Here is a 62,874-nt window from a genome sequence, read left to right as displayed (position 1 = left end):
ATCATAAATTGTAATAGAAAAGTATTGGACTATTTTCTCCCCTTAGAAATTTGTTTTCCATGCCATCTACATCAAAACAAAATTAGATGGATGAAAAGCAAATATTGCCTTACATGCAACACGGAGTGCCCTTAAATTGACCCGGATTTTAGTCAAAGGCAATGCAGGCCTTTAGGAGCACTAAAGCTTTAATTGAATTGTGTTAGTAGAGCTGCTTAGAAATAACCATTAAAAGAAGCTACTGTGGAGAGCCATGTAGGGCGGGCTTATCACCTATTATAAGGGGTATAACCCGGGCTTAGGTTCAACCAGGCTTACATCTCGGGCCTACAACCTAAATTGTAGTTTGTGAATTTTATATGTTAGCGTAAGAGGATGTGCTACATATAAATAAATATTAGCAATATATGGTATATGATATAGAAACACCCATAATTTAATATTTAATTATACTATATACGTGTTATAAATGCTATGTTCCTTTTTAAAATAATAAAAAATGATTTAAACACCCATTCATGTGATTGACCCCATGTAGTTGGGATAAGGCTATGATGATAATGATGATTTGCAAACGCAGGCAGAAGTGAAAGACCAACCCGCTTGAATCAAACCAACAAGGCTGAGAACATGAACCGCTTCATATAATTCTTCTTAGAGTCAATTCCGAGTACTAAATTAGGATGGCTGAATCATTTATAGGTGGCAAAGGGGACCAGGGCGTGTGCCAAATTTCCTCCAGACCATGAAGTTGGAATATTTCTTCTCATTCCACAGCTCCAGCCTTCCTTGGTTTGTCAAGAAATTGGTACACAGGAGAATACGGGGAATATTGTAGGAAAGTCCTGAGGGTTTTCCATAAAATTTCTTAAGAAATTTCTCACGAGTTTTCTTATCCAAATTAATTTATTTTCCAAGACAACAAACATAGTATAGTTGTATTGACTCCTTAGTCAACCCTGTATAGTTGGGATGAGACTTAGACTATGACGAATTTTTCATTCTCTGTCTTTTATATCATATATTAGTCGGGACCCGTGCGATGCTACGGGTTTTGTTAAAGAAAAAATGAAATAAAAATAGTTATATAAAATTCTCAATTGGGTCAAAGTTGTCTAAGTCTAGGAATGGCAATGGGTTAGATTTGTAGGATCCATACACCCCATCCCTGAACCCAGTTTCTAAGTAACTCCCAGCCCCGACCCTAAATGTCCAGAAATCATAAACATATTTTCTGATAATTTTGTGCAAATAGTGATAATTTCTGGACAGTTCTACTAATTTATGTTTTTCTGGCGATTACTGGTAATTTATGTTAATTTGTGCTAAATAATGGTAATTTATTTTGGTTATAGTTTTTGGTAAATTCAGGTAATTTATACTAATTTATTGGTAATTTTGTGCTATTTTTTGGATATTTCTAATATTTCATGATAATTTTTGGTAATTTATCATGATTTCTGGTTATCTATTGTATGGAAATTACTGATAATTTTATGCTAATTTATGGTACTCTATTAACTTCACTAATAGATTCTTTAATTTATTTTTGTGGAAATATTGGTAAATATTTTTTTATTATTTTCTTTGGTAGTTTTTAGTAAATTATACTAATTTATGATATTTTATGGTAACTATGTGATGATTTTTTGTAATTTATTAGTTTCACTAATTATTGATAATTTTGTGCTAATTTCTACTAAATATTGGTAACTTGTGGTAATTTACGATGATTTCTGGTAATTTACCGTATTTTATGTTATTACCACTATTAACATAAACATAGTGGTAATGTATGGTAATTTTGTGCTAATAGTGGTAAATTTCCAGAAATCAGACATATTTTCTGGAAACTTTTTGTTAATAGTGGTAATTTCTGGACATTTCTACTATTTTATGTTTTTTTTTGTGATTATTGGTAATTTATGTGAATTTGTACTAAATGATGGTAATTTATTTTTGTTTATATTCTTTGATAAATTCAGGTAATTTCTACTAATTTATTTTAATTTGTTGGTAATTACTGGTACTTTTGTGTTGATTTGTGGTCATTTCTGGACATTTCTAATATTTTATGAAAATTTGTGGTAATTTATCATAATTTCTGGTTATTTCTTCTACGGAAATTACTGATAATTTATTGCTAATTTCTACTAATTTATGGTACTCTATTAACGTCACTAATAGATTCTTTAATTTGTTTTTGTGGAAATACTGGTAAATAATTTTTTATTATTTTCTTCATTAGTTTTTTGTAAATTATACTAATTTATGATAATTTATGGAAATTATGTGATAATTTGTGGTAATTTATCATGATTTTTGGTCACTAATAAATTATGTGTTTTATGATGAGTTTTGGTAATTTATAGTATTTTGTGGAAATAATGGTATTTTATGATAATTTTTGTAGTTACAGGTAATTTTATGTTAACTTATAATAAATTCTGTAATTTGTTAAAAATTCTGTAATTGAATAATTATATAGATAAATATTAACAAAGTAATAAGAAGTAATATTCAGATAAACTAATAATAATAATAATAATTATTATTATTATTATTTTCTGATAATTTTTAGAAGTTATTACCAATAATTAGCCAATAATTTTGTAACAGTAACAAAAGTAATTTGTTCACATTTTATTAATTATAATTATTATAATAATTAATAATTGTTATAAAAATTATTGAAGTAAATTAAATATTTAATTGGTTATCTAACCACACCTGTCTATAATAATTATTATCAGTTAGAACTATTATAATAATTAATAATTATCAATAATAGTAATATTAACAATTTTACAATTAATATAATAGTAATTGAACTAAAATAAAAATTAAACCGACTGATCTAACCGAATGGACTGAATTGTGTAATAACAGCTGGTCTAACCACACTTAAAAGGTATTGAGGGTCGGACCCGGATCGGATATCCATAATCCGATCCATTAATCCCGTCTTCTTAACCTGAGACACACTACGGTGTCTTCCCATATTTTTAACCCAGACTGAAAAGAGCTCACTGAGAAAGCATTACTTGAAAAAAACATATGAGAACTTACTTGAAGCAGTTCAGTCCTTCTCCATAAAACTTTGGAGGCTTGAACTCCATCTGCCCCTCCTTGAAGAAATTCTCAAGGCTGTGTTTGGAAATGGTGCAAATAAGTGTAAATGCAAATATGTAGAATGTAAAACGGTTTATATAAATTGTAAAGTTGGATTAGTTTTGCAAGGACAAATTTATCTTCTTATCAAACAGACTTTTAGTTGTAATGGATGCAAACGTGGATTTCAATAAAGCATATGCTTTTTTTTTATCAAAAGCCCACTTGAATGCAAGTTTACTTATTTTCTATTGATATACTTTTACATCTTATTATCAATGTAAATATGCATTGGTCTGTTATTTGTCAATGCATAAATGTAATGTTATCAAATACAGGCAAAAATTAACCAGAATGCAAATTTACCTTGAACTGCGATTTACACTCCATTTGCATTGTTTCCAAATGCAGCCCAAGTTTTTTATGAGTGCAGGTTGTTCCTCAGTTATCAATCTCATCACCGACCGCCACTTGTCTGTCCATAGGAAATGACCGGTTTGAACCCTCCTTATTACTATGATATTTTTCTGTTGCTACCAATACCTCTTGTTTTGAGACTGCCACCTTAATACCATTTTCTTCAGGTGGAAGTCCCTCTTCTATAATTGATCTAGAGACACAGAACCTAACAGAAACAGGGGGCTTCACTCCTTATTTTGATGTCCAAAATAAAAGGAAAACAGTAAATTTTTACATTACGTGATGAATTGGCTATATACAATGGTTGTTCTAATGGTTTCAAGAGATTGGAAAAAATCAAAAGAGAAGTTCTTTCCCAGATAATGTGTTTCGGTAGAAAAATAAAAGGGAGTAGTTAGAAATCTAAAATAAGGGATAAAAAGGTTGTTTTTAACAATAAGGAGGTTGCCAAAAAGTTTTCACTTCATGGGAAGACAAAGAACTTTAAAAAAACGACTGAAACTTTAGAATATAACGTACAAAAGTGGCAAACTTCTGTGAAGAATCATTAGTTAATACTTCACCCCTGTTTCATCCAAAAAAGTGTGAAGAAACCGCCCATGCTTCGTCCAGAATGGAGAGCAATGGGAATCGCAATTCAGAATGGTACTGGATTGTTTTCTTCCTATTTTATCAAGAACTGGAGTGGTGTTGGTTGTTCTTTCTAAATTCAGAATCATGCTGGGTTTTCTCCCTAAATTAAAGGAGCAAAAATAGGGAAATGCCAGATGGCAACTCTATGGGATTTTAGAGGGAATTTTGCACCCCCTCTAGAATTACTCCCTTGGAGTAATGGAATACAAAGATACCACATGACTTGGCATAAAAGAAAAATAGAAAGGAAAGTTCTTAACAAATTTTGTGAGATTCTTTAAGAATTCTTCCTCAACTTCCTATATCTCTATTATCATCATTAATCAAGTTAGACATAGCCTAATAGAGTGAAGACCGAGTAGCCCTGCCTTTATGTTGAATTCATATTGTTGATTTTGTGTGCTTGCCTGAAGGCAATTAGTGGCCATTCACACATTCATTTTTGGCTTTGCCCATGGGCTTAATGGGCTGGGCTTTGCTTAGTTTTTTTACCTAGCTTTTGGACTGGTTTGAGGTAGTCTTGGATTTTCACATTTGATTGGCCCATGAGAATTGTACTTATCTCGATAAGTTTTTGGGCCACTTGCCTCCAGTGGGTAATTACTTTCTTACATAAGGGTAAGATGCTAAAATTTAACGAGACAAAGGCAGAACTAGTGTTGTTTCTCCAGCACTTGCATAGGTATGCCATTTTCTAAGAAAACAGGATTTTTTTTGTTTGGGACCATTTCTGCTACATATGTATTTTTTAATGCCATGTAAGCATATTGTTGTTAGCATGAGAAAATATCAAAAAGGACATTTCCTCATACCATGCCTTTTCCAATTTGTAAGATGTGGTCTTAAGAAATGTTTTTCGAAAAATGCCCAACCAAATTAAATCATTAAAAATACAAAAAACAAAATTAAAATCCTCATGAGCCTTTATTGTCTCTCATAAAATCCATACTTATTCTCTAAATAAGGACATTCTTAAATCGAGATAGGATCGGCTGCCCACATAGCACGCCCCACAAGTCATCCCCTCTGTGCATTGAGAATAATCTCCCCATGACAAGTGCATTGAGGGGATGGCTTGTAGGGCATGGTCAATGGGCAGCCAATCTGATCACTCTCTCTCTCTTTCTCTCTTAATAGTCAATGTTTGTAACATTTCCTTTTTCATTAAATTCTTAAATTTCAATTAATCTATTTTACTTCTCTCTAATAAACTAGGGGTGTAAATTAGATGGTTGGGTTAGGTTAGGGCCAACGTAAACATGAATAGTAGATATCCAAACTAATGAAAATACCCAAATTAATACATGGGTACTTACATTAAATTAATGTAGATTTATTTCATGGATTATTTTAGTTCAACAAATTAAATTATTTTTTCCCCTTAAATCTCTATTAATCACTTTTCCCTCTCTCTAATAAATTATGGGTTTAAATTAGATGGATTGGGTTAGGTTAAGGGCCAATCTAAATATGAACCCTACCTTAGACTCGAACTAATGTCAAAAACCAAATTTGCAAGTGAATGGATATTATTCTTATATAAAAGTTAAAAGAAAACATTGCTCCTTTCCATGGATTATTAAGTTTTTCCTCTGTTTTTTTTTTTATTAATTTTGTGGAGATTTGTTTCATGGATTATTTTGATTAATGATAAAATACAATAAAATTAATGTGAACCTTGGTTATTTTCATCAATTCAATTCTGAAATTGTTTTTTTCTTAACTTGGTTATTGATCTCATGCTAAGCTCATCTTTTTGGCTTTATAGGGCAACACACCAGGGGGCAATCCATCCCCCAAACCCTTAATGCCCCAACCCCCATGGCAATGGGATTTGATTCCAAGAGTCTCCTACAACTAGATAGAGAACTCATAAGCTAAGTCACCATCATTTAGTTCTCATGCTAAATAGTTGATTCATGTATTTCTCATAATATGTAAGCTATATACAAAAGAATACGCTTGAATCTCAATAACCAAAAAAGAAAAGAAATTTATTTTTACTAATATTATATATAAAAAAAATAGAAATATATAAAAATTTTGATGGACCGGTGCTGCTTTTTTTCCTCTTAGGCTATGTTTGTTTTTGGTGCAAATGCAAATCGACGTAAAACTCCACCGTTGGTTTGCATTTACACACAATTGTTTTCAATGTAAATATAAACAGGTGTAAAACTTCACAGCCAGTCCATATTTTCACGCATTTGTTTCCTGTGTAAAATTTACATCAATGTAAAACCTTCTAATTGGCTAACTTTTCCATCAATAATCGATGTATCACATCAAAAAAGCTCCAATGGTCATCTAGTTAGATAGGCGCCAAAAACAAGAAGCTACCATAATAAAAGGAGCAAATTTCTTAAAATATCCCTAAGGTTTAGGAATTTGACTAACTCTAACCTTACTGTTTATATATTGTCTTAAGGTACCACTAAGTTTTCTGACAATTTCCATTATCGTTAAATATTTATGAAAAAAGTAAAATGTCAAATTTACCCTCTATTATTTTTAAAATTTTAAAAAATAAAACCCAATTAATAATTGATCACGGACAAATAAGAATCATCCCCCCCATCAGTTATTCCCCCAAAGCTTCTGTTTCAAAAGCAAAACGGTGAAGCAAGAAAGTCACAGGTACAGGTGAAGATGTGAGTTGACGGATTCCAACACGTTATTCCTAGGTGACCTGCGATCTAGAGACTAATGCTGGTATGGATTGAGTTGCAGGAACTGAGCATATGACGGAAGAGTGTCTGATAGCTAATGGATCAACAGTTTAGCCGATGGCGTGTTCGTAGGGAGGGCCACTGAGGGGCGAAGGTGGAGGAGAGTGGAAGGCATACGGGCGTAAAGGGGAAATTGGCCCCTTGATGATTTGTATATTTTCACCATGAATAAGGTAAGCCATTTCTAGCTAGTCATGAGTTATCCCAATTAATATTTTTAATGAGGCATGACTACTAACTAATCAGATATCTCCTTGGAACGACAATGGAATATCGGTATCTTCTTGTCAACTTAAACATAAAGAAATAATAAAATTAGATATGGAATATATATACTGTATTAAGGCATCTTCTCTTTAGCTTGGTTGCCTGTATGAGTAGCAGAGAGAAGAAGATAGGTTTTCAGAAAGAAGACCTGGATTTTATCCTGGAACTACTTACTGATCATGTTCAGTTACCATCTCTTCCTCCTTTACAGAATTATTAAACGACTTGAGAGAGGCTGAGACCACTGTGATAGGCTATGAGAACCACAACCGAATGGCCTGGATTTAGAGAATGATGAAGGTAGGAGTTTTAAAAAAGAAGGGAGAGTGAAAAGATATCCAATTCTCTCATATGGTGGAAAAAACAGAGGATTGGGGTGAGTTTGATATGCAAGAAGAAAGTGAAAAGAAGAAAAGGGTATTTTAGAATTTTTTGAAAAATATATCAGTTATATTATGGGAGGTTAGGGATGCTTTAAGACAATATGTAAATAATATGAGTAAAGTTAGTCAATTTTCTACTTAGGGGTATTTTAAGAAATTTGCTCTAATAAAAATGAAAGCAGAAAAATGAACGGAGCTTGGTTCAATGAGACCACATCCTACCATGCATTGGGAACATCTCCCGTACTTATTAGTTATTATTCACGGGAGATGTTCCTAATGCACGGTGGATGTGCTTGTGAGGCGCCTATTTGTGAGGAGCAGATCCTGCTTTTGGTTCGATGGGAACATCAGTGTATGGATAACTTTTTTATGATTATTTTAGTGTTTTTTTTTTTTTTTTTGTTGAGGGGACTAGCGATACAAGGAGATTGCCTCAAATTGAGTTGGGATCTTTGGCCAGCAAAACACGTTCTAACCTTCTACTAACTTGATCTAATATTGCATATCTCACCATGAGACCGGAACCCATTATAAAAGTGGGACCCGTTTAGGAGTGCAAATGGATTGGATCATTGATCCTATTCGATCAGAGATCTGATCTTATTTGATCGAATTTGGATCACCCGCGGTCAAATCTTTAGATCAGATTGGATTGAATCCTAAAAATCGGATCGGATTTGGATTATCTCCTATCCCATCTGATTCAATGTGTTTTATATTTATAAATATAAATATATATAATACATATATATGTTATTTATAAATATATTATTTATATTATATTTTTATAACTTTATTATATTATTTATTTTCTATAGAAACATGTATATATATGATGAAACTAATTAAAAAGTACTTATATATTTTTTCTTTATTTAAATTGGTATGTTTTATTTTTTCTTTTAATAGTTTATTAATTTTTAAAGAAAATAAATTAGATAAAATCAGATCCGAAGATTCGATAGGATTTAAATTTAGATCGAGTTTTATCAGATCCGATTGAATCCGATATGAATAGTATTGGATCGGATTCAATCCGCTCCGTTTGCGGATAATGTTAGTAGAAGGTTGGAACGTGTTTTGTTGGCAGGTGATTCGTACTCCCCGAACTTATATTATGATAATGTGGCATGTTACGACTGGTCCAGTACATTGGAATATGAGTGCATCGCCACGCCCACGTGATCAGAACTGACTGACATGGTGTATCGTAAATTCGTCATGGCCTTCGGTTACTGCTGTGACCAATCTTAGATTAGATGAAGTGACATAAAGATGGGGGCCACAACAATAGATCGAAGGCCGTGATTTACTGATTTATGGTTTAATGCCCAAGCTGAGAACCACGTCTTAGGAAAAGTGAACTCATCGCATTCGGCCGGTGCTACGAGTAGAACTTCAACGAGTCGGACTCCCGCCATCCTGCCGCCCAAGACACAACGCTATCAACGCCACGCAACGAACTGCCAGCACAAAAGTTTTCTGTTTTATACAAAAAATCCCTGAACTTTCATTTCAGCCCCTACTCCCTCCTCTTCCTTCGTCGCGAAGATAATCGATCAGGTCTACTCTCTTCGCTTCTTCTCTGATGAGTGAATCGTCAACGATGCAGGAAGGGGAATCGCACGATTTGTCCGATGATGCCGATTATGCGGCGTCTCAACAGCAGGTAACTGATCTCTTCTGATCTCCACCACAATTGTGGTTCCCTTTTAGGATTTCCGGTAATGTTCGAATTTCTCATCGAATTCGAAATAGGTCTAAGAAAACTCTTAAATTCGAATTGTATTGCGGTTTATCCAATCCGTGCAGGTTAATTTCCGATAGAAGATCTTTTTTTAATCATTAATTTGCCCAGAGCAGATTTTTGCAAAAATGGAAGAAAATTTGTTAACAAGAAAAAAAAAAACCGAGATCGATTCCTATAGAAGTCCTAACTCCTAAATATATTTTCTGCTCTATTACATCGCCTGTTTTCAAGAACAATGCAACTATCTCCTACATCCAATTTGGTGGAAGATATCTCGTAAAGCATATAAAACATGTACCGACGTCAAGCATTTCTGGGAATCAAACAATTGATTGCAATTGTGAATCAGTGGCCATGTGAAGTCTAGGAAAGCTTTTAGTAATGCTCGAACATTTTAGAATGGGTACAAGTTATAATCTCAGGTAAGAGGATAAAGATGACATGGACCCTGGTCAGAATAAGCTAGAATAAGCTGCTGAAGCTGTCCCGGATATCTCACTCGTAACCAGAACCAGCACTAGCGGCAAAATCTTGAGTAGACCCATCGCAGTTATGGTAATAGATCCCAGGGAGTGGTGGCCTCCAAAGTATACTGGCATGAATATGAGATTTAATTCAAATGCACCATGAATGTTAGAACTCCCTAGGGCTTTAGGTACCATTACACTTGCCATAAAGTGACCAATAATGTCTTTACAAATGAAAGCAAGAATGCTATACTGTTGCTTTGAGCTTAAAAAATGTAATGATTGACAATATACACCTTTAGGGTGTTTGGTTCCGTTTACATTTATTGAGTAAACGTTTTGTACTTGTGTGGCTGCAAAACCGAGAAAAGCAATTAATGAGGGCATTTAGGACACATAGGTGCCATTAGGCACCACATCAGCAAAGTGTCAATAAACGCATATCTGTTTCAAGAGGTTCCAAAATGAAGCTTCCTGAAACGGGAGAGGCGCACAGAAAAGCAAACATCGATATGTACGGATGCAATTAATGAGGCCTTTGCTGATGGGGCGCCTATGTGGCACCGTTTACTCAGTAAATGTAAACGGAACCAAACACATACCTTGTGTTCTGCATCATTTTTATTTATTAACTTTTGATTTTTCTTCTCCATTTATTGAAGGGATCAACAAGTATTTCACAGAATGGTAGTGGGGGAAGAACTGTAATGAATGAAGCTGACAGAGCTCAAGTTGTTTATCAGAAGGATAATGTAACAATTCATCCAACCCAATATGCATCTGAAAGGATAAGTGGACGGCTACGACTAATCAAGCAAGGTTCTTCTCTTTTCATGGTAATACGTTTCATCCTCTTTTGTGGTTTTCCACTAATTCATCAATTCATAACTTTTATTTTCCCCCTTTTTTATATTAATTGTTGTATTTGGGTTGTGGCAGACATGGATTCCTTACAAAGCGACTCCAAGTGGGAATGATTTAACAAGACAAAATTCAAATGTTAGGTCAGCTGAGAGAGGTCAGATAAAAAATGTGATGTTGTAAGTAAAGTGGATATTGTTGTTGCTGAGTTGTTATTTCATGGTTGTATCTTTTTTTTTTGCCATACAGATAGGAATCTATATACAATTAGGCCTGTGCCATTCACTGATGTACGATCCATACGACGACATACTCCTACCCTTGGTTGGCAATACATAATTGTTGTATTATCATCAGGTAAGCTGATGGCTATTTTCTTGTTAATTATACTTTCTATATAATTTGTTGTTACAATCTGGTCTTGGTTTACTTTTTTTTTTTCTGATATTGGAGATAAATTGTGAGGATTCTGAGTATGTTTTAGAAAAATTGCTTTCTGATTTGTTTGTGAATTTTTCTTTGGGATTTTTTTTGGGCATGAAAGTGATTTTCTTGGTGGTTGCATAGATTTAACTAGATTTGTAATGTTACTGAGATGTACATAAATAGTAATTGATGATGGAAATATGGAATTTGAGGAAAATTTGAGAAGAATATGAATGGATTAAAAAAATTCTAAATAAAGATATAGGGGAGTTGAATGGGCATGCATGGGAGGGCAATGGAGAGTGGACAGACAGGCAATATTAAGTTAGAGAAAAAATGAGGCCTGGATAGGTAATCCTTGAACTTGCAATGATATTCCATTTGTAATAGTGAATACATGCAGGGTGATTCCACTTAATAGTGAATATTAAGTGGATCAATTTAAATCTGAATGAACTTCTCTCCTTTTAATTGGAGGAAGAATGATCAATTTGTAAACATTGCAGGGTGATTCCATGGAAGTAGTTGTACAGAAAACACATAATAATGCTTTTGGCTTTTGGCATTAGGAGATAAAAGAAATTGTGTATGGGTATATGTATCCATATACCTATAATAGAAGAAAGAGTGTCACACTCTCTTTTCGTCCATGATGTAATTTTTGTTTTCCAATTTGCCCTTATAAATTTCTAAAATTTGTTCTCTATTAATTATCTATGCATCAATATATCTATATAATATGCCACTAAATTTCTAATTATTTACAATAATACCATCTTATAAGACAAATGTAATCATGATACTTTCTCCCCCTTTCATATTTGTTATTGAATATCTAACTATTTACGGTCATGCCACCACCCACCATATAAAACAAAAACAATGAAATTCATCTCTTTCTTCTCTCTCATCCGATTCTTTTCCTCCCCCTCCTCCTTTCTCCCCCCCTCCCCCCCCCCCCCAAATATTTAGGATTGTTAATGGGTTGGATCTGGTTCAGGATAGCCTATTACCTTTCCCGTCCAAATAAACTTTTATTTGTTCATTATTTATTTTATTAAATTAAATAAGTTATTATATATAAAATTTAATTTATTTAATTTATTTAATTATTTATTTATTTAGAGATAATTTACTAACAAACTATTATTAGCCCAATATTTAGGGCTGTTAATGGGTCGGGTATGGTTCAGAATTTATGCATGGCAAGCTTGGCATTAATATTGACAACTTTTGGTCTAAATGGTTGTAATAAAAGAAACAATGTTTTGCTAATTTCTTAGAGAAAGAGGGTGATAGTAGATAATCATTGCTATATGCCAATTTCCTAGAGAAACAACATTTTTATTTTCTTGGTATAATTGTCACTATATTGCTTCTAAGCATGAGATCTGTTTTTTTGTTTCCACCACTATCTAAACTTTTTTTTTTTTGGGGTTAAAACTAAGCCTCAAACTCCAACACATACTAGGTTCAAACCAGTTAATGTACTAAAACCTTATCTCTCATTGTGTATATTTTTATTCTTATTTAATGTCAAGTGACACAATTTCTGCTTTTGTAGCTGCCAAGAGAAAATCTTACGGGAAAGTAAAATCTAAAAGACAAACAATGTTTGCCCAATTCATTATTATATTTTTAAGATAGCAAAATAAATCATTATTATATTTTTATTTTTACTTTATTATAACATTATTTTTTTAATGTAACGAAAGTGATTTATCCACTCTCTAGATTTTGTTTTTTTTTGTTGTATATTATTGACAATTATTGATTAGAACAATTATCATGTAATCAATTATTCTTTGAAGTTGTAGTAATCTTTGTACATTAGGATTATGAAAAAAAATTAAATTTTCATAATGTGACTTTTTTTTTCTTGGCTTTATTTTAACAAATTATCTTTCATATTAATAATTTTTACTATTATATATATATATATTTTCACATTAGATACACGTGTCTAGCATGTGCCCTTCTGCTAGTATACAGTATACACATATACACATGCACATGCACATACATGTGCCAGCTGGGATAAATAGTAGTTGTTCCTAACTTCCTACCTAACACTTCAATGTACAGTTCTACATGGTTCCGGGTACAATGTAAAAACCCACCCTTTTTCTATGAACTCAATTTGTGTTTTCATTGACAATTTTAAGTTTTTAACTACTATTCTGTTTCTGTCTGATCTAGAAAGGACAGGGTCAGAAATGAAACCATAGGAAGGAACTTAGGAGTAGCTCCGACAGGTGATAAAAGGAGAAAAAGTAGATTGGTATGGTTTGGTCATGTCTATAGAAGACCATCTACAGCATCCATTAGGAAAAGTGATCTGTTACAACTTGAAGGAGCTAGAGGAGCTAGGGTTCTGACTGAAAAGGACTTGAGTGGAGGTAGAAAGAAATGATTTAAACACCAAGAATTTAATGATAGATATGGCACTGAACACAGGGGAATGGTGAAACAGGATTCATGCAGCCAACCCCATATATTTGGGACAAGGCTTAGATGATGATGATTCTGTTTCTGTCTGAGATTATAACAGCAGTAACAATCTGGTTATATATATCCCAGATTTGTATATAAAAATTGTTGTTTCTCAGTCAGGAAACTATCATAATATGCCCTCAATTACATTCCTAATCTGTCTTGTTATAAGAGTTGTGCTTTTGATTTCTCATAACATCTTATATTTTTACACACTAAAATACTATTATTCTGAGAGCCACCCTTGCTAAGATTCCAGATAGCCAAGACCTGCATTGGGTAATTTCCTTACTGGAATAAAATACCAGAGAGAAGATCAAGTTTGATCACTTTTTGTGCTTGCCTGTTAGCCTCTGTATTCCCATGCCAATCCAACCTTGAACCATTTTCTAATACCTTATTAATTTAGACATTTTATTGTACTTGACATTGTACTGTTGCTTCTTGTTCCTATTGGGCTGCATTTTGTTCATGCATCTAGAAGTTGGTTATTTAGGTTTTGGTCATTTGTTGTAATCAATGGCACCGGGTTTTAATGTGAAAATGGATAACCAGAAGTCTTCTGCAGGACTTGCATTTCCTCCTCTATACTTCTACAATGGTGGTGTTCGTGAGTTCCTTGCTACATTAAAAGAACATGCTTTTCTTGTGAGGTTGGTTTCTCTTTGTTCTGGTTTTGTTTCCTGTTATTACTGATGTATTTCTTGATTATTTGGGTTTTGATGCAAGTCCTCTCACTAACCAAATATAAATGAGACTAAACTGGCCAGCCCAGGTTGAAACAATTATAGTTTCGGTATATAGTTGATCCAGAATGCCTAAAATTTTGGGGATAAACATCCAATACTATTGGCCTGAGAGGCCTTTCCATGTTGCCACTGTGTTGATGGGCATAAAGCTTGATAGTTATGAAGTATTAACTTTTCCCAGCAATTATGACTGAAATAAGTTCCAAAAAACAACTTAACAAAAACAACCAATTCTTGTACAAGAGGGTTTGGAGGTATCTGGTTTCACTTTCTTTTGGATTAGTACCTGTATTTGAAATATCATAGAAATTGAGTCTTTTATATGCTATTTTTAAATGTTCATTTAGTATATTCTTATTATTTTCTCAAATTTTTCTTGTTATTCCGTTTTCATTTCCCATTGTTTTCCCTTGTAGTTTATTTACTAATTACTTCTGCTGATATCTTCCAGTCAATTTTGAAATAAATTTGCATACAATACATGTATATATGGCCTTTTGAAATAAAGCATATTGAGTGTAGGAATTTTCAAAACTAGGAAGACATCAGTCCTTTTAAAGTATTGGTTAAAAATGCATAACATTAAATTTAAAGTATTCTTTTCTAATTCACAATATACTTATATTATGAATGATTGTATATTTAACATATGATTTTGCCAAAATTTTCACTAGGTATTGTTTTAAAAGAGAAAGGTTTTGGCCATAAAGGTCATTTTTGGCTGACTTTTTTATTATGTTGTGTATGGCCTTTTTTTTGATAGTAATGTACGACCAAATCTTTACTGTACTATAATGTTATAAGTGTTTCCATATAACTTTTTTGCTGTATATGATTTTACTAACCACAGATGTGATGGTGTTGACTTAAATGGGTTGAGCTGCAGGTTAGAGCATACATAATTGTCAAGGGTGACTAGGCACCCTTGGTTGGGCATATTACTTGAACGCCCTGACTGCATATTATTAGCAGCTAGGTGTCCGTCTAAGTGATAAGATGCCTACCTAGGTGTCCGTCTTAATACATTCTATTATATAATATATGTATATGCATATATCATTTTTTTTTTTGTTTTAAGGTTTGAATATTGTAATTTAAAAGATCTAACGGTTTTGAGGAGAGAAAAATAAAGAAAGATGAGAAGGATAAGGATAGAAATTTATATTTAGTAAAGCAGCGGCTCAACCCCTTGTTTTTTCCCTTGTTCTCTATCTTAAGTTTTATTATATAAAGTTATAGCTATCTTTAGTTGCTATTTTGATATGAAAATGTTTTGTTAAATACTAATTATATTGGTGTTATTTTTGTATATATTGAAATTAATATATTTAAATACTACCGTCTTTTAGATGGTATTTAAATATATTATACTAAAAGACAATTTTCTTTTAGATATGATGATTTTCAATGTTTCTAGAGGAAATTTAATGTTCTTAATAAAAAGAATTTTATTTCAATTAATGTGCATGCTTTTTGGCATATAAAACTAGGGAACTAACCTAAAATTTGTTCTTTATTTTATAAGATTCTTATCACCTAGGCAACTAGTTTCCTCACTATTGCCTAGAATTTACCTGGGCACCTTGACATCTACGAATTCATAATCTATATAAATATATTAAGCTGAAATGTGTACGTAAGAAGGCCTGAGGATGAGGGAAATGGAATTTAACAATATTTTTTGTCTTTTTTCATAGAAATTACAAGAATGCCACTCTCTACCAACTCTCCCTCTCTCTCTTGCTTTTTTTTTTTCTTTCAAACTACAAGAATGCCACTCTCTCTCTTTTTCTTACAAATTACAAGAATGCCATCTCTCTCTCTCTCTCCCCTTATAAATTACAAGAATGACACACTCTCTCCAACTGAGGGAGACCTCTGAGCTCGAGCCGAGCCGAGCTCGAACTTCTAATCTCAAGCTCAAGTCTCTAATTCGAATCAAGCTCGAGCTAGACGACACCTTGACCACTAAGAGAGACCTCGGCTCGGCACCTCAGTCACTAAGGGAGATCTTGGCTCAGCACCTCGACAACTGAGGGAGACCTCAGCTTGGCACCTTGTCAACTAAGGGAGACCTTAGCTCGACACCTCGCCTGCTAGGGAAACCTCAGCTCGACACTTCAGCAACTGAGGGAGACCTTGGTTTGTCATCTCAGCAATTGAGGGAGACCTTGGCTCGGCACCTCAGCTGCTCGACAGACCTGCAATCAAAGGTAGCCGAGCTCGAACTTCCGAGCTTGAGCTCGATCTCAAGTCTCTAATTCGAATCGAGCTCGAGCCTGATAATTTATGAGCGAGCCCCTGCAACGCAGGGCCCCTCCGCTAGTATATTGTTAAAATAATAAGAATGGTATGTGATATTTTTTTTTTGTAAAAGGTAATGTAATTTTATTCAACACAAAAACAAAAACAAACAGAAATTCAGACCCAAGAAGGCAGTCTGAAGAGCAGCCAGGATTACAATCTCCACCAGGAGCAAGACTGAAACAAAACGGGCAAGCTAAGATCTCTGAACTCCCCAGAAATGGAAATCCAAGAAATCAGCTTGCCCACAGCTCTCTGAATTACATCATCAAGACCTTTAGATCTATTACAGAAAACTCTACTATTCCTTTCAGCCCAAATGGACCACAAAACAGCAGCTGGGATTGTCTTCCACATCAGCTTTCCTCTCTTACTTAGACCCTTTAACTTCCAAGTACAAAGGTGTTCCTTAACTGATCTTGGCATGACCCACCTAGCACCCAATGCTTTGAGAAAATGCATCCAAATCTGAAAGGAGAATGGACAGTGAAGACATAAATGATCTGTAGTTTCTGTAGCAGTCCCACAAAGAACACAAGCTGAATCCAGAATTTGAATGCCTCTCCTCAACAGAATAGACCTGGAAAGGCATTTGTCTAGGGCCATCGTTCAAACCAGAAAATTAGATTTTGAGGGGCTCATAGAATTCCAAATCTGTGTAGCTGGGAAATCAGTATGCCCCACACTACATAATTTAGCAGCCATGAACTTCACAGAAAAAACACCATCTGGCTTCCATTTCCAGCACCACTTATCAACCCCAAGCACATCAATCTTCTGCTTATGAAGGAGAGTCATCAGCTCCAAAAATTCATCCAGTTCCCAATCAAACAAATTCCTCCTTAAGAGAGGGGACCGAGACACTGAATCCTCAAGCAAAGAGAAGTAATCAGCCACAGTAGCCTCTTGGTTGACAGCACACCTAAAAAGGTAAGGGAAGGAGCCAGCAAGGGGGCCATCCAAACACCACTTATCCTTCCAGAATTTTGTTCTATCACCTTTACCCACATTCACAGAAATTCCTTCCTAGAAAATAGGAAAAATTTTCATAATTCCTTTCCACAGAGAATTGCCCCAATTTGGAGGGGGAGCTCTGATTCTCCAGTTTCCCCAATCTACCCCATACTTTTTAGCAAGCATTCCTCTCAGTGAAGAATCTCCAAATCCACTTGCACAAGAGAGTAATATTAAAATTCTTCAATTTCCTTATTCCTAGACCACCTTCAGCTTTAGGAAGAGAAACTTGATCCCAATTAACTAGATGAACCCTGTTATCCTCCTCCCAGCCCCTCCAAAGGAAATTCCTCTAAAGCTGCTCCAATCTTTTAGCAACTCCAATTGGGATAGGGATCAGGGACAGGAAATAAGTTGGCAGATTTGAGAGAGTACTTTTTATCAAGGTTACCCTTCCTCCAAAAGAGAGGTATTTAGCCTTCCAAGATGATAATTTCTTCTCCAATCTTTCAATGATTGGATCCCAAATCGAAGAAGAAAGCCAATTAGCCCCCAAAGGCAGACCCAAATACTTCACAGGAAGAAAATTAGTCTTACAAGCCAATACCACAGCACACTCCTCTAAGTTACAAACCTGCCCCACTGGAATGATATAGCTTTTGTTCAAATTCACCTTTAGCCTAGAAACCACCTCAAACCAGACTAAGATTCCAAGAATGAGTTCCAACTGGGACGGAGAAGCATCTACAAAGCACAAAGTATCATCAGCAAACTAGAGAATATTGACCTTCCCCCCTCGGACAAATAGAAAAGCCTTCCCAACTGCCAGCATCAGCTGCCCTCTTACAAAACAAGGTGAGGATTTCCATCACACAGATAAAAAGCAAAGGAGAAAGAGGGTCACCCTGCCTCAGCCCCCTAGAACTTTCAAAAAAACCTGCTGATTGGCCATTAATCAAGACTAAGAACTTAGGAGAGGTTGTGCAGACTTTGATCCAATTTCTCCATTTCTGCCCAAAATTCATATGTTGCAGAACCAAATCAATGCACCTCCAGTTAACATGATCATAAGCCTTCTCAATATCTAGCTTACAAATTAAACCTGGAACTCCTTCTCTTCTTCTTGAGTGAATTAATTCATTTGCAATGAGGACCAAATTAAGCATCAGCCTACCAGGGACAAAGGCACTTTGATTATTTGAAATAACACTTCCTAACACCCCTTTCATTCTCTCAGCAAGGACTTTAGCCAGAATCTTATAAAAAGCCTGAAAAACATTCATAATGTCTTGCTTTACAGTGTCCCAGCATTTAATGTAGAACAGATTGGTAAGGCCATCTGGACCAGGCGATTTATCAGCCGCTAGCAATGGAAATAACAGCTTTAATTTCCTCCTCTGAGAAAGGCCTCTCAATGAATAACTTCTGATCTCCACTTAACTGCTTAAATGGGAAATTTCTGGGGAAAGGTCTAAAAGCCCAAGATTCTGTGTAGAGTTTTTTTTAAAAACTTGTTGCCACCACCTTTATATCAGCATCAGATTCCCCAATCTTTCCTTCCCACTCCAGCTCAGAAATAGAAGAGACTCTCAGTCTGGTATTTGGCATCTTATGAAAAAAGTGGGTATTTTTGTCCCTTTCTTTCAGCCACCTCACTTTAGCCCTCTGCCTCCACTTAATTTCATCCTCCACTGCCAATTTGTCATACCTTAGCTTTGCTTGGGATCTTTTAAGCCTGCTTTCCTCGGAAATAGGGCCAACCTCTTCAGCTGAATCAACTTCCTCAATGATAATAGGGCTCACTTTTCAGTTTTTGACTTCAAAGAATTTTCCTTCTTCCAGAGTTTTAATTTCTCTTTAACTACACCAAGTTTTCTTGCCAAGATATAAGAACAAGTACCTTCCACCTGCAAACCTCTCCACACAACCATCAAAACTTGAGTAAAATTCACATCTTCAAACCAGGAGCTCTCCATCTTGAACGGGGCTTTGACTTTGTCTCGAAAACCACAAATCAACTGGATTGGATAGTGGTCAGAAACTGGTCTAGGGAGAGCAACCTGTCTAAAATCACGAAACAGTTCCTCCCAACTTGGAGAGACCAAGAATCTATCTAGTCTCACTAAGGTAGGAGAATATTGGTTATTCGTCCAGGTGGACCGACTACCCTGAAGAGGAAGATCCATCAGATCAAAGCTGTTAATAAAGTCTGCAAACTGGAGCATCTCTCTAGATCTCCTACCTTTGGTGTTCTTTTCTTCAGCAGAAAGATAAACATTAAAATCACCTCCAATCACCCAAGGGATAGACAAATTGGCCCTCACCCCTGCCAATTCCTCCCAAAACTCATTTCGGCGACTTCTATCTGTAGGGCCATAGACATTTCTAACCTGACAGACCTTATCATTAGTAAATTTCAGCACCAATGATACTGAAAGGTTTCCGACATGAGAAGAAATAAGACTGCAGATAGAGGGATCCCAAAGAGTCAACAAACCCCCTGCACTACCCACAGCCATTTTTGCTTTCCATCCGACCTCACCCTCCCCCCAAATACTTCTAACAATAGCAGCATCCATATACTCCAATTACTTTTGTTTCTTTTTACTACAATAGTGGTAATATCTGTAATTTATTATTGTTAGTGAGACAATTGTTTAACTTGGGAAATTTGTGCTGTAACAAGTTAATTATTATTGAGTTTTTAGTGTTAATGTAATAATTGCATGCACAATGAGCTTGTGGATTCTGAGCACAAATGATCAGTGCATCTACTGGACTAGATTTTGTTAGTTTCTTATGGAGAGTTGTATTTCCAGGTCTGCAGATGATGCAAATGCTTTTCTTGTGAACGATTTTCAGGATCCTCTCCAGGTGCAAATTTGATTGTTTTTGGTTTGGTATTATATTATCTTTCTGTTCGTAAGCTAAAAAAAGGTGCTGCATAAAGTGGTTCAATTGTGTCCTTGAAAGTCATACACCAAAATGATGTATTGTCCCATTAAACAGCTTTTATGGTCGAGATTTTATGAGATTCTGCATTTGATAATTCCTAAGATATTCCATTCATTGTTTTATAACTTAGAGTAGATAGTCCAGGCCAGCAGGTCCAGGGCTTGTCTTCAAAGCATTTTTTGGCATTCATAGTGCTAGGTTTCAGAGTCGACATTATTATGTTGGCTTTTATTTACTAAATGGTGGAATGACTAAAAGGAAATGGCTGTCTTATGTAATATGTTTTCTTTGTTCCTGTTTTTGCAAATGTTATTGCAGAAGAGCTTGTCTTCTTTGGAGTTGCCAAGGGCTGTTTCTGTTGCAAATAGTCCATCAACACTTGTTCCAGCAAGTCCATCTCCTTTTGCTGAAAGCTCAGGGAGGACTGACAGGGATTCATGTGATGGAAGTCCAAGTGCGTCTCTATATAGTGAGAGGAGCAGGCAAAAGGTTCATGATCCTGCTCATGATCTCTCAATTCAAGTACTAGAGAAATTTTCACTTCTGACAAAGTATGCTCGCGAAACAACATCACAACTCCTTCGTGAAATTCATGGCGACAACTATGGTGCTTTTGAAAGAAAGAATGAGTTTCAGTCACTTCCAAGTAGTGTTCATGATGGAAGGTCTAATGACATAGTAAAAGTTCCAGATGAAGCTCCTGTGGCTTCTGATCCCCTGGAGGTAATATTTTGTTCCCTTTGTTAATTTTCTCAAATATCACTATTTTAATAAGAATTGTTCTGATATTCGTTTACATATAATTCATACCATGGTGAATGCCAGTGATGTTTAGACCATAGTGGGCTATGCAGCTCTTTTTGTGCACATCTCTCTCTCTCTCTCTCTCTCTCTCTCTGACGAGTAAAAACTTTTAATTGAGTAACGATCCCGACCTTTTGTGCACATCTCTTTACTTCTCACATTTTTTATTCACAAGAAAAGAATATAGTACTCAACAAAGTTTTATCCTGACCAAGGTTCAAAGTATTGATACGTATCAGCCCGTATCGGCCTGATATGTATCGTGCCAGTGGCTTCCTGGTACGCCCCTACAGGGGTTGTATCGGGTCAGCCACTGGTTCAGAGGGTATCCGGGCCTTAAAGCGGCCCCTCTGAACCGATTTCGAAAAAAAAACTAAGTAAAACATAAAAAAAAACCACCGACACAGGCCAATATGCCGGTAGGGCGTATCAGCCTGTGCCAATATTTAGAACCTTGATCCTGACGATCTGTAGTTGGTAAATATATTTACAGTAATCACAATTTGAGTTAGATGTAATATATTTTATGATACCCAGATTCCTATACATGTCTGTTGCACTGGTATAGACATGATGGTACTGAATACAACATCAGATACCACCTGGACATTTCTAGATATACTCTATAGCATTAACACTTTAAAATATACAAAATGGTAAATTTTAACAATAATGCAACATAAAAAATCTATGTATCTTAGAAATTTAATCAAAGAGAAACGACACTTAGCTTAAAAAACTTAAATATAAAGCATGATATAAGCATATTATATTTAATACTTATATCTGTATGTGTCTGGAGTTTTAGGAAAAGGAGTCTCATAACCTGTTTTCTGTATCCATGTCCGTGTTGGTTCTCTCTCTCTCTCTCTCTGTTCATGATGAGAGTATTTATTTATTTTTTGATAAATGGAAATGATTTTATTAATGAACAGATCAAGAAGTTAAATCATTACAGGCAACCCATGGAGAGGCACGAGCTGTTACCTCTCCTAACAAAGTATTACATCAAGCTAACAAAGTATTACATGCTGTTTATCCCTTGTCTGCCTAAGGCATCATCTATACTGTTTGCACATCTAGGGATCCACTGGAAAGTGATGACCGATTCTTCTTACAATAATCTGATTTCCTTTAATGTGTATCTAAATATCCATGTTCCTGCTTCTTTATTCCTTGGCCATCCCACTACAACATTGGAATCTCCCTCCACTATGATGTTTTTAGTACCTTATATTCTTTTCCAATCTTAACCCATGTAAGACTGCTTTAATTTCTGCCCTTGTCGAGTCTCCATGACCAATACGTCCCGAGTATACTGCTGGTTTTCTGTATCTTGATAGCATAGAATATATTAGTTTGATGTCATATGTGCATGATATAGAGTTTTAAGATTTAGGCACATCTTGAGAATGGGTGGCAGTAGGGGTGTCAACTGGATTGGATTTGGTTAAATCCGACCCAGTCTAATGCGAGTCCATTACAAATGGATCAGGTCCAATCCAATCCAATGAATATTTTGGACCATTTTGGATTGGTCCAATACAATGTCTGGACCGTCCAGTCTGTTCAAATTTGTTTTAATTTAGATTAATTCTAACCGAAACCTGGTCCATTGGAACCTATATTCTTATCTTCTATCAATGGACCAGATAGTGGCTCAATCCAACCCAATCCAATATAAATTCATTACAGATGGATTAGGTCCAATCCAATCCAATAAACACTTTGGACCATTAAGTCAGGACTGGTCCAATTCAATATGCCTTGTTGGTCTGTCCCATCCGTCCAAATTGGTTATGGTTTGGACAGGGTCCAATCCAAAACCAGTCCATTGACACCCTTAGGTGGCAGCATTTGTATTAATACATGTCAAAAAGTAGTTTTCATAAGTTGAAAATTTGTAATGACAATGATCCTCTAATTCAAAAAAACAAGTAGGTGAAGAGCTGCCAGTATACAAAGGTCCTTCCCTCCAATCCAAATTGCTAGGAGTCCATCTAGTTTCAGTGAAGTTGGCAACAAAAGTTTTTCTATATCATTAAGAAAATGAGCTACCTACACCAATGTTTTGTCTGATGGCATTTTCTGAATTACCTTGCATGAATCATGACAAGATGTAATATTGAGGTGCACAATTGCTAATGAATCCTGCTTATTAACTAATATTGCTCCATTTTGTTCTTGTAATTAAATAACATGCCTTTTTTTTAATATATGGTGTAATGGATTATATTGATATATGGCAAAAGGGAAGAACCTGATATATACTTCATATATATATATATATTGCAATAATTAGAAAGAGAAAGACTTTTCTTTTTTAATTCCACAAAGACTGCATTGGTTGTCCATGGTCTTCCCTCTAGATATGAAGTGATTGACAGTCAAGATTTTGTCTAAGTGCCAGTCCACTTAAAGAATGAAATTTTTGATGGGATGTGGGCCTCCCAAATCCATTTCAAAGGGAGAGATCCAAAACTGAAGGACCAAGCAAAGAATTGTAGAGGGATTTCACTGGGAGCAAAATGCTGTAGACTTTTATGGACCATGCAACCAAGCGGCACTTTTCTTTGTTGGGTTCACCTAAGCTACTCTTAACAAGGATTAGTTTCCTGCCCTTGGGACAAATATGCCTTTTTACATCCATCCAATTACCTCTCAAATCATAGGAGGTTTAAGGTTCTCTTAGAAGATAGAACATGGGAGAGTGGATGAACAAGAACACAGTGGCTTGTTTTGATTAGTTTCTGGAGCCTGAGGCTAAACAAAGTTCTCTATTGAATTACTTGGTGAATTTCTTCTTCCCCCTTTTTTTTTTCTTATGGACCAATTCTACCTGATCAAACATGTAAAACATGCTACATAGGGTGAAATTTGATGCATTTTTAACTATCAAAAGAAAAAGAAAGACATTTGTTGAAGGTTCTGACCACGATGATGATGATACTAGTGAAGCTAGTAAACCCTTAATTATATGCTGTCAAGATAAGGAATTGCATTTGTATATTTTTCTTAGAGACCTTATGGTTCTAGCGATCATGATTTGTCTAAGTTGTTGAGCTGGTCTTCAAGCAAAATGCTCTCATATCATAAAATTAGAGTGTGCATTTATTCTCAACATAGGCATTTTACAAGGATTGTGGCTTCAACTGAATTTCGTTGATTAGCCTATGCTTGTACCTTAGACCTTCTATCATGATCTCTATATTTGTAATGGGATACAGTAAGTACAGGGAATTAGCTGTTGGATGGCAGGTGTTGATGGGTTGCTTATTTTGCTAAGGATTCACTTTTTAGGATAACAACTTAGTGTCATGAGAAACTCTCATTCTCAAGGAACCATTATGAAGATGGAAGGCTATGGGTACCAAAGTTCCATTCACATCACCCATCGATTATGAGCCAAATTTAACTGTCTATTGGATTTCGGTCCATTAAAAGCTTATTCCTCTTCATTTTAACTCATTATAATTGCATGATTTGATTGTTAATAAAATTACAAACTTATACTCCAGGACTGTCTGATGCAGACCTCTGCCCTTGTTAAACAGAAAATTCCATGTAAGAAACAAAACCATGGTGAAGAAGCTGCCACCAAAGTGGGAACTTTTGAGCTTGTCAATTGTAAGGAGGTATTTGGAAGGGGCCTTTAGTTTTATTTAAGTAGTATGACTATGTATGTTTTGTTTTGAGTATGATGTTTTTAATAAATTTGGAACACTAGGTTATAAAGACATCAAAGAGAGCTTATTTTCTCTTCTGATCTAGAGTCATAATTTATGCATTTTAACTAGAATATAGGTAACTGGTTATGATCCTTCATCTTCATAAATGTAAGCACTATTTATATATTGTTTAAGTGTATAGGGAAGATGTGAGAATTATTTATGGAACATTGAGGTGATCTAGTTGCAATGGACATGCTTAATAAGTTTCAAGCTTGTTGTTATCATAATTTCTTAGGATATTATATAGGATACATTTTATGAAAATGGTCACTTGGTCATGGAAATTTCTAGTGATCACATGGCCCAACTAAATGCTAATAAAGGTTCAACTAAGAGCCCAAATGGGATGACATCAGTTGATTTGATGTGCTGTAGGATTCCAGATTGAATTCTATACTGCTTGACCAAGTTGTGGTGAGTCTCATTACATGCTTTACTTCTCAAGTTCTGTAATTAAGTGATTGAATCAATAAATATTCCTATAATTTTGACACCTACGAAATTTCAACATAAAATTTCTCTCTGTGTCCACATCTTTCCCCAAGTGATTTCTGCAAAAGGAACATTTTAGACCTTCTGGAAAGGGAAGAAACAGCAGCAAGGTTCAAAATTTCGCAATGTATCAGCCTGTATTGACTGATACATATCGTATCCTTAAGGGGTTGGCACGGGAAACACTACAAAATCCTTTGTATCTTGTCTTCTTCTCGTGCTGACCTCGTATCGTGACCGTATCAGGGTGTATCGTGACCATATCGTAGCCGTATCAGGGTGTATCGGCTGATACAGTATGACTTTCCTATATAGGCAAAAGACGAATTAAAAAACCTTTGAGAAAGAAGGCTTCTAACTCTCTCCAAAAGCCTGCTTTCTATCCCAAACTCACAATATCATCCCTACACATTCTTGGGATGCATGATCGTTAAAAAATACCCAAAAACAACCTCCAAAACTCAATTTTTTTTGAAGTTTTTTTAACTTTTTTCAAAAATTGCAATAATAGGTATTTTTTCAATTTATTTGATAATATGCTGCAATATTTTGTGTTTTTTTATTTTTTTATTTTTGTTTTGATGATTGGAAATGCTTTTATATACATTGATATACTCTCCTTGTATTGAAAATCCTATATTTTTCTGTGCTTTAAATAGATCTATGTAATTTTTTAAGTAAATTCAGAAAAATATAAAATAACAAAAAAAATAATTTTATATTTTTGGTTTAATCTACCCATGAAGGATAATTATGTCATAGATCTATGGATGATCTACGATATCCATAGATTTATTGAAACTATTTGTAAAATATTCTTTTTTTTTTATTTTTGTAATTTTTGGAATAAAAAATATTTATTTTTTTCATTTTTTAGTATGATCTAACATAAAGATTTATTGTGTTGTAGATCTATGGATGATCTACTATATCCATAGATCTACTGAAATTTATTGTGAAATATTTATTTATTTTTAATTTTTTTGTAGTTTTTAGAATAAAAAATATTTATTTTTTTTTCTAATTATTTGTGTGATTAACCATAACTATTTACTATGTTTCAGATCAATGGATGATTTACCATATTCATAGATCTATTTAAATTTCTTGTGAAACATTTATTTTTTAATTTTTTTAACTTTTAGAATAAAAATATTTATTTATTTTTTCTAATTTTTGGTGTGATCTAACCCCAGGATTAAAGTATCGGTATCGGGTATCATATTGGACAACTTGGATACATATACAGCATATACAGATACGGGCATATATCGAAATGCTTGGATACGCTAAGGAAATGCGTACAAATTCAATAATTATATTAATAACTTCAAGTTTAGTGTCAAAATAACTATAAATAATTCATAAATACATAGGAATTGTATAATTTAATGGTATATATGAAGAAATATATTACCATTGATATAAGATGAATAGATATTATACAATTTTATTGATAATGCATCAAATTTTGTTTTTATTAAAATCCAAGGCACAAAACATAAGCAACCATTATATTTGAATTATTATATCAATTATTTTTATTTACTATTTTCAATTTTTAACATCAACAAAAAAATCAACTAAAAATTAATTTGTAAATGTTCAGTAAATAATACTTCTATTTTTGTAAACAATAAATATGTTTATATAAAATGTAAATGAAAATATCAATTAATAATTTATAAAAAAATATAATCTTAAATTAAAATATATCGAATCTATTAAAATTTTGAAGATGCATATCATATGAAAATTCATAAATTTTAATTACTAAAATAATTATTCCATTATTACTATTTTTATTTTTATGATTTTTAAAATAAAAATTAATTTTTATTTTTGTAAACAATATTTTATCTTTGTAAATAATAAATAAATTGTTATTTAATGTAAATTAAATTAATAATTAATAATTAATAAAATAATTATTATAATTTATCAAGTCTACATAAATAATTCTAAGTATTAAAATAGTTATTCTGTTAATAATATTTTTATTTGTATAAATTTATTGAAATTAAAAATCATTTGTATATATGTGGATTTGATAAATTATTTATTTTATTGATTTATAAAATGATAATTTTGAATATTATTATTTTTAATTTGTACTTGGAGTTATTGAATATATTATTTGTTTAGATTAAATGTAAGAATTAATTTTTATAAAAGATAATTTATTTCACTTGTTATCACGAAATAGGAGGTGGCTTGATGGTTAAGATCCTTGCGCTCCTGGACGCTAGGCGACTCGGGTTTCAGGGATTGAATCATGTTAAATCCCTTTTTCTAGTGAAGCACTTTTTTGTTAAACTTGAGTTCGATACGCCTCTGTATCAGTGCGTATCGGCCGATACTGTGCGATACGCACCGATACGGTGGCGTATTGGATCGATACGCACGACTTGTACGACACAGTGCCAGTCATGGCGTATCTCATACCCTCCCCTACCGATACCGATACGATATGCCCTGTATCGGGTGTATCATGTCGATATTTTAATCCTTGATCTAACCATAATATTTACTATGTTGTAAATCTACGGATGATCTATCATATCCATAGAGTTATTTTTTGTTACATATTTATTTATTTATTTATTTTTGTTATAATTTTTGGAATAAAAAACAAAATAATTGTTTGCATAATAAATAAATAATTGTTTAAAAAGTTACAGAAAATGTTTCATTAAATAATTATTAGGGTTATATTTTGTAGTTATAACCTTATTAGAGAATACCCTTGTGTTCCCGTATGTTGATTATGATATTTTTTTTGGGAAATTGTCTAAAACTCACCATGACTTTTCAGCATTTCTCTTAAACTCACCACAACTTTTCAAAACTTCTAAAACTCACCATGTCAGTAAGTTTTTATTTTCCAAAACTCACCTTCCGTTAGTACACCGTTAATGTTTCTTAACAGAGGTGTCCATATCAGCATAAATAACAATTTTTATGACCAAATCACCCTTGAATGGTGAGTTAGAGGAAAAGGGTCTTTTTCATTTTTCAATTTTCTTTTTTTTTTTTACATTTTTCTATTTTCTACAATCTATAAAATTTTCTGTATTTTTTTAATTTATTTGCAATTTCTGTGATTTTCTATAATTTTTGCTGTTTTTTCTACAATTTTTATTTTCTAATTTTGTTTTTCAAATTCTATAGTTTCTATAATTTGAAAATGACTTTTTATTTTGTGTGAAACTTCTATAATTTTTTATATTTTTTTCCAATTTCTGTGTTTTTATGTATTTTATATTTGAAAATATTTTTTGAACTTTTTCCTTTTTTTGTCATATCTAAATATTAAAATATATGTATATATTTTATATTTTTCTATGAAGGTTAAAATGGTAATATATTAATAGCTGTTAGTCTCTTTAACATCAAGTCAGTGACAACGGTGACTTTTAGACATTTTGAAAAATTGTGGTGAGTTTAAGAGAAATGCTGAAAACTCATGGTGAGTTTTTGACAATTTCCTTTTTTTTTCATAAAAATCAGTAAAGCATGTGATTTTTATGCATATATATCTCATTTAGGCCTTCTATTTAATGTTATTTATGTATTTTGTGATTTAGTGGAGGGTCTATAGTGTTTTCATGCTTTTCTATGCGTATTTTAATTTTTCGTTTGTATCCATGTGTATCCAAGGTGTATCTCTGATCTGTCTAAATTTGTCTTTCCGATACACTTAGCTTTTCCAATACTTTGAACCTTGAACAGCAGGGTAGAAAATCAGATTTAATATGGTTTCAGTTCAAAAAACTGAAATGCATATGATACTTGTTTCTTTGTGTTTAAAGAAAAAAATTGCATATATTTCTGTACAAATATATATTGTGATTAGAATAAAAAGAAAAAAAATTCTACTTCTGCTTTTCAATTTTTGTATGTGTATTAAAATACTCTTTTGGGTCCTCACAAAGAGTAAAAGAAATAGCAGAATACTGTTAAAGACTCAAATACACAGTATTGGTTGAACCACTGTTTTCAATTTGTCATTGACCTGTCTGGTTAGAGCAGTGACCCAGTCACAATCCCGGTTCAGATGACTTGATCAATGGCCTGTTGATCCCTCTTACCCTTATGGGGGTTACTGTGTTTTTATACCATTTTTTTTGAATGTTTTATATTGATGAGATTATTGATTGATCCATTGAGCTGGAAGGTTGAACTGCTGACCCGTTAAACAAGAGGGGAAATGGTCCAACCTTCAGGTTGGGTTTTAAAACAAGGATCAAAATATCAATACACCCGATACTCTCAAGTGGGTATCAGTGTGTATTGATATGGCCAGTACCCATTGTTTCTTTTATTTTTTATTTTATAAGCATTATAAGGATGCTTATAAGCCCCCAATATTTTATCGTGTCAGTGTATCCATGCGTTTTGGGGTCCACCAATACAGATATGATACCGGGCATAGCATATTAATATTTTGATCCTTGTTTTAAAACACTGGGTTGAACTTCATTTCTTTCCAAGAAGAGAAAATAAAATACAAATAGTGGCAAAGTATTCTCCTAAAAGGCACAATGAGTGTATGCTCTTCCAGTAAAAACTTGTGTTTTTGAGAGTGACTTCTATTGCCAATTGAATTTGTGGATTGTTATAATTTGTTGAGGAGAGAAATTTGTGTGGGCAGTGATTACTTGGGAAGGGAGAATTAGGATTTTAGGAAATTAGGAAGACATAAAGGCAAAGATATAAAACTTTTGTTGGAGCTGGACATGTTGAGAGAATTAAAATATGTACTTTTCATAGAATAGTTTTTTTCTGAAGGGTGTGTTTCCCATGGTTGATCATTTAGTTGGTTCAACATAGCATTTCTAGTACTAGAGCAAAATGTATAGTGTTTTAGATGAATGGCACTTTGCTGATGATGGTTATGAGTGCAATTGTTAAGCATTCAGGTGGTTTATTATACCTTTTCTGAAGGAAGACTTTTGCACACTTATACAGGGGTTTTAAACTGAGTTTGTTTCAAGGTTCTTTTTTTTTCTTAAAAAAAAATAAATTTTCTTCTTCTTTTTACATGTGATGGATCCTTGGAACTCCTTGTGTTCTGTTTCAGATCAAATTATTTATATCGTCTTGTTGTCTTTTGGCAGTTTGATAAGTTGGCACTTGTGTGGGGGAAACCACGACAGCCTCCTTTAGGACCTGAAGAGGTATGGGTTGTCTATCCTTAGTTCCAGTATGTTTCCATTATTGACACTATCAATTTGTTAGTCATAAAATCATGGATTATAAATCCACCAGGTAATATATGGGATGGTTTTAGCAATTGATCAAAAAAGAGGAAAGTTATTGACACCATCTTAATTCCTGATGTGTGGTGTATGTTGCATATCTGAGGCATGCAAGAGATCAAATTTGTATGCTTAGCATTGCACTTCATATATAAATTGAGTTACTGGTGTCATATTTTTGCTCTGGCCTGGAAATTTCTGCAAACATGGAAGTTCTTAAACTTACCAGTGGGTCCTATGCAGTGGACCACTTTTTTGGATTCTGAAGGAAGAGTTATGGATTCAAAGGCTCTAAAAAAGAGAATATTTTATGGGGGAATTGAGCATGAACTACGGAATGAGGTCTGTATTTGTGTGTCTCTGTTCAGATTCTTTCTCATATGTTTGTTCCCTTTTTGAATTCATGCTAAACTTGACAATTGTTTTGTTGGTTACAGATATGGAAATTTTTGTTGGGGTACCATAAATATGATTCAACATATGCTGAGAGGGAGTATCTTGCTTCAATTAAAAAATCAGAATATGAGACAATAAAGCACCAGTGGCAGGTTCACTATTGTATCTGAAGTATTTTTAATTGTATATTCATTTTATTATGTGCATTAAGTTGGCATCTAGAGCAAATATCAGATTCTGCAAAATAATCAGAAAATCTATCATTATGGATCATAAAAGAAAATAAAAGATGACACCTTTCACTACACTTCACTCTTCTGTTTTGCTCCAAGTATGGCACTGCATAATGCTTGCACACCCTACTTTGTTGGATGTACTCCTACCTTCTTTTCAAGTTTCTTATATGAATGCATCTGTTTGACTTAGTCATGGTAGTTATAACCAAGGAGAGAAATTGATGTCTTGGATAATGGTTTATCCCAGCTTTTCTTTGAAGTGAAGAAAACTAAGCTCACTGCATTCATTTAGAATTGAAGACCAGAATGAACAGCAGTACCTTTGAGATCTTGCTTCCAGATTGAAAATGCTGTAGTATGGATTCCTAGATCAGCCAATAAGATTGTGTATGGTTTACCTAGAGGAAAGACTCAAGGAATCCATTATAGAAGGACAGCTCATCCTGTATAAGTAGAGCTATTATATCCTTCTCTAGTGGTTCATTTAGCTCAGTTCTCAGGTTTTGGTTGTATAATTTTATTAGGGGTTTTTATTGATTTCCCCACTTCATAAAATATGTACAGTTGAGAATGGTGACAGCTGACTGGTGGAGGAATATATCAAAATACGGGGGGAGGGGGAGTACTGTATCATAGGTTGGGGTTTTAGTAAATAAAACCAGAAGACCAATAAAAATTTATGAGGTGGGGCAAACCACAAAATTCCCATTTTATTATTTATAGACTTTCCAAAATGGAAAAACCTTAAATATAGTGAAATTGGGTTGCAAGATAACCAATCTCAGAGTAATAGACAATTTGTCAAGATAAAACTTAGAGTTAAGAATGAAATTCTAATGAAATCAAATTAAATAGAACACTCGAGCAAAGTAAGTGCAACTGATGCATCCCTGAGCTCTGCTACTGTCAGCATATTTGCATTTACAGGTTATCTGGACGGGGCAGCCCCACCTGATTCCCAACCATAGACCCACACGTAGGTCCTAATACAGAATTGTATTTAGGCCTCATATTGTAAACCAATAGGCTAAGGTAAGTTTGTGAGCTTTGAAGGTTGGGAAGAGAATGCTGGTGAGAGCTGAAGTTCTGAAGAGCTGGGAATGAAAAGGAATGAGGGCCAAAAGTCCTTTTTTAGGAGACCAAGTCCCCTATTTATAACCAAGGGTTGCCATGTAAATTTGCATGGCTTCCTGAATATTTTTGAGCGTTGTAAGTTAGGGCTACAGATCCCAGAATTTCCTTGTGTGAGGACACACATCAAGGGGGACCACATACTAGCTTGCATGCACCTCAAAGTGCCTCGGGTAAGGATGCATGTTACAGGCTCTCATTAGCTGATGCCACGTGCATGGGCCATGCAACGGCCCATTTAATTTCCAACAAAACCCACTTCAAAATAAAATAGGAAAGTTTGTTGAATTGGTCAGCACTGTTTTTTATGTTATTTGAAATTCAAGTAGTTGTTATGTTATTTGAAATTCCAAGTAGTGATTCTGCTGATATCTGTAACCTTTTGCCTTGAAGTTTGAGGTATGGTAATGAAAAAAGAATTTTTTTTGGTAAGTTAGATTATTTTTAGTACTATGCAATTAAGAAATTTTGGGATGCCATGAAAGTGACTTTTTTTTTAAGTGACATTGTTAATTTTTTGTGTCCTTACATGGATTCTGTAATCTTGGACACCGGCCATGCATTTTCATTATTTAATCTTTCTATTTATCTCCTGTTGCTGCACAATTTTATTAGAACTTCTGATTTGTAGAGGTTGTTACTATTTTATTTTCATTTTGTTTCATTTCTTTTTCCTCCCTTCTTTGTCGTAGCATTACTCTGTTGCTTAGAAATCAAATCTCCCAATTTTGGATCTTCTACTATAATCTGAAATGAACTGTATCTGGTCACCTCAATTTTTCTATTTTCACTGCCATATGTGATGTAGTTGAATAGTCATTTACTTCATCTTTCTAAATCGATTGCCATCATCATCATCATCTAAGCCTCATCCCAGCTATATGGGGTTGGCTACATGAACCCTGTTTCACCATTCCATTCTGTTTAGTGCCATATCCATTGTTAAATTATGATCTCTTAATTTCTTACTACTTCAAGCCATGTCATGTATCTTGAAAATAAGGCCTATCAACTTTGTCTGACTTGATTCGTTTGTTACATTTAAAAATGTGGTTGAAAATTTTTTGGTTTTATTTTATATATGAGGATTATCATACATTCCAGTTTTTCTTCTTCAGAGCATCTCTCCAGCACAGGCTAAAAGGTTTACAAAGTTCAGGGAGAGGAAAGGCCTTATTGAGAAGGATGTGGTACTGCTGAGTTTAACTGTAACCTTGTTTATAGATCCATATACCTTTTTAACTTGTTCAATAATATTCCAAGGATAAGTCAGGATTAAATTATAAGCTGTTAATTACATGTTTTATTATGTTCCAAGGTAAGAACCGATAGATCTATTTCTTTCTACGATGGAGATGACAATACAAATGTGGCGCTTTTACATGACATACTTCTGACGTACTCATTCTACAACTTTGATCTTGGTTATTGTCAAGTAAGTGCTTGATCATATTGGTAGTGACCAAGTGTTTTAAAGTTACATAATAGATTATTCTGTTAATGACTATAAATTCTCCTGTTTTAGTATAAGCAAATTAGTGCAACAGTGAATGATTGCACAATGTTTAGCTATTGATCCAAATTTGTGTATATTTATGTATGAATGTATATGTGTATATAATATATGCTTTTTTAAGGATAACTAACTCCATTGAAGTTTATATTATTTCTCAAAATTCTGTTTTCTCTAACTTTTCCATTTCTTTTATTCTCCTACCCTCTAATACTGCCTAGTTTCAACTTTCTTGTCCAGATATTGTTACTTGCATTTGGGCATATTTTTTTAATTTTATCAATTGCAATAAAGCGTTGAGCTATTCTCTCAATTATTCTATATATAATCTTGCCATTCAGATTTGGTCATTCAGTTGATTGTGGTTTATTTTTTCCCAATTTTATAGGGTATGAGTGATCTCTTGTCTCCAATATTATATGTAATGAAGGATGAATCTGAGTCATTTTGGTGTTTCGTTGCGCTGATGGAGCGTCTTGGTCCCAATTTTAACCGTGACCAAAATGGAATGCATTCCCAGCTCTTTGCATTATCAAAGGTCTGTGATATGACTAAATCTTTTTGTGCACACCAGGCATCTAATTTTATGCTTGAGAGCTTGTATTACAAACATGTTATGCTCCATCATATTGTTTTTCTTGCACTTTTATTTGGAGTTTCGGACATATGCCATGATTTCTTAGAAATATCATAGTCTTGATTTATCAACTAGGGCTGTCAATGAATAGATGCCAGGTTGGCTTGGCTGATCAGTTTTGTGGCTTGAGAATTAACCTGAGCATTTTTTTTTTTTGAGAAAAGTAACTGAATTCGTTGAAAAAAGAGAGGGTACACAAGGAGGTGTACAAAACAAACAGGGGTCAGACCTCTAAAAATTACACAGGAGGAAGTTTATCACAGTATAATTCCTCTAGAAGAGAACCTAGTTTTTCTAACCCATCTGCAATAGCATTAAATTCCCTTGTAATCCAGAACAGATTTGCATTTGAAGAAGCCAATAAGTCCCTTGCCTCTGCCAGAAAGTGGCTGAGTCTCCATGGTCCAGCCTCCTGCTTTCCTAACCATTTTATGGTGTTTGCTGAGTTGCCTTCAATGGAGAGGTTCTGAATGTCCAGTCTGTTGATTAATCGGATCCCTGTAAGTACAGCCAACTTCTGCCTTGGTAGAATCAGCTATACCAATCGGTCCACTGTACACCAATTGGTAGAATTAACCTGAGCATTAAGCCAAATTGTTATAAAGAACTTAAGCTGAACTATGGTGGTATTGATTCTTCTATCTATTATAATGGCATGTTCATGTAAATATTTTAATTTATTGTTAATTTTCATTTGTTTATCCAAATCGGGGCTATTGGGCCTTGGATTTTGGGTTATATGGTATTGCAAATTTTGAGTCTTTTGGGTGTTAATGGACCCAACATTGCAACTGGACTTGACTGAAGATGAGTTAACTCCATCTTAGACTAAACTCGTAAGTTGTAACCTTTGCTCATCATGAGCCTAAATGGAGCCTGAGTGTAAGTCAAAGTTGATCTAGATATGAGCTGACTAGGATTGGTTTACTTCATATGGTATGTGGTCATAGATCTGGTTTTTGGTCTGTCACTAAACAATATAGCTTTCCTCAGTACCATATTCTAAAAATTTTGACCAAACATCATTAATTTTAAATTCTTGATCTTAAAGTAGGAAATTTAAATAGATATCTTTTGGTAATCCAGGGAAGTATTCTTTATGAAGGTAATTTTATGACTTAAAGTGGCTTTTATGTACAAAATTACTTCCTAATTGTTCAGAATATCCTTAAAAGATAGAATCTTACAAAATCACTTTGGATTTATTATAAATATTATCAGGTAAACTTTTAATTTTGTGGTTCTTGGAGAAATCACATGTTCAACTATGCAAGTATATTAGGCATACAGTGCAATTGGGATGACAACTTTATGCAACCACTATGCGTTATTAGTCTATATTGCTCTGGGAAAACCTATTATTAATTGTTATGTTTGTGCCTTGAATTCTTTGTAGCGACCCGCTTCATGAATCCGCTCCGAAATAATTTGAGAAAAACCCGAAGGCAAAATTTCATAGTGGTTTGTGGTGGAAGCATAGGGCTTGGGCCGCTAGGACTTGATCCATATTCAGCATATAGGTCCGTACCGAATGTGAAGAGTTATGTATATCGGGGGTTTTCTCTCTTGTATACTTCGTCTTTGTCTTGGGAGAGAAGAGTTAGACATTGGGGTGTATTTGGGATTTAGGGTTTTCTGTGAGTGAGGTTGTGAGTGCACAACTCTGTATTTCTTCTCCATTTCTGACTATATAGTGCACAACTCTCTTTATCTCTGCACTTGCTTCTCTTTAGGGTTTTCTGTTAGTGAGGTTGTGAGTGCACAACTCTGTATTTCTTCTCCATTGCTGACTACATAGTGGATTTCTGCTCCTCCTTCGCCCGTGGGCGTAGGCTATAAGCCGAACCACGTAAATCTGTGTGTTCTCTGTACTTCTCTTTATCTCTGTTTTACTTTTATTTTAGGTGCCATTCGAATATGCTTTTCTTGGGTTTTTCGTAACATTAATTTATTTTTGATGGATAACAGATGACTTTTATTGAAATAATAAAAGAATTAGGTTTATATATGCTGATAAAAAAAGAATTAGGTTTATATGCTGGCCACTGCCACCTAAGCCACAGCACCTATTGTTAAATTAATAAGCACTAGATTAGTTGGTGCAATGATCCAATTGCTAATTTGCACTTAGGAAGTCATACCGGATTAGGATTCTTGGCATCTTTGATTTGTGTTTCCAGAAATGCTTTCTTTTTTAACGTGTACTGTGTCATTTATCCAAACAACCCCTCCAATATCTAGGTGCAATTACAGAATTTGTTTAGTTAGACTGCAGTTTCATGACTCTTCTGTCAAGGATATTTCTGGATTTAAGTGCGCCATAATTGATCCTATGAAATAGTTATACATGCTTTCATGTGTGTGTGTCTGTGTGTGCTTTTCCTACATGAGTGTTCATTGGTCTAGTCAGCTATATCTACATTTTCCTCAGGAATATGTGCTTTTTATTAATGTTATAGCATTGTTTGACTATTGCAGCTGGTGGAGTTGCTAGACAGTCCATTGCACAATTATTTCAAGCAAAAGGATTGCTTGAACTACTTCTTTTGTTTTCGCTGGGTTCTTATACAATTCAAGAGGCAAGTGAAACTATTAAGAAATGCGCCAATTGGATTTACTTGTTGATTACTTTTTATTGCTGTGATACGAGTTTTTGTTACATGAAAAACATAGTGCTTCTATGTATCCATTGCATAAAATCCCTAGTAACCTTCTTTCTTATCAAATGTGTTCATAATTTGAGCCTTTGTCTGATCCCTATGTACTTGTGACATGAAGGACAAGTCTTCACTACTGCCTCAATTTCATGGTGAAGGTCTTATATAATTGTAAAATTGCAAATGGAAAACATGTAAATTTTTTTGTTCTATCAAGCAAGGTTATAAAATTCAAATCTGTTACCGTGGGCATTTTCCACCTCTGTTTAGCTTGAATCATTAAAATGGAGGCGTGTGGATATTATATAGGTCTCTGCTAAGGAACTTGAGCTTTGTTATAGCTTACAGGGTGATAGTATTTCTGCTCTTGAAGAATGTGTAAAAGTTAATTGTTGCATCAATAATGCCTGATTTTCTAATTCAGTTTGATCTATGTTATTTTCAATTGTCTTTTCTTTTCTTGTGAAAAGCGAAATAGTAAATTGTGTGAACCCAAAGTATTAGTTTGATTTTACTCTGATACTTGCTACATATTTTACAGGGAATTTGAATACGAGAAAATAATGCTCTTGTGGGAGGTACTTTGGACACATTATTTATCTGAACATCTTCACCTGTACGTATGTGTTGCAATCCTGAAGAGATACCGCAAGAAGATAATGGGAGACCAGATGGACTTTGACACGGTCTTGAAGTTCATTAATGAGCTAAGTGGCCATATTGATCTTGATGCAACTCTCAAGGATGCAGAGGCTCTGTGCATGTGTGCAGGCGAGAACGGTGAAGCTTGCATTCCACCTGGGACCCCGCCATCCTTGCCCATTGAAGACACTGGTTCACTGTACCCTCAACAAGATGATGACTAAAAAAATACCTGTTCTTTGGAAGGTCGCTCTGTGTAGTATCCTGAAAGAATATACGCCCAGATTCTAATTGATCACTTGTAAAATGAACTCTTGTGTTCAACTTCATACATTTCTATATTTCTATTGTAATTGAAAAAAAGTTCCTGTTCTTTGGGTACTTGGAGTTTATCATGTAATATAATGTAATTTTCATTTGTTTTTTTGAAATTGTCACATTAGCAAAAAACATAAGAAGACATTCTTGAACTGTACTTTCGTTTTGAGAAGGAAGAACAAATCGGTTTGCCATCAAAATAATGATTTTAAAAACAAAAACGAATTTTGTAGTACAGATGTTTATATGATTTATGGAACATGATATTAAACAAGTTGATGAAAAGATGTTCTTTAAATAAAAAGCTAAACATATTTTTGGTTTTGGTTTTGGAAACGAAAAATACATATACAATCAAGAACATGGTATATGTGCTTTTGTTTTGAGAATCAATTTGTTTTGAAATCATATGGTTTTGATTTATTTGGAACTCACAAGAAAAACAATTCACAATGGAGAAAACCCTCTAAGTGTTTTTCTCAATCTCGCTTCCTTCTCTTGGTGTGCAGATTAGATACGCTTAATCAAATGCTTAAAACTATCATTCTTTGTGGTTGTTTTTGTGAAATGTAGTATAAGTTCAGATCCTCATAGGCCCACTCTCCGGATCATTCGAACAGATACACCAACAAACTTTAGGGGACGTAGGAGCCGTTTGACAAGGGACGAAGTGGGTAGACTTGACTTATCCACTTGTCTTCTAGTGGATAACAATATAGTAATCAACCTAACTCAGCTTCATCCATTAAGGAGTTCGCAACCTACTTAGGCTGTATTTGACACTCGACTTATCTCCTTTTTGCTGTTAAATTGCCCCTATAAACACTATAAACACTGAGTTTTTAACAGCAAAAAAGGAGATAAGTCTTTAAAATAAGGAATGCCAAATGCAGCCTTAATAACTGATTTAGCAATTTAACAATGAAGTCATTGAATTCAGCCACAATTCGATGTGCCTCAAGGGTGAAACATATGCTCAAATGCTCAATGGTTCAGGTTGAGGAAACTCTTGTGCACATGTCATGTTATGCTGCAGATTTCCTGTATCAGTCGCCCAGTGAAAAAAGCTTGGAATTAGGATTTCAAAGTAATTGATCTACAATTTGCAAGCGTAAATCACAAGACAAAACTTCACCCCATTCTCGATAGTAGACTACTAGATTCGGTATTTCTCAGAAAGAATAGAAGTTCTAATTCTCACCGGCATCTCTACACTCTACCTGTTGGATCTCCGAAAGTACACAGTTCAAGTGTTCTTTAAAATAATTCAGGCTTTTGAAATCCTTCAGTGGTTGGAGTCAGACAACAGAATGAATCAACCCATATTTGGTCATGGCTTTAGGTAGATACGTACGGTTCTATACGTACCATAGAGCTGTATCATGAGATATAGATGTGCCAGTGCCATTAGTTCTCCTGCCAATGGGAGCTGATGAAAGTGAAGTAATGCCATGAAGAAGCAGCTCCGATTCATGGTTGTACATATGCATGTGGCTCTATGTTGATATTTCTGTATTTTCACTGAATAGAGAGATACGGATCTTTTATTCACAGATTATTGATCAGACTTCCATTGCAACTGAATTAAAGTACGTACTAACACAGAATAATTATAGTTTAACAGTAAGTGCAAACCTGAACAGAGGGGACAATGAAGTGACTGTTACATATAAGTAGAAGATTATGAGTCACCTCCCTGAACAAACTGACTACAGTAGGACTGGATAGAATTCCTCAGGAAAATAGAACTGAGATTCAAACAAAATGTTGGGTTCTAGTTGCAGCAGAAAATCGTCCTCGTAAACTGTCTCCTGGCCGGCAGAGAGCTGAGATTCTACGTCGTTGTCGGCACTTCTGTTGACGCCATTGGAGGAGGAGGTAGTTGCCTTGTCGCCACCTTGATCGTCTAGTTTCATGGTGGAGCTGTTAGGACTTGAGCTGCAAATGGGTTGAGAATTGGTTGAATGAGAGAGCTTCCTCCTCTTTGAGTCGGAGACCACTTTTTTGCATTGAGGATACTTTTTAATCAGATGGGTGTTCCAGTAATTCTTTACTTCATTATCAGTTCGACCAGGGAGCCTACCTGCAATCAACGACCACCTTCACCCCCCCAAAAAACAGATTATTTCTTCAACTCATAAGAGCTACTATAGATTGGATGAATGTACTCCTGTTTAGAAATTCCAGTCCAACTGACTAGAACTTCATCACCCGCCGAAGAGAAACATTAGAAAAATTAAGCAACTGACCGGTTGCCAAGAAGATTATGCATTCTAATGATAAGGTCTTCTTCTTCCTCTGTCATCCCTCCACGTTTAATGTTTGGCCGGAGATAGTTTTTCCATCTCAGTCTGCAGCTCTTTCCTCCTCTCATCAAGCCTGTCCAAAGAGAGAGTAAGAGGAAAATTGGGACAGTTGATTAGTAGCTACTCATATAAAAAAAAAAAAAGAAAAAACATTCCTGCACATCAATAGAACAGAGGGAGCATCACCTGATCTCTTGGAAACAGTTGCCCACTTTCCCTCTCCATGAGTTTCTATGTATTTCTTAAGAAGTCTGTCTTCTTCTGGATTCCATGGACCTTTCTTAAGCACTTGCTTGGTTCCTTCTCGTTCCATCTCTCTCTCTCTCTCTAAAGGAGTGAATATACTTTGTATGACAACATAGGAAATGGGATGCTTTAAATAGAAGAAGTGAAGATGGCTTTCCTTCCAAGAGCTCTTTACTCGTGCATGGAATTCCCTATTAGCAATGTTCAATGATTGAAGCAAGGGTCCTACACTGCTTTCAGCCTTTCACTTTAGCTTTTCTCTTGCCCTTTGAAAGCAAATCTGTGTTCTCTTCAAACGTGGGGACTGAAAGATTTTACACTTCATGATCATGGGCACTATCATAGTTTGATGTGAGAGATTATGTTCATGTATACAAAGTGAAGGAGCCATTCATGGTGAACAGTGATAAAATTCACACTCCTTTAGGGAAGTCGAGTCCACAGTTTTTATGGATAGGATCTAACCTTGGATGGCCTTCCTTATTGAACTATTGAGGATAGCCATCCGATCTTCCAATCCATATAGGTTATCTGATCATCATGGTGCACCCCATGATCTGGGAGGTATATTATCAACCTTAAAATAGTTGGTATATCAATACCCAACTCCTAATACCCTTGATTTTATTTATTTACTTATTTGTTTTTGTAGCCTTGTTGTTGGAGTGTAGCTCTTTATGGGTCCCATGCATGGATGTGGTCCATGACACTAAGATTCCTTGTCAAATATCATAGGAAATGGTTCCGTATAATGATCTGATTCCTCTAATTTTATTCCTCTTTCTTTATGCATCATAAATCTAAAGTTAATGGCGTCCTCAGTGGAAGCAAAGGGACAAATGACAAAGAGAAGTGTCAGCAGAGCTAAGCAGCTAGCATCCTAGCTAGCTACTCTATCCTCTCAGTTCATTCATTCTTAATCTCTACTCACTTGAATTCAGAGACCCCATCCCAGTCTTCTTTAAATATTTAAAATAAAAACCACCAACAATAAATAACAAAGCTACCTCCCCACTTTCTTGTTGATGCTTGACTCATATCTGTCAACTTTTTTGATTTTTTTTCCACCAAGTATACTTGATTTAAAGAAGATTAAAACCATTGAGTGAGGATATTCTCAACATATAATAATTATAATTCTAAAGAAATCACTCACAAACCCATAATTCTTTTTTCAAGCATGCAAGGGAAAGCCAACGTAGATAGGCCAAATATTGTTTATGTTCGATCTGCTACAGCTCTATAATCCCACAGTGGAGTACCTCTTGAAAGGTTAAATGGATACAAAAACCTGAAATTGTGTGAGGAAGGATATTCTCAACATATAATTAAAATTCTAAAGAAATGGGTCACAAACACATAAGATTTTTCTTTTCAAGCATTCAAGGGGAGAGCGCAACGTAGATAGCTAGGCCAAAGGTTTGTCTAGTCTGTTACAGCTCTATAATCTCACTGTGGAGTGTGGACTAGCTCTAGAAAGGTTAAATGGAACAAAAGCCTGAGGCTTTCTTTTGTTATGACTCATATCAGCTGAAACTTGTCACGTGCTTGGAAAATGATATTTCCCATGCATGACCCATCCCCTAACAAATTAATTTAGTAAAGCCCAAAGTTCTTTGTGATATGGCAAACATGTGGGTCTCTTCTAGGTTTTCCACAAAAGCTGACCACCCCTGTTCTCTAACAGAGTTAATTAAATGTCCAAATGTAATCTGTTTGGGTATGGCCCAAGCTTTCAAGCCTGAAGCCTGCCTATAGCTAGAGCATAGAAGATGGGTTGTATGCAATGTTAGTCTAATATTATTTATCCTTACCATCCTTCTAACAAATTCAAACCTTCCATCCATAGGGTACCCCCTAGTGATCAATTTCATTCTCATACGAGCTCACTATGTCCCTCAAAAATGTGTTCATCAGCTCCTTGATAAAATAAAAGTTAGAAGCTGACCTAAAAGGGTACCTAAAATTTTAGGTATTAATTAAGATAGCATATGTATTGACAGACTAATGAAATGGATTGTAACAATAGCCTTACTTTAGGTTCAAAGGATGCAATAGTTTATACAACAATGAACAGTGTGTAAGTTGGATATCCTTATTGGTTTAATTACATGGTGCAATGCGCAGAAAATGGGTCCATTTGTTGATGATGAGCCCCAGATAACAGACATGAAAAGTTTAGAATGGAAGAAAGCTTCTCGTATGGCTTGTTAATTACTACTAGGGGTTATTGTTGTTGTTAGACGAATCATGTCTCACGTGTAGGTGGGCCGATAGTTGCAAACCTAGAATCAAACTTTTCTAGGGCCAAAAAGTTCGGGTTTGATGATCCGAACCGCTCGTCCATGGTGTTCTTTTGAACCATAAAAAATGACTGAGAAACCCTTTTTGAGATTGAGCCTCTCAGCCTCACAAGTCACAACAACTTACTAGGCGGTGGAAGTTTCCTGGGTCTTTCACTAAACCCACTCTCATCATTACAAAACAGTTATCGGGTCGGGCAACATAGCATTTGAACCAAAAAGCAGATACACCTTTAAGAAGTTATGATGGGTATCTGCCATTGCCGTTCATGAATGTAATAAGAAATCTTCTCCATTATTCTTATTATTTGCTACATTGGAAAGCTCTGCAACAACCCATGTTTCTCTTTCATGTTTTTAGCATCAAAAGCAAAAATCAAAACTTTGGAACTTGCAGAGAAGATGACAAAAGTTTCATGGACCCTTTCAAGTATAGCCAAGAGCTGTATCACGAGAGTACATGGATGGAGAAGAATACTGAGTGGGATTTGCTTGGGTTCAGTCTTCCAATATTGGTTTGAACAGCTCTGAGCTTTGAAGCTCTAAGAATGGCCAAAGCTGCAAAAGAAGCTTTTCTTTGTACATATGGTCTGTCTGAGACATGGAATGTGATGTTACACATTCACAAACTCTCAGTCCTGGTGCAAATCTGTCTGGAAAAGCTATGGCTTTTAAGCTGGCATAATTTAGGCTTTGGGTAGTGATTCTTTCACTTTCCAAGCATTCAATTCAAGTAATATATTCCACTTTCTGAAAGCCCTACGAATCTTCCCTAAAGTAATAGAGTGACCCCCTGCCTCCTCTCTCCATCATTCCTGCACCAAAGCCCCATGTGACACGCAAAACATGGTGTGAGGCTGTGAGCTGTGAAGTGGTTCAGAGGATCAATACTATTCCATACTGTAGTGATTGTCTAGTGTCACAACAAGCTTACCTTTGATGTACATTAAAGCCTTATATGTAATGGAGGCATGGAGCCACACTGCTGCTCAATTGGGAATTTGGATAGACATGGTTCATCTTTTGGCTCCTTTCCTCTTTTTAGCTTTTCCTTTCTCCCACTGAGTGACTTGGCTGTTTTCTACAGGAAAGCTAATAGGGCAGCAGCCTGGCCCTGGCCCTGGCCCTTGCCCTGCCAATCCAAATCAGTTTGTGATTTGGGTTTGCTAAGGGTGGACATAATCATATCTCCACCTTCCATTTTATAGGGCAGATTTGAGCCTAAAAGCATTTTTCACATATAGAAAGAAGTCTTTTCATTTTATATTTCTGAGTTAAAATGTTAAAGCTTTTGGCAGCTAGTTTCTCATGGGCAAAGCTCCAATATAATGTGGGGTTAGGACTACAGGTTCTAGATTGTAACCCATGTTTCAAAGTTTCCAACAGACTTTAATTGCTAATATGGCTCCATTTGTTTGCAATGCAAATAGATGGTGTAAATGCATGGGAGTGCAAATGGGATGAGTATTGTAAATTCCGATTCACTTTTGTTTTAAGTTTACTTTGTTTTGTTTGTTTGCAGGAGTAAAATGGGAAGGAGAATGATATGGTCCCCATTTTATATAAAAGAGAATGAAGGCAGAAGAAGTTTTTTTCTTTTTGTCTAGGAATAAAAAAAAAAAAAAGTAAAATGATGCAATCCCCACTTTATATGAGAGAGAATTAAGGTAGGAGAATGGTGAGAATCAATTTTTAAGATGCAAAATTTACAAAATGAGTGCAAATGAGACAATATATATGTGTGTGTGCATATGTGGTAGTAGCATGTACCAAAAGAAAGTATTGATTAATTGATTCATTTGTATTTGCTCTAGTCCACTTGGCAGTGAATCATGAGGAAGGCCCATTCCACCTCAGCTGCATGCCCATTGTCACATTACTTGCTCAAATCTTTACCAGTTGGCAGTGAATCATGAGGAGGGGCCTATGCCACCTCAGCTGCATGCCCATTGTCCCATTACTTGCTCACATCTTTTTAAGTACTCTTCTCTCCTATGGTGGAGTCTAGTGCTTATCAAGGTCTCTAGGGCCCAAAAATCAGCCTTCAACCCTTTTTTGGATAAGAGAATCAAGGAGAGGCTATCGATATGTCCAAGTCCAATACCCAAAGTTGGGTATCGGTGTTTATCAATATGATTTATATTTACCTGTTATTATTATTTTTTTTATTTTATAATTATTAATGGGTTAGAGAAAAAACGTGAAACATTTTAAATATTTTAATTTTTTTTATAATTATTATGGTTTTTGGCTTGGGAATCGTTCAGGCAATCGGTTCCGTTTTACTCCAAACCTGGTATTTGGCCAAAAACCATTAAAAAAGTCAACATCCCATTGACCCTGGTGGTCAAATTATCAACCCGTCGACCCATTCAACGATTTTTGATCATTTTTTATTTTTAATTATTTTTTTATATTTTTTTAATTTTTTTATCAGAATTAATTATTTGTTCGAACTGGATAATCAAACTGCCAACCCAAAAAACGGTGGCCAAAACGATTCCATTTCTGAGTAGTTCTTTTAAAACGTTGATCACGTGCATTATATATACATATCTAAATACACTAATACTCATAAACTTGATATCTATATTTTAGTCTTGGAGTCAACAACCTGTCTTAAAAGAGAGATTGCTTAGATGTTCAAACCAAACAAACTAAGAGCAAACCCTACTTTGGTGAACCTGTGGCTCCATATACATCTGTGCATGCATTATTGCTATAAACTAACTGGCCAGTTTATGATTCTCACATTTCTTATTTTTCCAAGGAAGTGATAGGGGCACATCCAGGGACCAGGGCACACTCAAATATCATCAAATATCATAAGACAATACAATACAAAGTTACATGTTTGAAAATTGAAAAAACAAGACCCCTGTTTTCTGTTCAAACAGTGGTTTCTTTAATCTTAGATGTACCCTTTATAAAAAAAAAAAAAAAAAATGAGATGTGCCCTAATCAGCATCCTTTTGATCAGCTTCATTGGGCAATTTTTCTATATATAAAACTATTTTCAAGATGGCCAGAGCTCATAAATACAAAGTAAAAAGAAGATCTACTCAAATGATGGTTATAAGGATCGGATCACCCTACTTTTTATAATTAATCCGAGAGTTCTTCTTTACTAGGTTCAGTAATTACACTGTTTAAATTGAGAAAGACTATTACCCAGGATTTCTTTATTCTTTTCTCCTTTTTTCATTCCAAGGAAAGATTGCCTTATGTCTGGTACTGTGATAATATATATTTTATTTGTATTTGGGGTGTTATGTATGTATATACTAAGGCTGTGTTTGGTTGCAATGCAAATAAATTTGATAATGCAAATGATTTGAGTGTAAATTCTGACTTATTTTTGTTTCAAATTTTAGCTTATTTTGTTTGATTGTAAAATAAATAAAATAAATTAAAACATAAAAAAAAATTAAATAAAACTCAAAACAAAATTAACTAAAAATTTACATTTTTTTTTCATTTACACTCCTATACATTTGTACTGGTGCAAATAAAAGTGCACCGCAACCACAGACAGCCTAAAGTATTGTGGATGCCATGATTATCACATCTTTAGATGGATTCAAACCATCGTTGAAACACTCTATTCTCTGAATCAGAGTACTTTTCTTCGCAGAGATAATCAAATTTATGGAAGTAGAATCCATCTTCGGTTTCTCTAACTGTTTATTGATCATTGAATTTGGTGAGGGTTTGACTTTAACAGGGATGTATAAACTAGTTTTTGTGTGATGGTACAATTGAAGAGTTTTATATTCTCTTTTCATTGATGCCCAAATGGTACTGTCATTGAATTTTGAATGGGTAAGACTGAAGATTTGCATTCAATAAGTAACTTGTGCGCTATTGTCTCAGATGATTATGATTAGATGCACACGCCATTCTTGGACATTGAGAAAGGTAAATCAAGTGAGGAAGAGTAGATGATCCAGAAAATTTTCCTGTTGCAAAGTCGGGCTTTTCTGAAATCCTTTCTTCATTTCTAGTTTTGTGGGAAAGTTTTCAGTCTATAAGATTTTGCCACCTACGCACTTCAAATTGATAAGATCTCACCTTTTGGTTCTAGCTTTAGCCTTAAGGAGTTAAGGTTGATTTTTTTTTTTTTCCTGAGGGTTATTTTGGTTGCATTCAAATGGAGGAAAATGATTGGTTTTGCACTTTTCATTGAAAATGTTATTTTGCAAAGTTTTAAAAACTGATCCAGGATTAGAATTATTTTGGCCATTGGTTTCTAAGTCAACAGTTCGACTATCTAGTTCAAATAGATTGTCACTCTAACTTAAAAATAAAATATTAAAAAAACAATTAAAATAAAATGGTCAAAACCATTGAATGGGTTGAACGAATTAATGGTTTGATTGCCCGGATCAATCAATCACTAACCAAATCAATGATTTTTGGCCAAAAACTGGCTTAAGGATGAAACAGAACCGGATGTGAATGTTTCCCAAGCTAAACGGTTATTTTGTGGCTGAAAAACAAACGTGTAAAAAGGAACAAAAATACAAGAAAAAAAGAAACAGTAGCAACAAAGGAAAATAACATTCCTTCTAAACTTTTATAAACCAAGAGGTTTAATCCTCTCCATTAAAATCAGGCATTTTTCAGGAATATGGTACATGAACTGATCATGAAGCAAGAAACTTGAATTAATGATAAAATGACACGTAGTTTAATCTTTAACGTTGTTAAAGTGATGAGATGGGAGTGTGGAAAAGGAAGAAAAGCACCGTCTTCTTCAAAAATCAATCCACAAGAAGAAGATAAAACTCAAAGAAATTGTATTAAATTCACTGGATTTTATCTTGTACAATGCCCTTATAAGCAATTCACAACTTTCCTAAAATAGCAAAATTACTAAAAATAGTAAAAATTAATAATCTGACTCAAATTTGCCAAAACATCATATCTTAAATTCTTAATGAAATAAAGCTTGTTAGACAAATTTGGACTCAAAAGTTAAAATATGTTAAAATGACCAAAATACTATAAAAATGAAAGTTTTTAGAAAAACACCGTTTGGAGTCCAAACAATGGACCCGTGTTTTCAAACCACCGTTGATTTAGACGGTCTGATCGTTTGTCTTAAGAGCCGTTCAAGCAATTGGTTCCATTTCACCCTTAATTTGGCCCTTAACCAAAACCCATTGATTTGATTAGTGATCCGTTGATTCAAACAGTCAAACCGTTAACCTGTTCAACGGTTTAGACTTTTTTATTTTAATTATTTTTTAATTCTTTAAATTGAAATGGGCCATCTGTTTGAATTAGATGGTCAAACCATTGACCTAAAAACCAGTGGCCACAATGGTTTCAATTCTGAGTTAATTTTTAAAACCTTGCAATGGAGTATAGGCCTTAAAATGCAAATGAATCCAAAAGGATTGATTTATCATAACATAATACTTATTAAGATAATCCTTTTGATATATTATATATTGAAAATGGTCACACAAGTCAAAAGTTATGGTTGTTTGCACTTGTTTGGGCCTCTTTTCTTCCTTACTTTGAGATCATGGGTCTCCATAACCTTTCATCAGCTTGTTCTACATCATAAAGCCTTTAATGTTAAAATACACCATATAAAGCATGATAGTACATAAAATATAAACAATAAAAAATAAATAGACCATGTGTAACATCTTGATTTAACATGCAACAAATATTCAAATACACCGTAGTTGGATTTTATAACTATTTAGATTTATTTTTCATGTTAACCAAACATCAGGAAAACCAAGAAACAGTTTGTTACCAACAAAATCGTTATTTCCCTTCATCCTACGCTCTAGTAGGATGGCACTGACCATTAAATAACGTAATAAGGTTTTTGAGTTGCAATATAGGGTTTAATCATCTCCATTAATATAGTTGCATTTTCAATACATAAAAAAATGGCTTTTTGCCTATGATTTTTTAAGAAAGACAAAGCTAAAAGCTTAAAGCATGAACAATTTAAAAAGGTTAATTGACTTTTCACTTTTCTTGAAAGCCAAAGTATGACAATATAGGCCTTGTGTCTTTTCACGTGAGCTATTGACTTTTTAGAAGTTTGATAGCCTGTATTTTGGTCTTTTTCCATTTGGTTGGGAAAAGATCTAGCCTCTGAAAGCCGCAGCCCCGAGAAGATGTGGGAATTTCATTTTGAGTTATTTTTGGAGAGTTTTAAATGGAGTTTTTTACATTTTTTTTAACTCGTCTTCATGTGGAAAGATGTGCGGACAGACGCACTTTAACCAAACGGTTTTCAAGCTGCTAAAATCTTGATGCAAAAGCTTATATCGTCTTTTGACTGTTAGAACTTCTAGAAGATTTTTCAAAAAAAACTTGCCAAATGGCCCTATACTAAGTTTGTTTTCTTATTTAAGGTCTTATATTTTGATTGGGAGTCCATAAACCAACTTATATGATGTCAATTAGAAGAACCCTGAATAGTGAAAAAGGAAATTTTCATAAGAGATAGTTGCATGCACTATTGAAATAAATAAGATCCAATGGGGTGGAATTCACCTCTTTCTCCTGTTCTTATTGGTTTTACTTTTCAAAATTTATTTTTGTTAAGTGGGAAATGGGGTGATGGGTCATAAGAGAGAAAATCACAAAAAAAAATATTGATCATCAATTTATATATATTTGATGCAACCATTGGGTTGCTCCATTGTAAGAGAAGTAGAAGCAATATGTTAATATATCTTTTTAAGGACTATACAACGGGGTAGTCCATCCCCCAACCCAGGTGTAGGCGGGATTCAATCCCAACTCTCCGTTATGACTAGCAAGAGACCTTATCAACCAACTGGTTGGCATATTGTAAGCTGGGTTTGACTATCACACCAAAAAAACATTATATCCAAACAAAACTTGTAACCAATCAACCAATATTATAGACATGTTAACCAATCAGATGGTATTTATCAAAATTCACTTGTGGGCTTTGATTGGTCAAAACTCTTTTGATACTATATCTTTCCTCCATCATAGATTTTTCCTACTTATTTATTTGTTATATTAACTATTACTTCTTTAATAAAAAAAGCCATTACTCAATGTTGATCCCAATTATCTGGGGTTTTAGGGAGGGGTGGACTGGATCTCTTAGACTCAAAGCTGCATTCTGACACTTGACAACTCAAGATTACTAATTTGTTTGTTTTTCTAAAAATAGACAGTTGGGTATTAAATCTTGGTAAGGAATCACCAAAAATAATGGCTTAAAGGCCACAATTGCTTAACAATGGTCATTACTGAATAGTTAACTGCATTATATTTCATATATTTTTGGAAGGCATGAAATATATATATATATATATTGCACTCAAATTAGAAAAACAAATGCTCACCACTTGAGAGAAAATTAGATTTGCTGCCAATATCCCTGGCTAACAACACCTTCCGGCAAGAGCATGATATTTCAGGAGAGGAAATTGTATTTTCTGATAAGACACAACATTTTCTAGTGAGAATATTGCTTTTTTTTTCTGTAATATCCCTGTTTCAAACAAAGGGAATAATAGAGGTGCTGTTCTATCAATATCATCTTACTCACCAGATTCTACTCATTCCCAGGAAGAATTGTATTTTACTTCAAAACAAATGGAACCTAAAGCTTTGATGCGTCAATTCTTTAGTGCCTTTTGGTGTAAGTACAATCCTTACATCACATGCATCTTTACTATTACATTTGGATGTAGACGAAGAACGGAAGAAGATTACTGAAACAACACTTTAATGAAATAAGTCCCCATTAATTTGGGAGTGATTATTCGATAAATAAGTGTTTATCGGATAAATATTTATTGTAATAAGTGTTCACTAGTGTTTGGTGAAAAAACGTTTATTTCAAATACCGGTAATATAGGTATCTTCAAAATGACGTGATCACTGGCCAAAATGAGCCAGAAAGTAAAATAAGCACTTAATTGAATAAGTGCTTAAAAATAAGCTCAGAATTTTAGCTTCTTGGAAACGGGGTTATTTTTAGGAATAAGCACTTATTTGGTTTTTTCCCAAATGCACATTAGTGGTTCCAGCCTAAAATAAGTGTTTATTTGAATAAACACTCCCAAACTGGGCTAAAAAAATCAAAAGGGGCAAAGATAAAAACTCTCTCTCTCTCTCTCTCTTATAAACACACAAAACTTAGTCTCCATTAAATTTGGGCTAGGGCTTGGGCTTTTGTTGGACCTATCATTTTAAACACTATGCTTGAGCCCTAAGTTCAGACCATGTGAGTAAATGGGCCAGGCCTAGTCTAGCAGTGGGCCAGGAATGGGCATTTTGTTTTGATCACTCCAGCCCAGTTGGGCAGGGTTGACCCCGGTCTGCCTGAGACCCACACTCCAAGTAGTCTCTTCCCTTCACTGAACAGCCAGGCATAATTCAACAAAACTGCTCAATTTATGCATTCTTTTAAGCACTTTCCAGGCCAAAAATGTTCATTCTAGATGCATATGGTTTAGGTGGTAAGATTAGGGTCGGTAGTCCTCAAGCCATACATCATTTACAAGATGATCTATCAATGGAGCTAGCTGCTGACTTTACTTTGTACAGACTATAGGGAACATGAGCTTCTGGTCATGCATATGCTTAGACAACCAGCAGCATTTATTGTCATTAATTCATATATCATAATGAGCCCCGGCTTTTGTTCCTGGGGGGATAGCTTCAGCTTTCAATTGGCATTTGATTAGTTTTCATGTTAAAGAATTTGAAGCCATTAATGACTACCATTACTTGGTAGCAAGTCCAACTGAAAATGCGGTATAGAGAGCTGGCCTTGTCTGTGGATGTGAACGTCTCAGAGATTTGAATTCATCAGATACATACTTGACGTGCTTGATGGAAGTAGGGATGGATAGTCAGTCAGTCTTCAAATCAAAACAGAGACAAAAAGATCATTTAAAACATGCTGAAAGATTTGGGTTTAGATAGACAGACCATTTAATGGGGGATCCCTACTGAGTCAAGATTTTCTGAATATGCGACACTGGCAAGTCATCAGGCCAGACGCACAGAAACGGGCGTCCATGGACCAACCCATCTAGGAATCTTAGACGTCAAGCATAATTCACTCTGCACCCAAATATTCAGGGATAAGCTTTGCTTCTGCAGATTTCAAATTACAGAGATAGGAAGAGTTTTATCCACACCAAAGCAAGGTTGAGGCTTCAGGCTAGAGACTAAATTGAAATTCACACCAAGGAATCTGACTGTTTGAAAATAAGTTTGCAGCTGAAATGGGTTTCTCATCCCTCTCCTAATCATCCATTGATGGAAAAAATTTTGGCCAAAAACATTGTGATGTGTCTGTGAAGTAAGTTGCTTCACAGATAAGCTAATGGTTGAGCCATTTGGTCCAATGACCCAGCGACCAGAAAGATCTCCCTGTTTTTATTTAAGCTAGGTGTAATTAATTCATCAGAAATACTGTGATTTTGGAGTTGCTAGCTAGCATTCCGTGTACCATTTTCAATATTGGGATGGATTCGGTTGTCTCTGACAGGTCGAAAGGATGCCCACAAGGCCACTCCCTCGTGTTCGACGTATTTCGTCACTCAGTCGACAGATCCTTGAAGGTGTTTGATGGATGCTCTCTCAATTATTTGACACAACAGGAAACCCTGACGATAAAAGCCAGCCAGCCAGCAGATGACCCTACCTCTGACAAGAATGGAGCTTTCCAAGAGAACCCCCTCGCCCACGTGCACTTCCCACACAAACATCACCCCCGTGTCCATGTCCCCAAACATCCAGCATGGCCAGAGCCTTGATTGAATGGGACGTCGGTTGGGAGGACTCGGCTGGACGGCTCTCAAATCCCCAATCTCACTCGTTGCTTATCCCTAAAGAAAGGCAGCAAGGATTTTACAGATAGATCTAGAGAGAGAGAGAGAGAGATGGGCCCAAGTGCACTTGACTTGAGACTCAGGAACTGGTCTAGTTGAGCACTTGGGTGCAGTAGAAAACCGAGTTGGATAATGAATGGTTAACAACCAAAGTACGCCCAGTTGGATCCAGATAGAATTTGTGAGTGATACAATTGCACTTGATAGTTTAAGGAGATAAGGAGGCAATCTACACTGGGTGGTCCTCCTTTCTTGATGCAAATTAATTAAAGGTGGGTAGTGGGTACCCACCAAATTCCTGGGTAACCATCATCAAAATCAGGGCACTGGGCTGTTCGAGCCCATAGGGCCCCCAAGGGGAACCGGGCATAGTGACAAGGAATGGGCGGTTGGGACATGTATGGGCTCACTGACATTGTCCAATGTCCATGGCAACAGCATATCCTAATGGATATGGACCCTGCAAGCTTTCAATCTAAATTAAACAAGTGAAGTGGATTTCATTTGCCGGGGCCCGGGGGGAGGGGGCAGTGCTGGTTGACTGTTGTTTGTTTGTTGGTGATATAATCAAATACGTGAGAGCAAAGTTATCAACAAATGACTCGATAGAAATGGGGTCACACCTGTTATGCTCTTGTTTGTTTCTTATGACTCCACTTAAATGCCCAAAGGAAATAATAGACTTTGCACCTAAATACGCGTCACCTCTTGCTCACAAACAAATAAGCCCAAACAAAGCAGTTACCGAATGTGTTACTTGTTTGCTTATAGATATGGTGTCCCCAGGGATCTTGTCTCTCTCTCTCTCTCTCTCTCTCTCTCTCTGGGCCTTTTTATTTAGAAGTCTAAACATAAAATATGACAAAAGAATCATTATCGTTATAATGACATTACAGGATGGTCATGGAAGTGTTATTAGACAGACCCAGATCAGACCAGTGAGCTCTCTGATTTTCTCATCTATTCTACATCAAGCAATCATGAAAATGGAACGTATTTCAGACATAAAGAGTGATAAAGATTGCTCAATTGATGGCCCATAATGTCTAGTTTTACCACTCAGTTGGCCATCATCATCTAAAATTCTTGGGCAAACTTTTTTCAACCATTTTCTGGTTTCTGGTAAATATGGTAAAGCAAATAATTTCAGAGATTATAGTCATAAATCACAATGTCTAGGCCCAAGGAAGAAAGGCAGACGCTATCCACAACGATCCAAATGCAAAAGAAGGGCACAGGTCCTAATTAGCTGAGATACTGATGACTCCTAAGTCCTAACTCCGAAGTGGATGGTCTAGTTAGAGTCTTATAAAATGGTGCTCATTCAGGTCCGTAGTTAGTAGGTTCAGTGACCAGAACAGAACAGAAAACTCCTTGAAGTCATTAAATCAGAGAGAGAGAGAGAGTATTTTATGTGATTGAACTGAAGACTAGAAAAGGACCTTGTCGGTTCCGAAAGCAATGAGCAAGGAGACAGCATCGCAGCGGGGTCGGCAAAAAGTCGAACAGCGACACGGACAGATGGGAAAGGGTGCGCACTGTGCATGACCGCACAGTCCGGGCTCTCTTAACCCTCTTGTCGGTATGTCCCAAACCCCTCCTCACGAAACTTCTCTCTCTCTCTCTCTCTCTCCTTATAAAATCCCAAGCAAAGAACTCTTTTTTCTTAAACCCGTCTCTCCTCTTTGTGCTGAACTTGTTATTATATTGCCTTATCATTGTTTGATATGGAGCTTCAGTTGGGTCTCGCCCTTTCATACAATCCCATCAACGAGTTCGGCTTCAAGAAATACGATTACCAGCCCAAGGAAGTTTTGGGTTCAGAGTTATGGAGCCACTCCAGCTGTTCGAGTTCGCCAAGGAACAAAAGCAACAAGCGTAGTTTCGATGAGGCCTTCGAGAAGCTCAAACCCGTAATTCGAACTCTACCTCTATTCTCGTGGAACGACAAGCCAAACGACGACGACGACGACCCTAATGGCCTCGATAAGAGCAGCTCCACATGCTCCTTGAACAAGTAAGCCTTCTTACACTTTTAATCATATTATATTATATTGCTTTGAGTTTTGGGACGATGGAGCGGGATTCTGATTGGTGATTGACGATAGGAGTGAAGAAGAGGAAGACTGTGTCGTGGGGTGGCCACCCATTAACTCTTGGAGGAAGAAGCTTCATTGTCAGCCTCAAGATGGTGAGGTTGAGAGTGATCAGATTCGGAGAGATGAGAATTCTTCCCGTGGACCCAAGTCCAAGTACGTCAAGATGAAGATGGAAGGCGTGGCCATAGGAAGAAAAGTCGATCTCAGCCTCCATAGCTCTTATGGGACTCTTACAAACACCTTGTTGAGCATGTTCGGGAAATGTAAGTGAAGCCATGGGCTGCAAATGTTTCTTTATTTCTGGCATAATTATAGTTCATGTTCTTCGCAAACAAGGTTTTTATTGGATAATTTGCTTCATCTTGGGGTTCTGTGTGGACACAGGCCAGAGAAGTCTGCCGGAATCCAAAGCAGGCACAGGACATGAACGTTACACACTCGTCTATCAAGACAGAGAAGGAGACTGGCTGCTTGTAGGAGATGTGCCATGGGAGTACGTACTAAAAGTCTTCCTTTTAACTACTCATTTCTCTTTAATAATTTACAGTTCTGTTCTTTGGTACATCTTCCACCTGGGTTTGACAGAACTAATCAGTCTGATCACATGGCCGTGTATATCTATTGTTTATCCAATTACCTGTTGACAGATTCTGGTTTTTGTTGATTTTTCAATTGAATCAGAAAGTTTTTGTTTTTTTATACCCCCAAACCAAAGATGAAACAACCCATTCAGTGGAAGATCCAATCACCAAACAGTTCCAGTTTGGTCGATCAGTGGAAGATCCAATCCACTGCTTAACCTTCTTGGGAGCTGCAATGGTGGAGACCCATTAGTTCCAGATGATTATCTGATAGTTTGATCATAACTGTCCAAGCTAACTGTATGTGTTCTAACGAGCAACAAATGGTTTTGTGGGTGCAGAAGTTTCATAGTGTCGGTGCAACGTCTGAAGCTGCTGAAGAATGGAGGTTAATTGGGTTGCCAGTCGCCAACTGTCTGAACCATTTCACTTAGGAAACCCTATATGGTTATGGACTTATGGTCATGTATGAATGTATAAAAGGGCAGTGCAGAAGGAGAGCAATAAGCTTGTCAAGAGACTGATTAGTGGCCTTGAAAGTTTTCAGGAATCAGGACTCAAGCTTTGTGTAGCTCTCTCTTATCTTGTATTACTTGAAGGAAGAAAGATTCCAGGACTACTAGTGCGTCAAACAAAATGATGATTTTGTGTAACTTTTTCTTTTAATTGTGCTTAGCTGCAAATAGCTTTGTATGACTTTAGTTTAACATGCTTTATGACCAAGACTAACAATTAAAGATTTTACTCATTCTTCTTTTCATGAGAGCTTTTCAATGTTCAAATTTGAAAGTCGAATTCATGGAAGCTTTTGCAGGAGGTACCACATCGATATTCCAACCCATTCTTACCTTCATAATAATAATAATAATAATAAAGTTATGTAGATTTCATGGTTTCTTTGGTAATTTGGTAAAAAACCTAGTTGTTGATAAATAAAACCCAGAAACTTAATAAAAATCTCTGAGTTGTACCCAACTCTAAATTTCCCTTTATTTAGTTGGTTTTCTCATTTCAGACATTTTGCAAAAATAGTTAAAATTTTGTCACAAGTAAATCTTGTTATTTTTTTGTTTATTGATTACTTCAACTCTTTAAATTTTCACTTGCTTTTAGTTGCTTAAACTTAATATCTTGAGTATATTCTTATTAAAGTATTGCCAAAAAAAAAAAAAAAGTTTTGAGAAATAATGTGGTAGCTTTGGGGTGAAAAGCACAAACTCAATCAAATATTAGGTACCGTATAAACATAAGCACCTTAATCCATTAGGAGCGTTATCCTATTTGTGCTTTCACAATCAAATTCTACTTATTCATTCCAATAAATTGAGAAGGGTATCTAATTAATCTGTTGTTAGAAAGCAAGTCCCTTAAATTTTTTCTTATGGGTACCTCTTCAGCTGTATCCTTGATCAGTTCTCTCCATTTCTTCTAAACCTTCAACTTCCACCCAAATTAATGGTTTCAGCTAGCATTTAGTGTTGAATGGGTTTACCAACTCATCTAGTCAATTTTCTTTAGTCTTGTATGTCATTAGGTTCAACCCTAGGTTAACATGGATGAGTTACCTTCTGATTTTATTGTTCTTAGTCTTGACTACTTTCCATCACAACATCATCTTCTTGGTAAGATGTATTCTATGGATTTGATGGATTCATGGATATGACATGAAACAGAATAAAATGGAGATTCATGTAGCCAATCCCATATAGTTGGAATAAGGCTTAAATGATAATGATGGTATGAATCAGAGCATTTATCACATCATCCTCTAGGAAACCCATCCCCTTCAATTGAATCATTCATTATGTCTCTCATGCTTAAATATAGAATTAAGTAGGTATCCAATTAAGATATTCCCTTACTATTCTTCGTTCTCAGTAGGAGCCATTGCTTGGTGAAATGGTAAAACCTTGGCTTACAAGAGTGAGAATTCAAGTTTAGGGATTAGACTGGTCACTTTGTACAAAAAATGATGAAGGTTTGGTCTTTCTAACCCTTCAAATACCTCGGGGGATAAGATTAGCTGAATGCAATAGTTGTTCAACAGGCTGTGGAACATGGGAGGAAACCTAGTTTTCTCCCATTCTTAGGTTCTTGAACTCTAGTTTTGAAAATTTTTGAACTGCAAAATTTGCCCTAATATTAATGCTTGTCATAACTTTCAGAATCAATGATAATGCCCCAAGCCAGTCATAAAATACATCTCATTCAGCTAATTTGAATAATACCCTAGATAACTAGGACCAACATTGGTGAATGGCCTTTCTTAAGCCTCTTATTATTATCAACATTACCTATTCTCCACTTTCACTTCTTAATTGTTATCCCCTTTTATCACGTTCATCATGTCTCAGACTTTTCCTCATCTTAAATGTTTCCATAGTAAAAGTGCAAAGCATCTCTCTATGATTCTTATTCTTTGCAACTGTCCTTTATATTTTTCACAAAACTGTGATAATAAGAACAATGTAGACCATGAAAAGTTTATATATGCCTAGTTTACTGTAACTAATGACCTAATACATCATCTTATACCAAACCTTTATCTCTTTGTTTTTTCTTTTCTTTTTTTTTTTTTTTTGAAAGCCCAAATTAAAGGCTGATTCCGTTTCAGTCAACAGCATTTACAAATTCTTTACAAAGTATAGGTTCAAGAAACCCCCAGAGAAAGACCACGCTGTCAGGTAAGAAAGAGAATACGTACGCATACTTAGCAACAGAATGGGCAGCCTTATTACAAGAACATGGTATCAAAGCATCAATGAAACTGAGCAATGGGAAAAATCACGCACAAGCATCCTTCAGTTACCAGTAAGGGATCTAATTCACCTAGGACTAGGAGGATCAACAACCTATCCTCCAGCTAGGGTTTGTAATTATATATGCTTCGTGCATCTCCTTTAAGCTAAATCAATTCCAAATCCTGCTCCAATGTTAGTCTCAAGTGTCCATTTGGAAGGGCTTTCATGCTGCAGCTTTTGCCTTTGTAAGATGGACCCACACGGAAAGCCTAAAAGCTATGTTTGATCTCAAGTACATTTTAATTAGTTAAGATGAAACTAGTTTTAGTTTTAATAGCTTGCTTAATCAACACAGCTCACTCAAAGCTGAAGCCCTCCTAAACGGGCTCTTAGCCCTCTCTAAACACTAGGGTTTCCATTTCTTCAGGTAGGCACCCCAACCAGTCCCACACCACTACACCACAGTACCCCATCTTATATCGATAGTTTGAAGCTTCATTCACATTTATCTTAAAACATTGTTTATAGATTTTTGTGTTCATTCGCAAGGTGCCAATCAACTGATTGGTAAGATCTCCTGCTGATCCTAGTGGAGATTTGGGGTCGAATCCCACCTGTACCTGAGTTGAGAGGGTTATAGGTTGGGAGATGGGCTACCCCCATTGTGTTTGTGTTCATTCATTCGGTGAGGTTTAACATTTCAATTCAGTTATTCAATCCAATCTATTCAATATTGGAAGCTGACCCTCTATTAATGTGTATTTTTGTTTGTAGAGTAGAATTTGCAGCTCAAAATTAAAGCCATGAAACAGGTAGTGGGCAAATTAAAATTGGAATTGACTCAATTTGCAAAGTTTTTGCACAATAATTTGTTTATGATCTTGATAAAGCTACTTAGAATCATTTTGCAAGAGGTTAATAATTACAACTGTGCATTGGATTCAGTCCTCACAAAACCATCCTCACATGTGCATTGGGTATATCTCCCCGTGAATAAAAACATGGGAAAATTCCTGATCAGTACCTTGTATTTTGGCTCGAGTGACAATTTGGTCCCCGAACTTTAAAATGCGATAATTTAGTACCTTAATTTTCAAAATGTGACAATCCAATACCCGGACTTTGAAAATGTGACAATTCAGTACCTGTCGTTAACCAGTCTATTAATCAGCTATTAAGTGACATTTGAAAAGTAAAAAATGCCCTAAGAATGACATATAATTCTCTTTATCAACCATCCAAACATTGACAATAAAATGAACAGTCCCAAATTCTAGATTCTTCTAAACAGTCACCAACTTTTTTGAATAGGAGAAGCTAGGATTTGGGACTGTTAAGTTTTTTGTCAATATTTGGATGGTTGATAAAGAGAATTAGATGGCATTCGAAGGACATTTTTGACTTTTAAATGTCACTTAATAGCTGATTAACAGACTGGTTAATGGCAAATACTGGATTGTCACATTTTGAAAATTCTAATACTGAATTATCGCATTTTAAAGTTCGAAAACCAAATTATCACTTGAGCCAATGTACAAAGGGAATTTTCCCTAAAAACATTTAAGTTGGGAGATGTTCCCAAACTCCTCACCATAGACTAAGCACATGAACTGTTTCATTATAGCCTTTTGATTTCTCCAAAAAGAGGTCTACCCCAAATAATCTAATTAATTCCAACAAAGAAAACATATTGTTACTTGATATCAGCTCTTGAAACAAATATTATTTACCAAATAAGTACCTTGTCAAGCATAAGGCGGAAACTAAAGGTATCTTGGTGAGCTCCATCAAATCAATAAGCTTTAATTTGCTTTCTCCTTTTCTTTTTTCCTTTTGTTTTTCTGTCATCAGGGATCTCAAATTCTGCCGAGGCATTACAGGAAGCTGCGGTCAGTAGGTTCAATAGTTATTCTTCAAGTCTTAGCGACTGTATAATCAAACCAAAAAGACACTAGTTAGGAATCCCAAGCCTATATGTGCCTATTCCAAAGCTTAAAATTGCAAAACCAACCACACCCCACTAGGCATTAGTTAGGAATCAACCCAAATTCCATCAATTTGCTAATCTTAGACTCTTCATTTCACACAAAGTTGACAAAACCAAATGACCAAACCCTTAAACAGAGTAGTTTGCTGTGCAGATGTTTCTTCAATGAATAGGAATTTTGAAGAAAAGAAATATTGGGCAATCTTCATAGAATACAAAAAATAAATACACTCAGTCAAATAATTCTTTCCCCTTCAAACGATTTCCCACTAACTAATTAAGGCAAGAAAGTTGACATTAAAATGAAGGAAACATTAAAACATTTAAGAAGAAAGAAATGACCATGCATGGAAAGTAGAGACGATCGTTTATAACCCGGCCTTCAAAGCTCTGGGCATGGGCAGTCATATTTCTGTCAGGCCTGGCCCAGCCCGGACCCGCATCAGGCCTGTATGCAATGTGGCATTGGCATATATCTTATATTTATATATAAGGTATGTATGTATTTATGCATATATGGTATCTACGATATTTTACCAAATATGTGGCATGTACATATACTCAACAAATTTTGAAATATAATTTTTCTGTAATTATGAATATAAAATTAAATTAAAACTTTAATTTTAATTCCTTAGGGGAAAGCATTGTAGCCACTGCACTCCTGACAGGAAAGACTTCCAAGGCAGCAGATGCTACTTTTCTGGAGATCATATCTGCTGTAACTATGGCGGAAGTGATCTATGCTTGCTTGAAGCAAATATTTCAGTGTTTGAGCCGTTAAAAACTCAGAACTCGCTCATAATAAAGGTGAGTCACGGGGAAGGAGATTAGGAGAGGAGTAGTTCTTAATTACGTACCTGGATTTTGAATTTCGGGTCTTTAGCGTCTTTCATGGGAAATTATGTTCAGCTTTCAATTAATTTCCCTGCTTGTAGTTGTTGGTCGTGTCATCTCCTTCCATTTTTTTCTGCTGAAGTGCTAAAAGCTATTGAAACAGGAGTTGTGGAAAGATGCAATCAAGGGACTCACCTAAACGATTGACCTGATCAGGTGATTCTCCAGGTTCACAAGTTTTATCTTATCGGATGGTTGGTGTTGTTTGATATATTTACCACGTGAATGTCTTGGTCAGCCAAGTGTATTGGCATTTTTATCTTTCAATTTTAGTGTATTTATCAAGTACATTAAATCAATCATGTTAAAGATATTATATGATTTATTTATTTTTCATTAATTTAAATTTCACGATGTATATTTATCATTAAAAACTTTAACAATGTTAAAGATTTTGTTATGTATGATTATAACCACCATTGGTAAAAGAAGTGACTCATTTAATCTTTTAACCCCCAAAGTTTAGTGCTGCTAGAGGATGGACAGCCACCTTAAATCTTATTAAAAATCATCAAAATTCATACCAAAATTATTAAGGACATAACCTACCTTGTCCCACATCTCTCCCTGGCACGCCTCTTATACCCCTCCCAAAGCAAGAAATATGTTCAATGCAAAACCAATCAGATATACCTGGTAACCGGCACACTTGTATTCTGGGAAATTTTTAAATCTTACATTTACACTGTACATGCATATTTGTATTTATTATACTCTTCCAAAACTGAACCATAGGCATAATTGATTCTTACGGCTGAATTGATACCATAGTTGGCTAGAGCATCGACATATCTATTTGCTTTAATCTCATATGAGAGATGAACACACAATGAGTTCTCAGTTCCCCCATTAACTTATTTAAAGCATAAATCTAAATGCTTGAATTTTACAAGAAATAAAGGTGGTTAATTTTTACATGGTAACAAAATATAATATAATTAATAAAAATATCTTGTTAAATCTCTCGTGAAAGTAATATACAAAGTATAGATTTATTGACGTGCAACTAGATGCCATGATGTCAGCGTGTTCCACACCCAGGAATATCTCTTACTTGGCAAATTAGTTTGGAGTTCAAAAGCAGTCTTTGTATTATTCTCCCAATTTTCGAAGAACGTTTTTGCCTAGAATACCTTACCACACGTTTAAGGTTAAAAACTTGAATAAGTTAGACAATTATTATTAATTGGAGAAACCCCAATACAATGATGGATAGAGGGTTGATATAGTTTTGGGCCCATTTGGTAAGTCTTTTTGAGAAGATCTTCTCGTAGCTCTGATAGTCAATAGATACATTGAGTTTTTTATATAAGATCTGGGCAGCTCAAAGACCGTTTGACAGATGCATGTCTTTTCGTGCGTTGTTTCGGGTCTTTCTGTGCGAGATTAAAATGTGAAAGACGTGAGAAGCTTCATTTGGAGCTTCTTGAAAATGAAGCTTCCCGAAATCAGCCCAAAATGAGCTTTGTGAGCACTACATCTTTTAGCGGCTAGATCTTCCGCATGTCAAACGGGAATAGACCGATCT

At 35.2% G+C, this 62,874-nt stretch overlaps 3 protein-coding genes across 7 annotated transcripts; 2 read left to right on the top strand and 1 right to left on the bottom strand.

Moving 5' to 3' along the window:
• Nucleotides 1–8,855: 8,855 nt before the first annotated feature.
• On the top strand, nt 8,856–38,480 carry LOC104586119 (RabGAP/TBC domain-containing protein). 4 transcript variants are annotated; one of them, XM_010243253.3, is made up of 16 exons: nt 8,935–9,215; nt 10,426–10,599; nt 10,703–10,781; nt 10,874–10,981; nt 14,112–14,196; nt 20,370–20,424; nt 20,824–21,228; nt 24,864–24,944; nt 30,653–30,712; nt 31,037–31,135; nt 31,231–31,341; nt 33,675–33,746; nt 33,875–33,991; nt 34,458–34,607; nt 37,185–37,285; nt 37,905–38,480. In XM_010243253.3, exons 1-16 carry the CDS (start codon nt 9,135–9,137, stop codon nt 38,227–38,229), a joined length of 2,103 nt encoding a protein of 700 aa, XP_010241555.1. In that variant the 5' UTR covers nt 8,935–9,134; the 3' UTR covers nt 38,230–38,480. The 4 variants fall into 4 exon arrangements, with proteins under 4 accessions (XP_010241556.1, XP_010241555.1, XP_010241554.1 ...); XM_010243252.3 differs by having other exon boundaries at nt 24,843–24,944; XM_088897717.1 differs by having other exon boundaries at nt 24,828–24,944.
• Nucleotides 38,481–39,708: 1,228 nt separating this feature from the next.
• Nucleotides 39,709–40,994, bottom strand: LOC104586118 (transcription factor MYB114-like). Of its 2 annotated transcripts, XR_733406.3 has the most exons (4): nt 40,816–40,992; nt 40,573–40,702; nt 39,959–40,423; nt 39,709–39,844 (listed from the first exon to the last, which is right to left on the bottom strand). XR_733406.3 is itself a non-coding variant. In XM_010243251.3 (3 exons), the coding sequence occupies exons 1-3, from the start codon at nt 40,940–40,942 to the stop codon at nt 40,033–40,035; spliced, it is 648 nt and encodes a 215-aa protein (XP_010241553.1). In that variant the 5' UTR covers nt 40,943–40,994; the 3' UTR covers nt 39,839–40,032. The 2 variants fall into 2 exon arrangements, 1 of the variants encoding a protein (XP_010241553.1); XM_010243251.3 differs by having other exon boundaries at nt 39,839–40,423; nt 40,816–40,994.
• A 13,690-nt stretch (nt 40,995–54,684) lies between these two features.
• LOC104586117 (auxin-induced protein AUX22-like) lies at nt 54,685–56,479 on the top strand. The gene is made up of 4 exons (XM_010243250.3): nt 54,685–55,058; nt 55,150–55,403; nt 55,525–55,633; nt 56,063–56,479. The coding sequence occupies exons 1-4, from the start codon at nt 54,769–54,771 to the stop codon at nt 56,112–56,114; spliced, it is 705 nt and encodes a 234-aa protein (XP_010241552.1). The 5' UTR covers nt 54,685–54,768; the 3' UTR covers nt 56,115–56,479.
• Nucleotides 56,480–62,874: the final 6,395 nt, after the last annotated feature.

This window comes from Nelumbo nucifera, chromosome 2 (genome assembly GCF_055504915.1).
Source record: "Nelumbo nucifera cultivar China Antique chromosome 2, China Antique-T2T, whole genome shotgun sequence".
In the NCBI taxonomy this organism is placed as follows: Eukaryota; Viridiplantae; Streptophyta; class Magnoliopsida; order Proteales; family Nelumbonaceae; genus Nelumbo; species Nelumbo nucifera.
This window is presented reverse-complemented; position numbering and strand designations above follow the sequence as displayed.

Excerpts from the sequence above, each read along its gene's own strand:
- LOC104586117 (XM_010243250.3), top strand. The coding sequence starts at position 54,769 with ATGGAGCTTCAGTTGGGTCTCGCCCTTTCATACAATCCCATCAACGAG. Across the intron at positions 55,404-55,524 it reads GTTGAGCATGTTCGGGAAAT|GCCAGAGAAGTCTGCCGGAA; the intron begins GTAAGTGAAGCC and ends GTGTGGACACAG. Across the intron at positions 55,634-56,062 it reads GTAGGAGATGTGCCATGGGA|AAGTTTCATAGTGTCGGTGC; the intron begins GTACGTACTAAA and ends TTGTGGGTGCAG.
- LOC104586119 (XM_088897717.1), top strand. The coding sequence starts at position 9,135 with ATGAGTGAATCGTCAACGATGCAGGAAGGGGAATCGCACGATTTGTCC. Across the intron at positions 9,216-10,425 it reads ATGCGGCGTCTCAACAGCAG|GGATCAACAAGTATTTCACA; the intron begins GTAACTGATCTC and ends CATTTATTGAAG. Across the intron at positions 10,982-14,111 it reads AATTGTTGTATTATCATCAG|GACTTGCATTTCCTCCTCTA; the intron begins GTAAGCTGATGG and ends AGTCTTCTGCAG.
- LOC104586118 (XM_010243251.3), bottom strand. The coding sequence starts at position 40,942 with ATGGAACGAGAAGGAACCAAGCAAGTGCTTAAGAAAGGTCCATGGAAT. Across the intron at positions 40,703-40,815 it reads AACTGTTTCCAAGAGATCAG|GCTTGATGAGAGGAGGAAAG; the intron begins GTGATGCTCCCT and ends CTCTTTGGACAG. Across the intron at positions 40,424-40,572 it reads CATAATCTTCTTGGCAACCG|GTGGTCGTTGATTGCAGGTA; the intron begins GTCAGTTGCTTA and ends GGGGGGGTGAAG.